General features: G+C 42.1%; 1 protein-coding gene across 1 annotated transcript; it reads left to right on the top strand.

Moving 5' to 3' along the window:
* The first annotated feature begins 9418 nt into the window (after positions 1-9418).
* On the top strand, positions 9419-57454 carry IRS1 (insulin receptor substrate 1). Its single transcript, XM_021553701.2, has 2 exons — positions 9419-13576; positions 56383-57454. Exon 1 carries the CDS (start codon positions 10020-10022, stop codon positions 13551-13553), a length of 3534 nt encoding a protein of 1177 aa, XP_021409376.2. The 5' UTR covers positions 9419-10019; the 3' UTR covers positions 13554-13576; positions 56383-57454.
* The last annotated feature ends 3638 nt before the right edge of the window (positions 57455-61092 follow it).

Genomic DNA, 61092 nt, shown 5'->3' with positions numbered 1-61092 from the left:
AGTTGGACCTTTTTTATGGCAGTCCTAAAGTAATTTCTAATTCAAACCACATCAGATGGAGGAAAGAAGATGAAAACCAAACACCATTATTTTATCACAGTCTTCTTTTGAGCCTGGCACATGTTAGACATATAATAAACCAAACTCTGAGAATTTTAGCAATCTATGTAAAATTTGACACTAATTGAAGAAAAATCAAACTAACAAACCCCATAACCAAATTGTTTCTTACAGGGCAAAACCAGTGGATTTCTGGGACCAGTATCTTACTCAATTCTAAGCTATCTGACATATTAAAAATAGACAAATTATGTTTTAAGAAGGCAGAAAAGCCTAAGATTTCTTCATGTGGTGTTTTCTTCCTCATTGTTTTTTGAAGTTGCTATTACCATTACTAAATCCTCTATTGAAAAGAGCAGATCCCCACTGATCATATGTTTCAGCCCCACTGATGCATATGTTTATGGAAATATAATCCACGCTGTTTGGCCTTCCTGATCTTCAAAACCTTCAACCCCATTGCTTGATACACAATTGGCTATTCTGTTCCTTGAATCAAGTTAGTGTTTCTAACCTGAGAAATCAGTGTTTTCTAGCCAGCTCTTTGGAGTGGCCAGGACATTCCAATGTTATGGGGCAGGTGGGCAGTTCTGGTGGCTGCTGCCCACACATCTGAAGGGTTTGCACAGAACTGCTGGGAAAGCATCCCCAGTCCATGCAGGACCTCTCTCCTTCTCCTGGTTTGCACCTTCAACTGAATCTATAAAATATTTACAGGAGCCAGGATCAGGCATTTTAAAGAATATTCTTGCTCATGACTTACTAATTAAATGTGATCTTATTTAAGCAATAATAATAATGATGTTCCACATAAGTAGAAGTTATTAACTTCCATTAGGCTGAAAACAATTTCTTCGGCAAGGTCCCTAAAAATGACTGTTCTAATTTGGCATGTTTGAGTAGTAATTACTGTAGTAACATTTTAAATGCATAGGGTGCCTTTCATTTTAAATAGCAAACCTGAAGTAAGTAGAGGTAGAAGTTGAGAGAAATTAATGGATTTTGACTAGACTATTCAGAACAGGCTAGAAAAGGAAAATTTTGAATAGCGTTTAAAAAATGTAGTTTGGGTTGCTCTTTCATGCAGACAGATCTCAAAACAATTGATCGGATTTTGTCTAAGGTTTGCTAAATTTGCTTTTTGTCTGACATCAGTCAAGAAAATGTTGAGTCCTGAAAGCATGAAAAAAATTTAATATTATGAAAATGGGTTTTAAATTCTTTTAGTGCCTTCCTTTGCATGTCCAAATGTATGAACTTCCAGTCATACTTACTCATCAGTGGGCATATATGACAGTAAATATTTTCATGTTTTATACACACTGCCCTGCCACCCACCCTGCAAATCCTCCCCAAATGCAGATAAAACCTTCTGGCAACTGAGGAACACTAAAACATAAAGCACAGTAATTAACATGCATAAGTTTGTGCTTATGCCATATTTTTATATTTAAAAATTAAAGGGGGCTTGCTGAAAACCTCCATCTGATGACCCTCACTTGAATCAGCTGCAGGTGCATCTAGAAATCAAGGGAAAACAGGCTTTGGATAAAACTTTACCATACACCTTCATCCCTGATGTAAGGCCTTCTCATGGGGGTCGTGGTTAAAAATGTTCAACAGAAATTTGCAAAATGGAAGTGATGACAGAAGAAGACTGGTAACAACTACTTCCAGGTCAGGTGATTTGAAGATGAGTCCAGTTTAGACCATCTTCTTGCTATGGAAGATGTCCCAGTTACCTTTTCTGTGAGATTTATTCCAATATGCAAAGGCATTTTGTGTGAAAGGAGTAATGAAAACCAGTGTATAAATAGTGAAATCATTACCTAGTGCTGCTTGCATCACACACGAGCATATGGATATTCTCTGGGTCTTGTCCCAGAAACTGTTGAGATTTTATGGTTTAGGAGAGGTGTGGGATTCTAAGCAAGTCATTGACTCATTCTCTGTCCAACAGCATTTAAAAAAAAAATAATTGAAATTCTTACTGCAGTAACTGAATAGGATATTTGGCAGGTGCCTAAATGTTCCTGGTTAAATAATGCAGAATTTACATCATTATTTAAGAAACCCTGAGTATTTCTTAAATAGAATAGCCCAGGCTATGGATTCAAACATGGAGTTAACAGTTATCAAAGAACCCTTACAGGACCAAGTAAAATTAATCTTAAAAGCATGAGCATGTGTGCTGCATCCTACCAAGGTCCATCTGGGTGCTCCTTGGTGACAAAGACATGTACAGGAGTAATATCCATAAACAGTGGCACATCCCTACGCATACTCCCAGCCTCTGTATCTTCTGCAGTCCTGAACTGGCTGCCATATCTTTCTATTGCATGGACAGACTTTCCCAAGTACTTGTCCACTGATTTTTCAAGTCACGGCATTCTGTGGCAATGATTTCACAGGTTCATTGACATTAAAGAAGTAACTTTGTTTTGAATCTTCTAGTTTTAGTCCATGTTCTTTATCTTTTGTACTGGAATGATCAATCCTTTTCACCTTCTCCATGCCAGGAATGATATTTCTAGGTATCTGTCACATCTCTTCTCAGACACTCTTTATCTAGTCTGAAAATCTCAGTCTGCTAGCTCAGTTTGTGCTATCTTTAATAACGTACTATTATCTTTTTCCAATTCTTTATTATTGTTTTCAAGTCCAGAAAGTAGAATTTTTCCACAGTAGGCAAGGGCAAGATGTACAATAGATTGTGAATGTAAAAAAAAAGTCTCTATTTTGTTTTCTCTCCTTTACATGATCAATTCTAATCTTCTGTTTGCTTTTTGACTACAAAAGTGTTGAGCTGATGTTTTTAAAGAGTTAACTCTTACAATTCCAAGACCATCTTCAAAAGGAGCTGTAACTATATTGGAGTATGTCACTAAATATGTAAAGTCAGAATTGCTTTTTCCTGCATGTGTTTAAGCTCACTCTTTTATTGCCCAGCATCACATAGTGCAAGGAGGCTTTTCTGCAACTCTTTGAACCTTCTTTGAAAGAGCAGAAACCAAGGAAGTATGTTCCATTTACAATCAGCAGGTCATGATTAAGCTTGATCATATCACACAAGGAAAAGCTCAAGGAATTCTGAATCACAGCTGGAGCCTGTGAAATGAGTCCATGTCTTCTCAGGATGATAAAAATCAGTAAATTTTGCCCACTATCATTGAACATAAGTCAGGTCTTTAGATAAGATGAACTGCTAAACTCCTTGAAGAAAACCAGAGTAAATCTCCTTCTCTAGAAACCGTTGCTTAGTATTTGCTCTGTTATCCCATTTTTCAGTCTCCCATTCCTGACAAGCACAACTGAGGAATCATTCATGTTCAAACACCCACAACACATCCTCCTTAGAAGTAACCAGCCCTGGGGCCAGACTGAGTGCAAGGCCAGCAGCCAAGGCAGATGGTGACAGCAGTGTCCTGCTGGGCAGGGCTCTGGTCCAGGCCACGGAGCCCCAGCCCGGCTAACCCACCTGCACGGCACGGGCTGGAGCAGGGCTCAGCACAGCCCTGCTCCCTTCGCTCCTCTCCAACAAAGCAAGGCTCTTGTTCCTGATTCCTGCCTCAGAAGGATTTCCCCAGTGGGATCCTGTAGGGATTAGCATGTGTTTCCTCCTTTTCCTCTGTAGCTGTTAAACGGCGCTGTGGGCAGCAGCAGGCACATTACCTTCTGCTTTATTGAGCATTCAGGGTTAAACACTGACACCTCAAAGATGAAATAAAGCTGACTGAGCAAGACCAAGACTGCTGCTGTCACCGAGTAACCATGGAAAAACCCTTCTATTTGGCTTTAATCTTCATAACTCTGTGGACTTTGCCACAGTGGTAAAAAACCCAAATCAAACCCCTGTGGACCTATGAAACTCTCTTGCTCAGTCAGAAACTCAAGACCATTGCTTTAAGCTATGCACAGACAAAACTTATTATAAATTAGATAAAAGATTCTGTAACTTGTCCTTTGAAATTCATGCTCCAGGCAATTTTATCTGTGGTGAAGGAGACAGAATTAAAGCACAAAAAAAAAAAAAAAAAAAATCTCTGAAGCATCACTACAGTTTTTGAACTTATTACAGCATGAAAATATAAAGATAATAGATGCAGAGCTGAAGGTTGATCAGTGTAGTCTGGGAATTATCAAAAAGTCTTACTGAGCTTGCTGTTAGTTTAGTGATACTTCAGTTGGGATATCCATATTCCCAATGGAAAGCCTAGGAATGATGTTTTATCTTTTCTGGCTTCTTTAATCAAAGACACATGAAGCTATACAGGGAGGTACTAATGTACAAAAAAAATATAATCTCTATGAATTAATTTCGATCACTAGAACATAAATATTTCATATCAATAATGTTCTCTAAATGCTGTTATAAATAACAGTGTTTTACACATGAACTGGAGAATACATGATAGAAAAATTCTTAGTGAGTGAAATATAGAAAAGATGCCTTGAACTTTTCTAGTCCTCATTATTGTGATACAGTAGGATACAGCTGTCAACATAACAATATAATACACTTGAAGATTCTAATTAGTCATTCCATATATGTTCTTGGTTTGCTTCAAAGAGATAATGGTAGAAGTCAGTGATACAAAATATATAATCATGGTATTACTACCATTCCTTTAACGGAGAAATCAAACATCTTGTTTACTTAAGTAATGATTTAAGTAGTTAAGAAACAGCCACACTATTTTTGAAGGAGGAGTTATGCAAATTTCACCCTTATTGTTGATTGGAGAAAAGTAAATATTACAAATGAGCTTAAAAAATAAAATATGCAATCAACTCAAGCCAGGGATGAGGCCCAGAGCATACCTGTGTTGGTGTGATGGACACAGAGCTGGGCTCTTCTCTGTAGTGCCCAGTGTCAGGGTGAAAGGCAACAGCCACAAACTGAAACATAGGAAATTCTATTTATACATAAGAGAAATTTTACATTAAAAAAGCATCAGGGTTCCCTGCTCACCTAATTTGGGTACAGTAGAAATGGGCTGCAACTGAGGAGGCCCTGTAGCACCTGGCTCCCCTTCCCTGGCCGAGCAGCTTCCTGCTCCTGGACAGCTTGGTTCCAACTCAGCAGGAAATGAAAGAAAATAATGTTCAGAAAGTTTTGATTTCCTGGCCTGAGTTTTCTTTTGGGGGGGGTTATTTGTTTTTTATTATATTCTGCATAGAAATAGTTTTGTTTTAACTGAAGAGTTGGGTGTGGAAAATGAGATCAAGCACTCTAACCCCAGCTGGGAGTTGAGGTTAGAGGGAGCAACTTGTAGGTCAGTTGTGTCTGCAAGGTGAATGGAGGAAGGTGATGAACAAGGGTTGTTCTGCTTTTCTTAGAGACTTACAGTGATGTAACTTCACCTTTGGGGAAGTTTTTATTTTAGTTTGCATCCTTGTGAGTGAGATTTTTTTTAGTGGACCCTAAAATTCTAAAAGATTGTAATAACAAGTCTAACACCCTTTTAACAGAACAGTCGGAAAGTGAGCAAAGTGCATAGAGATGTATCTGAGGAGAGAAAGGTTGGGGGAAAATGTCATAAAAGCAGTTGATGGCAGAGGCAAAAAAAAAAATCAAGAGCCTATGACAATCACCTGAGAAATGAGCAGTGGTTTTATTGCTTACTTCATTAAGGGTGCATGTTGAGTCTTAACTTCTACATTTACTTATTTTTGCAGCTAGCTGAGAATCTATATGTGAAGAGGTAAAGGTGGCTTCAAGGGAAACCAGTCTTCACTGAAAATTAGAGCAGCACTACCTCTTCAGTTACTTTTGGATCCTTGAACTTTTGGACTGAAGGTTACTTTTTGCAATTGCCTTCCTGGGATGCCATTTCACCAAGACAGCATTACCAAAGCACAAGTTTTGATCATCTCCCAGTCCTTACTGATCTGCTCTGCTAGGTTCAGGAGAGACAGTGCGAGAACTAATTGTCTCAAACACTTTATGCCTCATGAGGTTACCTGTGCTAAATTAATCTTTCAACCACTTACTAGGGAAGATAAAAGTTAAGGATTTTGACCCTTATCTGTTCTATTATACTTCTTTCCCTTCTCTATATCAAATAATCATGTTGTCTCCAAGAGAATGGATATGGATATATATATATATATATGCATAAATATATATGTGCATATATATTCTGAGGTGTATAATCAGGATAGGGGGATGGTTAAAGTGTACTGCAGAAATGAAATTTAGGATTTGGACATGGATGCTAGAAAAGCAACCTCAATTTTGTTCTTGTTTATTGAAGCTGAATTTCTTGTATAGAGAGACATTAATTTATTTATTTATTTATTTACAGGGAATTAAATGTCTTGAATTGTTCTTGGATTGAACTCCTTTGCAATTAGTTACAAAGTCTGAATTCTCAGTCAATCATGGTCAAGGCAGGGGGAGTGTTTAAATAGAAACAGTTAAGGGTATGTTCTTCTCTTTGTTGTTCTGGTGTGCACACTTATGTACCTCACAGAGAAGTACAGTACTTCAGAGTTTTAGAACTCAAAGAGCAAGAAAACAATTCCAAGATGTGGTCTGGCATGATGCAAACTAACTTTAAAAAATAGTTTTAAGAATTTGCTGGAAGCATGTTATTGCCTGTTATTTCTGCTGGGCAAAGGACATGAATCTATATATAAAGTTTGGAAACACTTCTGGGACATTTACTGAATCCCCTTGATAACCAGATAAGAAGAACTACCAGATTTTATTTTATCTGCAAAGCCAGCTATCATTGAAGAGTGTTCCCAGGATGAATGGAGCACATTTAAATATACTGTCTGCCCACAAGCTGTGGCTAGGACATGGTATGAACTGAATGAAACTGTTAAGGGAAGCTGAGTGGACATTAGGAAAAGGCTCTTCACTGACAGGGTGGTCAGTCACTGAAACATGTTCCCCAGGGAAGTGGTCAGAACACCAAGTCTGTCAGAGTTCAGGGAGATATTGTCATATGGTTGAGTTTGGGGTAGTCCTGTGAGGAGCACGGCCTTGGCCTTGATCATACATATAAGTATCTTACAACACAAGAAATTCTATGATTATAGGACTATTCTGCTTCTACTCTCAAATCCATGTTCCCTGGCATGACACAATGCAAGTCAGATGGTAGTTTTTCTCCATCAAGAGATCATTCCACTTACATGTGCACATCAGTGGAACACCTGCCAAGAGAAAGAATGGGGCAGAGCAAATAAAAGTTATTATTTAATATTAATAACCTTGCCTACTATGTGCAAATTGTTTAATGAAAAAAGTAGCACATTTATTCTGTGCACAAACATGCTTTTCCATGCTTGTAAAGGGACAGGGAGAGGAGGTTTAGAAGCTATCCTCCTACCACAGGACCTTTTAGCTGTGGATGTATGGGGATGGTGCCCTCTTCTCACAAAACATACCTTGTCATTAATGACAGCCACGATAGCTGATCTTATTAGGCCTTGGGGCTGCAATTCTATCCCACAGCTCCATGGTGTGGGCTGGGGGAGCAATTTCCTGTCCTACTTGTTGGAGGATAGAAATACACTCGGTTTGTACTAATCTTTATCTCTGGGTATGTGTAACAGATTTATTTTCAATACAAATGTCAGGGTTTGTCATGATGAGTTATGGTGTGGAGGAAAGAGGGAGGTGATGATATAGGTTATTGATACAGCATTGTCTTTTTTTCTCGTTCCTTAGCAGCTAGACTCTGCTCTTGCATCTTGTGTTTGGAAAACACCTGTAAACAATTCTGTGCTTTATGGTGTTTTCTACAGGATGATATGCAAGGGTGATTTGTGCTGCTGCTTGTTGTCTTTTCTGGGTGCTCCACGTGTTTCAGCTGTTTCAGGGGGATTTTGACCAAGCAACTGCTCCTCTCAAATAATTGTATGGACACGATCGATGCAGCTGCAAACTTTATAGTGCAGATGCATTAGAAAAGCCTCCAACGTATTTACCCCGCGTTTGGACCCACAGAATCCAAACGAGAGTATAGTTTTGTGTTTAATTTGAACCTGAAGAGTAGGTGAGAGCACTCTTGTGGCGCTTTCACCTCGGACCAGCTGCAGTCGTTCTGCGCGGGCAGGGCAGAGCGAGCTCAGGGCGGTTGGAGGCGCGCTGCCCCGCCAGGCCGCGCAGGGTCCCCCGCACTGTGCCAGCGGCACCCGGGCACCCCGCAGGCCCCCGAACCCCGCGGCACGGCCGCAGCCCGCGGGGCGGTCCCGCAGGGGGCAGCATTGAGCAGCGGATGCGGCCGCGGCGCTCCCGCACTTGTTCCCGGGCCCGGGGCAGCGCTGCGGGCGCGGCACGTCCAGCCCCGGCACGGCCGCTCCCGCTGCACGCTCGGTTCAATTTAGCACGGGAGCGACGCGGGGAGACCGGGGACCCGCCGCACAGCCCGGCCTCGCCCGCCATGGAGGCAGCGCCGTGCCGAGTCCTCCCTCCCGCCGGGCCCCTGCTGGGGACCGGCCGCGCTGGCAGCGCCGGGGCCGCGTCTGAGCCCGAGGAGCGAACGAGCCCCGAGCGGGGCGGGCGCGGCCCCGCAGCCACAGCGCCCCCCGCTCCGCTCCCCACGAGGCCGGCGGCAAGGGAAGGGCTGCGGGTAGGCGGGAGCATCTCCCCGCGCGGCTGGGCCCAGCACCGCCACGCTGCAGAGGCCGCCGGCGGCGGGTATGAAAAACACGGCGCTGAATGGCTTCTACGCCTCTTTACTACGCGCCGCGCCCCAGCCCGGCCGGGCGCCGCCGCAGCCGTGACGGACGGGCGGCGGCACCAATGGGGGCGCGGCGGCGGCGGCCCCGCGGCCGCGCTGAATGAGGGCAGGGCGGAGGGCGGAGCGGCGGCGCTGGCCCGGAGCCCGGCGGCGGCTCCGGGGATGGTCCACGCACTGGCGCCGTCACGTGTTGTTCTCCTTGGAGTGAGCCTGAGCCGCGGCGGGCGGAGGGGGCTGGACTGGCGAGCGCGGCCCCCGCCGCCTGTTTTGGTGCGGGGCGCCGGGAAACTCCGAGGAGAAGCCGGCGGAGAAGGAGCCGCGGCGGCGGTGCCCGCTCCCCCGGCGGGCTGGGGCACGGGAGGGGGCCGCGCCGCCGGCCGCTGAGGCGCTGCCGCCTGGAATGAAGAGGAGGAGGAAGAGAGGATGTTCCTTCGGCACTCGGGCTCGCCTCCCCTCCCGCCGCTGCCGGGCTGCGCCGCGTGTGGAAATGGCACTTTCTCTGCCTAACGAGATGGGACTGAATGGGGTCGCCAGCCTCCTCCGCACGCTCGAGCGGGAGCAGCAGCCTCGGCGCTGATATTTGGGGAAGGGGGGTTGTATTGTGGGCGGCATTTTTTTTTATTTTCTCTTTTTTTTTTTTTTTCTTTTTTTTTTTTTGGGGGGGGGAGGAGAGCGAGAGAGGAGAGAGCAGCGTGTATTTTTGGGTGCAAACCCCGGACTTTGCAAAACAGTCTCCGCCCCCGAGAGGATATTTAATCTGCAACAGAGATCGCTGCTCGCGGAGGCAAACTTGAGCCGGGGAAGGGGTGCAGGGAGCGGAGGAAAGGGACCCCCGCCCCGCTACCGGCCCCGCCGGAGCCCGACCCCTGCAAGGAAAGATGCGGTTTTCATTCCCGGCTGCTCATTTTGGGACGAGACTTTCCTTTGGACTGATCGGGACTGGACTTTTTAAGGACGAGCTTACGCGTCTAAGCGCGATTTGGGCATAAACAGCAACACAAACTCTGATTTGGTGCTGGAAGCTGCCTCTGCCACTGAACAGCTGCTCTCACCCTGCTTCTGTCCCTCCCCCGTCCCGTTCTCACAAGAGGATCCTGAGCTATTTTGCCTTTTTTCTTCTTTTTTTTTTTTTTTTCCCTTTTTAAAAAAAATTTGGTTTTGCATGAATTTTATTTTAGGTGGTTGCCTTTCCTGGCTAGCTTGGCTGTTTTGGGGTCTTGCAGACTGCAAGCTGCATTAACAGCTCCACCACCTCTCATCATGGCCAGCCCCACGGATAATAACGAGGGCTTCTTCTCAGATGTCAGAAAGGTGGGTTACTTGCGCAAACCCAAGAGCATGCATAAACGATTTTTCGTGCTGAGGGCAGCCAGTGAGTCTGGACCCGCCCGGCTGGAGTATTACGAGAATGAGAAGAAATGGAGACACAAGTCAGGGGCCCCCAAGCGCTCCATCCCACTAGAAAGCTGCTTCAACATCAACAAACGGGCTGACTCCAAGAACAAGCACCTGGTGGCCCTCTACACCAAGGACGAGCACTTTGCCATTGCAGCTGACAGTGAACCTGAGCAGGAGAGCTGGTACCAAGCACTGCTGCAGTTGCACAACAGGGCCAAGGGCCACCATCACCTCCATCACCATCACCACCACCACCACAGTGATGTCACTTTTGGAGGCAGCAGCACAGGACTGGGGGAAGCAGGTGAGGACAGCTATGGCGAGGTAGCCCCTGGTCCAGCTTTTAAGGAAGTTTGGCAAGTAATTCTGAAGCCTAAGGGCCTAGGCCAGACAAAGAACCTGATTGGCATCTACCGCCTGTGCCTGACTAACAAGACCATCAGCTTTGTAAAGCTGAATTCAGATGCGGCTGCTGTGGTGCTGCAGCTGCTCAATATCCGCCGCTGTGGTCACTCTGAGAACTTCTTCTTCATTGAGGTGGGACGCTCAGCTGTCACTGGACCTGGTGAGTTCTGGATGCAAGTGGATGACTCAGTGGTGGCACAGAACATGCATGAAACTATCCTGGAGGCCATGCGAGCCATGAGTGAGGAATTCCGGCCCCGTAGCAAGAGCCAGTCCTCCTCAAACTGTTCCAACCCGATCTCTGTGCCCCTTCGCAGGCACCACGTCAACAACCCTCCACCGAGCCAAGTGGGGCTCAGTCGGCGGTCCAGGACTGAGAGTGTCACGGCCACTTCTCCTGCCAGCGGTGGAGGTACAGGTGGCAAACCCAGCTCTTTCCGGGTTCGAGCATCGAGTGATGGGGAAGGCACAATGTCAAGACCTGCCTCTGTGGATGGTAGCCCAGTTAGTCCCAGTGCTAACCGGACTCATTCACACAGACACCGTGGCAACTCCAGGCTCCATCCTCCACTCAACCACAGCCGGTCCATCCCAATGCCTTCCTCGCGCTGCTCTCCTTCAGCCACCAGTCCAGTCAGCCTGTCATCCAGCAGCACTAGTGGCCATGGCTCCACCTCAGACTGCCTGTTTCCACGAAGGTCTAGTGCTTCAGTTTCTGGTTCTCCTAGTGATGGTGGATTTATTTCTTCTGATGAGTATGGTTCAAGCCCGTGTGACTTTCGCAGCTCCTTTCGCAGTGTAACCCCTGATTCATTGGGACACACCCCCCCTGCCCGGGGCGATGAAGACCTCAACTACATCTGCATGGGAGGGAAGGCCACCTCTTCTTGCTGCAGCCTGGCAGCGCCCAATGGCCATTTCATCCCGCGCACCTGCCACCCTCAGCAGCAGCCCCGCTATCCTAGTACACCCTGCTGTCCTCGAGGTGGTAGTGAGGAGGTTGCTGACTTGGAGAAGGCATTCAGAAAGCGGACTCACTCTGCGGGTACTTCTCCCACCATCTCGCACCAGAAAACACCCTCACAGTCTTCAGTGGCCTCCATTGAGGAGTACACAGAGATGCTGCCTTCTTATCCCTGTGGCAGCAGCAGGCTGCCCTCCTACCGCCACTCAGCCTTTGTGCCCACTCATTCCTACCCAGAGGAGTGCCTGGAGATGCACCACATGGACAGTGGCCATCATCGGACCAACTCCGCCCCGCACACGGATGATGGCTACATGCCCATGTCGCCTGGTGTAGCCCCTGTGCCCAGCGGTGGGGGCCCCCCCAAGGGTGGTGACTATATGCCCATGAGTCCTAAGAGTGTGTCGGCCCCACAGCAGATCATCAACCCTGGCAGGGGTGGCCGCCACCCTCCGGCCACAATGGACTCTAATGGCTACATGATGATGTCCCCCAGTGGCAGCTACTCCCCCGACAGCAGCTCTGCGGGCTACGGCAAGATCTGGACAAATGGTGCCGGCCACCACCCAAAACTCTCAGTGGAGAGCAACGAAGGGAAGCTCCCCTGCGGTGGCAGCGACTATATCAACATGTCCCCAGCCAGCGGCTCCACTACCAGCACTCCGCCCGACTGCTACTTCGGGGCTGCGGGGCAGCCGGGGGTCGAGGAGGCGGCCACCGTAGCGCACCACAAACCCATCTACTCCTACTTCTCGCTGCCACGCTCCTTCAAGCACGTGCACCGGCGGGGCGGCAGCAGGCCGGCGGGGACAGCCGAGGAGGGCAGCCCTCAGCCCCGCATCGCGCTCGGCTCCAGCCGCCTCCTTTACGCGGCCGAGGACTCGTCCTCCTCCACCAGCAGCGACAGCCTGGGCGGCGGCGGCGGCCCCGAGGGCGGCCCCCCGCCTCAAGCGCAGCCCCCGCGCAAGGTGGACACGGCCGTGCAGACCAAGGGCCGCCTGGCGCGCCCCACGCGGCTCTCGCTGGGTGGCCCTAAGGCCAGCACCCTGCCGCGGGCCCGGGAGCAGCCCCCGGTGCTGCTGCCCCCGGAGCCCAAGAGCCCCGGCGAGTACGTGAACATCGAGTTCATCGCCGGCGAAAAGCCGCCCTTCCCCTCGGCTGCCCTGAGCATGGCCCTGCCGCCGCCGGGCAGCGAGGCCGCCGAGGAGTACATGAACATGGAGCCGGGCCCGCCGCGGGCCCCCTGCCCGTCCGGCTTCGCCGCCGCGCGGGCGGCCCGGCTCGGCCGGGACTACGTGGCGATGCAGCGGGGGGGCGCCGCGGCCGGCGGGGGCTCCTGCTCGGACTACGCGGACAGCCCGTCCCCCGGCTCGCCCGCCCGCCTGATCAGCTACGCCGAGGTGCGAGGGGGCCGCGCCGGCCCCGAAAAGCCCCCGCCGGCGGCCGCCACCGCTGCGTCCCCGGAGCTGCCGCGGCCGCCGGCCGAGCTGTCGGCGGCGCCGCCGCGCTCCTCCTCCCTGCTGGGGGGCCTGGGCGCGGGCAGCGCCTTCACCCGCGTCAGCCTCAGCCCCGGCCGCAACCAGAGCGCCAAGGTGATCCGCGCCGACCCGCAGGGCGGCCGGCGGCGGCACAGCTCCGAGACCTTCTCCTCTACGCCGAGCGCGGCCCGCGGAGCGGCGGGCGGGCTCGGGGCGCCCTTGCCGTGCGGCGGCGCGGGGGGCGCCGAGGAGGTGAAGCGGCACAGCTCGGCCTCCTTCGAGAACGTGTGGCTGCGGCCCGGCGCGGGGGAGGCGGCCGCCCGCCGGGACCCGGGGGCCGCGCCCGCCCTGGAGAACGGACTCAACTACATCGACCTGGACTTGGTGAGGGACTGCGGCCACCGCCGCCACCACCACCCGCACGCCCCCGCCGAGGCGAAGCAGCCGCTGCCGCCGAAGCCCCCGGGCCAGCAGCGCGGGAGTGGCCACGGTGGCGAGGATCTGAGCGCGTACGCCAGCATCAGCTTCCAGAAGCGGGAGGAGATGTAGGAGCCGGGCACCCGCCGCGGAAGGTGAGCCCGGACGGGGCGGGACGGGGCGCGGCTCCGCTCGGGGAGTGGAAGGACCGCGGGGAGGGGGCTGGGGTCGAGTCTGCTCACGGCGGAGCCTTCCCGCGGGCTGGGAGCATCGTCCCCCGCGGCACCCACGGGTTGGGTTCCTTTCCTTGAGCCTATTGGCCTCACTGCAGCATGTTTTAGTGGCAGAAGCGGGCCGTAGTGCAGCATCCCTGCGTGTGTCCCGCCGCTGGGAGCACCTGCACGGGCTGGGGAGTAATTCCAAAGCAACTCGGACGCTCCTGTTCAGCCGGGGATGCAATACTGTGCTTACCGTGTTGCCACGTTTTTTTTTACTTTTCAGCATTAGCAGTGCTTCAAAAGTGAGTGGGAGAGGGGTGTGCAATCGAGTCACTTCTATTATTGGGCTGGAAACAGAAAACTCCCAGTGTAATCCTGGTTTGGTCAGTGATCACCACACTTGTGTCCAAGAGTAGAGCAGTGAACCGTGCTAACACGCGCGGGCTCAGGGCATTTACCTCACAGAGTTGTGACTAGTGTTAATTGAGCTTTGTTGGAAGAAGTTGTGAGTTTGAAAACAGACTTCAAAGCCTTTAGAGCATCGTATCTATCACTTGTGTTTCAGTTGATAGATACTGTGTGGCTGTCCCTCACCTGCCACAGTGTTACAAACAACACAAGAAATGAGCCCTATGAACTGTGTTTTTGGCATTGACTAATGTGTTCTGTTTCTTCCTGAAGCTTTTAATTTTTAATTCGGGAAAAACTTCTGCCTGGCTGTTGCACATTGATTACAGACATGTAAGATGAGTAGGAGCCTTGTAGGAAGCAGTGTGATGTTTCTGTTGAGTGGGAACTTCATGCAGCACAGAACAATGTGTCTTGTGAAGAGCTCATAAAGTACAGTGCACCTGTGTAAGTCCTTTCATGAAAGGTGAAGAGTGTTTTGTTTTGGTGCAGGCAAGTACTGGCAGATAGTTATCTAGTAAAATTTGTCGCTCGATTTTAAGTTTCTTACATGCCTGAGCAGCAGCAATCACAGTAGTTTAAGCAGTTACTATGAATATATGCAATGATATTAGGGTGTTCACATCATCTCAGTATTTGTGTTGCCCGTTGGCTGCATTGAAGTTGGTGTGATGCCTGGGATCACATGTTTTTCATGTTTAGATGTTTTGCATCTTTATAACCTGAACAAAAGCAAAACAGCCTCTTCACATTTGCTGCATGGCATTGCTGCTGTTGCCCATTAGACCAAAGCAATATTAAGTCTTAGTCTTATCTGACCTATGAATACTAGGTTAATTTGAAAGTTCAAGGTAGGACTTAAGATCAGTGCAAATATTGCCAATCTGGTTCAAGTGGTAACTGGTAGGAAATGGTAATTTTTATGGCTGACAGGACTGTGCTAAGTGTCACCATACATTATTTGTGACTAAACGTGCACAAATTACACAGCTACACCTTTTCTCAGTTCTGGTATGTGCTTGCAAGAGCCCTGTGTTTGCAGATGGCTCTTGTTGCCCTGGGAATCCATATCTGCTTAGGGCAGCACTGGTGTTGTGAATTCTTCAGGAGGGGACTTTTGCCAGAAGATGCAACATGTTCTGCAATTAAGTCACTTTGCTGGGAACATCACTGTTCTCTCCCACCTGTGGAGTGCTGAGACTGTAGAGTAAGTGTGAGAGAAGATCCTTGGTCAGAGTGGGGGTAAATAAAGAATATATGAAGGGTATGAGAACGCAGGTCTGGTGGGGAGCAGTGTCATAACTGCTTACACAGGTTTTTTCCAAATGCACTGCTTTCCTTTTGCTGTTGACAACTTGTTTAATTGAACTTTGTGTCATCTTTAATATAAAAGCTTTGGCAATGCTCTCCATGGTGGTGTTAGATAGATACCTGCTGTGATTATACTGTTCAGTGAAAGATTAGGATGTGGAAGACCTGATAAAAGAGCTGGCTGAAAAATACTATGTAGATGCTTTTAAGGGCAGCATTGTGTGAAATAGAGTGTAATAGAGTAGTTGTTAATTGAAGTTGGTTCTTATTTCCCAAAATTTATATTGGATTGAGGAGGCACAGCTTCTTCTGGGAGGCAAGGGAAGAATCAGGTTGTAATTATATGTGGACTTGGAGCCATGGCTGTTCCTTCTCCCTTCCCACTATAAAGCTTTGTTGGTTGCTTGTAGCCTTCTCAGACATTAACCATTGGGATTCTTATTTCCCAGGCTAGATTTCTTACTATCAACTGAAACTTCTCTTGCAAAATTCAGCCCGACTAGTTAATCTCTTGAGTGTGCTAAGGAAACAAAACCAACAATGTTTTGTTCATACTTAAACCACTTTTACAGCTATTTTTTGACATGCGCTTGTACCTTTTTTGCTTTGAAGGTAAGACTTAGGTTTGGCAGGAGACTTGTTCTATGTAGGTTGTACCTTATGCCATTCCTAAGAAAACCTGCCTGGAGCTGAATGATTTATGGGACTGCTTGCCCATGCCTGAAAAGTTGCTGAGCACCTTCAGCCGAACTGTTCACCTGAAAACTCCACAGCTCCCCAAAGCTTTGCCTGCCTTTCCCAGTGAGCAGCAGAGAGGGGTGTGCCTCCTTGGCCAGCTTCTCCTGTGCTCCTGGTGGCAGCTGAGGCTGTTTGGGCTGCAGCTGAGAGCGGGGAGGTTGCAGTTGTGCTTTCTCCTGTTGGTATAAAGATGAAGGAAAAGCTACTTGGTGTGTTTGCAGGTACAACAGAGAGGAGAAAGCATCTGGAGCTGGGAAGGGAAAGGTGAAGCTGCAGTTATCAGAACAAGGGCTGGGGAGGCTGCACTAAGTACTCTTAGTTACTCTTTACTCCCCCTCTCTTTCATGGGTTATTATTTGCACTTTTAATCTCAGAAGTGGCAAAGGAGGACTATGCATGCTTTTTTTTTTCCCATGAAACAATCTTCCACCCCATCCCAAAGGCCAAAACTGTCTGGATAATACCTGTTTTATCCATTCTGGTTTTTCCTTTTATTGCCATCTACAAGACAGTAACCCCAAATGTTTGCTATTCATCTCCTAACAGTTAAATGACTGTTGCTGCTTTGATGCAAACTATCCAACTCCTGTCCTTTTCCCTGCTCCCCTGTCCTTCTCTGCCAGTCTCCCAAGTTGTTAGGCATTAGACTCTGAAGTATTTTTAATCTCTTTCTAGTGTAATTATTTCTCCTAACATTAAGGATCCTGGCTGAAATAAACATGTTTCCCAAATTTCATTGAAAAACATTTCTCTCACCCACAGAATTCCTCTGCACTCTCCAATCCCATTGCCTTCCCTGTCATATATTCTTGCCTGTTTCCAAACAGCTGGCCCTGCCCTAGCTCTCTCCTTTTTTACTGTTACAGTGCTGTAGTTTCAGTGCAGTTCTGTATGCTCTCCTGCCCAAACTTTACTTCTGCTGTAGAGAACTGGCTACTGTTATGTGTGTCTAGCCTAGCTGGTGACTCTTTGATTCTTGGGTGATTTGATGAGTGGTCTTTTATGCTGTAGCTGGAAGTCTGTGTTGCTGCAATTGCCAAGTTGTGCTGGGAAACATCAGCCCATGAAATGGAAAAATTGAGGGGAGAGAGCAGTGTAGCCCTAAGGCGTTTTCCTCCTGCTTAGAGTTTTGCATGCACAGATGTGGTGGGCTGGTCCTGGCTGGACACCAAGTGTCCACCAGAGCCACTATATCATTCTCCTCAGCTAGACAGGGAAGAAAAAGATACAACAAAAGGCTCATGAGTCAAGATAAGGGCAGGGAGAGATCATCATCATCAGTTGCTCTCATGGGCAAAACAGACTCAACTTGGGCAAATTAGTTTAATTTATTATCAATCAAATCAGAGTAGGATAATAGGAAATAAAAACTAAATCTTAAAACACTTGTCCCCCCTCCCTTCTTCCTGGGCTTAGCTTTACTCTCCATTTCTTTACCTCTTCCCCACAGCAGCACAGGGGTATGAGAATGGGGATTTTGGCCAGTTCACTGCATGTTGTCTTTGCTGCTACTTCCTCTGCAGAGTAGTTTCCTGTATCCACAGTGGTCTCAGATATCCTCACTCCTCTCTCTGGCTGCAGTTGTGCAGGTTTTTTTCCTGTTCCTAAATAAATAATCCTAGAGGTATTGCCACTGTCAGTGGCACTGCTTGGCCATGGCCAGCAGCAGGGGCATCTTGGAGCTGACTGGCAATGGCTCTGTCACACATCTTCCAGCAGCTTCTTGGAGGAACCACCCCTGTAGCCCCCACTATCAAAACCCTGCACACAAACCCAAGACAACAGTTGAGCAGATGTTGTGGTTAGGCTGTGGATCCTGCTTTTGGGGCTGCTGTGAGAAGGCTCCTCAAATGAGCAGGGGTGTTGAAGATGAATTGCTGATAACTTGTGTTTTGAGTATATAGTCAAAAAATATTCCAAAAAGGAAACCATTATATGTTGGCTCTGGAGAAACAGGAAATGCAGTAGCAGGACAGCAGAATGAATTCAGGTATCTTGCTTTGATCTCCAAAGCTTCAAAGCTTCATTTCCATTTTGTTGATGACTCTGAGAACTCCTGAATGTACATGCTAATAACATGGAATAGAATACGTGTATGTAAGCAAGTGGTAACTTGGCTCACTCTGGCTTTGATGCTGACTGTTTCACCCACTGCATGGGTGGTTTGGGGTTTTTTGGTGATGTAAGAAAATGGAAAACAGTGTAATGGGAATTCAGCACAAGGGCATCTATAGGGTTGTTAGACCTTTTGCCTGTATCCGGTTAAAGCAAAACACTTTAAAAAAGGGTAGAACTAAACTTTTGTGTGGTTCTCATTAAAATACACATGACGGTAAACAGAAAATTACTCATGTCATTCTTGTACTATATACCTGGAGTTTATTTTTTTTGGACACTCCTTGCTTTTTAAAATTTATTTCCTTCATAGTTTTCAATAGTTGTGTTCTTTTTCTCAAGTTAAAAACTTAAGGTGGAACACAGCAATTCATAAAATCATAGAATATCCTGAGTTGGAAGAGACCCACAAGGGTGCCAAAACAAGACTTATACAGTTAAATTAGGTTTCTAGGGGTGTGTTGTTTCCCGAACTGAAGAACAGAAGTTTCTGTAGTTTTGGGTCAGCACCAAGGTAAATACCAGCATGTTATGAAAGTTTTCATGCTTTGTGGGTATTACTGTAGACAAAACAGTGCATTTCTTACTGTATGCACACACACCAGTTTTTCCCCATACCTAATTATTTGCCAAAATTGAGCTTGTGTCTCCACGTACTTGCATATTTGCAGTTCTGTTTAACAAGACCAAAAGCTTATAATTAATGGGTTTAGATGTTTCTCTTTTGTTTTCCTGGCTTAAAAACTGAAACAGAATGATTTATAAACAAATTCATATGATTATGAGGTACTACCTGGACATCTTTAGCACATGGTTTTCACATTTAGTTTATGTTTAAACTGTTTTTTGGATGCAATTTATCTTTTAAAATGAAACAGGACATTGCAGGGTGAGGATAATGCTGATTTTTAATAGCAACTATAGGGAGATCGTAAATTTCCTTAGATAACACTTGTAAATAGAAATTACAGCTCGTTAATAAAGTGCAGCAAGCAGCTGTGGAATGGGAATATAATTTGACCAATATCTTCAGTATGGTGCATTGTTTCAGGACTGCTTTATGATAGCTAAAATTTTATATTCATTAGGATTGCACAATTTTCATGACTTCCTAAATACATGAGTGCAAGTACTTAAAGTAAATGTGCTTGAATATTCTTTTGAACAAGTAAGTGTATAATAGCTTGTTTGTGAAGAAAGTGAGGTTTTTTCCCCCAGTTTCTTGAAGCTCTGAAAAATAATCTGTTCAGTACTGATTATTACGTGAGTAAAGTCACATAAGATTTAAAAGTTATTTTGGTGTCCAGTGATATGGAAGAGAAATAGATCTTATTTTCCAAAACTAATTTGATTTTAGGTTTAACTTCTGTGCCAAGTTTCAATGAAAACTAATTACTGCGTTTGATTGACAGAGTTATGAAATACTCCTAAGAGACGAGAGGAAAAAGGAGGGGAAAGCTGTTCATGGGACCTGTGCTGTGACCAGGAGAGACTGGGAGTTGCTGGCATGAGATAATGGGAAACTTGAGGTGAAGGCTGGGGAGCACTTGTAGAAACTGGTGTGGGAATGAGGTGGAAATGAGAGAGAAATCACTTGGGGGACACACAAACTATGGCAGGATGGTGTAGACAGAGAGAATTGCAAGGTGTTTGTGATCTGAGGGGAACTGGGATGGTGATATTTGAAAGTTTGAGGAAGAGTATAGAGAAATGCGGAGAGCCTGGATATCACAAAGAGTTTGTTTAAGAGATGCTCATTTTGCATGGTACTGCAGTTTTCTGAAGGTGTTTCTCCTTCTGTGTTTTTTTTTTAAAATCTTTATTACGGGGATGAACACTCTGCTTAGGAAGCACATGTGGTCCTTATTTGTTATTGGATTTTATTTTTTTTAGTATTTGGATATTCTGCTGACCTTAACAGGATGATTTGCTTAGTAAGGAAAGCAGAATTTACCTCCAGCTCTCCTTTCCTGAATTCTTTGTCTTGCAGTATCCCTGTCACAACCACAGCAGTAAACCACAGCTACAAATTCTGAATTAAGGATATGATAAATAAGAATGAATGAATTTTAACATTAAAACTCCTTAATTTTATAAAATACATACACTAGAAGGAAGACTATATTCATACAGGTTTTTTTAACTGCAGCATTTTCTTCTTTACATTCTACTACTTGGACAGTTATAAATTTGATTAGGGTTCGTTAGTTTAATAATTTGTCTTATGGATTACTAAGTATAGATTCTCTTACTTTTTTAAAATTTAAGTAATATATTGTAAAAGAAAACTTCAAATGACAAAGCTATTGTGGCTTGTTACAGCAGATGTGGTTTTCATTTTGTGGTAAGAGCCGCAACACAATTATATTAATACTGACAAATGTGTCTGAATTCTCAACTTGTCAGAATGGTAGAAGCTGGCTTTTGGTCATCTGTACATGATCTGATGTGTTACACTACCCTGTTCATAAAAGTGAGTAGCATTATTCTATTTTTACATAATTCTGGGTCTTTGATAAGAGGTGATTATTGTTTTGACTACATGAAATAGAGATAGTAAAGGAGAGATATTGGTAACTTAAAAAAAAGATTCACAAGTTTAACAGCTTTACTTTCCACTTACAGAAATGATGTGAAATTTAACAAAAGCCAAGGTGTGAACAGATAAAGGAGATTTAAATAAGCCTGGCACTCTTAACTAACTAAAGGATGTCTTGATATATGTCTCTCTGATCATGCTTGACATATCTAGGTCATGTTCTCTGAAGACTATTATTAGAGATTTAACCTTGGGTAATTGTGAAGTGTATTTTGTTCAGAGTAATTTTTGATCAGGTAGATGAGACAGTGGAAGTTTGTGTGTGTTCAAGGGCTTGTAATAATTTGGGAGTCTAGTTGGAAGACCTGGTGTCGGCCACCGGAGCTGGAAGGTGAAATGTACTGTTCCATGGTGTATCACAGAAGATTTACCTGTGTACATTTTGTTAACTGTTGTAAAATTCTATGTTTTTTGGAAGCTGGGAATGTGGAATAAATTACCTGTTAAATTTTCAAATAAGATATGCTTCAGGAGGACGTTGTGCACTTTACAGCTAGTAGAGCTGTTGAAATGTACTTGCACATTTGAACTCTGATGATATGTGTTTTATAAGGGAGGAATATAGAGTCTGGGAACATCTACAGTTTTAATTGACTGTGTTTCTTCTTCTTCTGCCTCAGCCCATCTCCTCTAGCTTGTGTAGGATTTGGACATTTTTAACACTAGGGCACCTAAGGATTGTACATGGTTTCTTTGAAATACAGAATCTGTGTGAATAGGAAACATGGGAATTAACTAGCAGCTTTGGTTCCAGTCTAGTTTCAGTGGTCTGGCTTTCAATGTAGTGCACAAATATTTGTTAAGATATAACTATGGGGTAGGAACTCCATAAGATGGATTTGCCAGTCAATAAAATACTTAAATAGTTTGTGCACAGGCACAGGAGCCTTCCTTCAGTGGCACAGTTCCCTGAAGGAATAAAGAGCTTGAAGCTGGAGTAGAGGAGACTAAGCCAGTCTGATTTTATAGGTTCCTTCTGCCCTTACTTCACTGAACTATGGGATTAAAACCAAACTAAAACAGACCCTCCCATCATCCTCCTTACATGATCCTGCATCACCAGTAACATTTGTGTAAATGCTGTGTTGAGAGTTGTCTATCTTCTCTGAGAGAGTAAAAGAATCTCAAGAACTGTACACAGGAGGTAGAAGATTGAGTTTGTTTCTCTTACAGCACATTTCAGCTGGGGTCTTCTGTTTATCAGTTTGTAAGTGACTGCAAAGGCATGGAAGGCAGGTGGGGAGCTTGAAGCACCATGGCTGGAGCTGTGACTTGGTTCAGGTCTGACCTGAGCTTCCCATGCCCTGTGCTGTGTGAGAGATGCAAAGACACCTCCAGTGACAGCTTATGTGTGTCAGTGAGGGAATCTTTTAGATTAAAACACTGGATAGTAATTAATCTTCAGCCAGCTGGCCTTCATTTTGAAGAGAAGATTGCTATGTTAGAAAAGAGAATTTTAACCCCCGGAGAGCAGGAAATGAGTGTCAGGGGAGATGTTTTGGCTTCAGAGACAAACTTGTAGCTCGGAAGCTGCAGGGGAGTGCTGGTGTCCAAGTAAGTGATGCTTAGGCACTTTGCTGAAATACCTTGAAAACTGCTAGAACAAGGAGACAATGATGTTCCAGTAATTCCCAGTTTGGTTTAGGGTTCCTGTGTGAGTGATTGACACGGTGTTTGGGAGTCCCTGTCAGCTGTGATGCTAGAGCTTTCACATGAATATTAACATACAGAAGCTTTTCTCTTTCCTGGAGAAGGCACAGATGTAACAGAATGTCCTTTGCTGTACCTGCTGTGTCATAGGGCTGGTAAAGTCTGCAGCCTTCCCTGCGTGGTACAATGTGCTTTTTCATGGGACTTGCTCTCTGTGATGATACCTAGAGAAATAAAGGTTGGGTACTTTGCTGAAATGATGGTGGCTGTTCCATTTCTGACTCATGCAGGCACTGTAGGTAAGTGATGGTGATATTGGCTGAGTAGTCTCTGAAAAATGGGATTAATTTTCATTTCCTTAGAAGAGTTTGTGCTATTGTAATTAGTGATTCCTCTCCTGCAATTCCTGATCACAATTTCTGAATTACTTGTTACTTCAAAATAGCAAATGGGGCATTTATGGAGCAGAATGTTTAATATAATAATGAGGACATAAACTAACGAGCTGTTTACTTAGTTGAGGCTAAGACAATGTTATCTTACTTTTTTCCCTATTTTGGAGCTTTTCCACAAAGATTTTCCTTTCAGAGTACTGTTGTATTTCCTGGAAATGACCAACAGCAGGTGGCTCAGCTTGAAAGTGCAGTCCTTGAAAGAGGTAGGGCAGCTCAGCTTGCCACAGGATTCAAAATTATCTTAGATGTCAGTAAGGTAATGCATTTCTTTTTTTGATGGGAATGAAGATCTGTACTATGGCTACATGAAGGGGAAAATGAGCAATACTTGGCTTTTTGCAGTGATGGTAAATTCAAATGGAACCATTTTCATTTGGGAAAAGTGATAGTGACTAATTAAAATCTTTAGGAGAACAAAAATATATTTTTGACAGGTGGAAATAGCATTGTTAAAACTGAAGAAATTGCGTCTCTTTAACCTGTTTACCATGTTCCTCTTTTTGACTTCTTTGCTTGCAAAGCTTGGGCACACTGTACCATCCCTTCATGCTTTGCTATGTTACAGTATTTTTAGCATTTGGTCCACTTTTCTGTGTTGGAGATCACAGTTGATTTTATTTTCTTAATAGTGTGAACTAAACTACAAAATTTAAAAAAAAAATGTTTCTCTTTAAAAAAAAAAGGGAGATTCAGGAGTACTAAATAGTTAATTGCTTGATTGCAGAGTGTAGATGTACTGAAAACTATTGCAACCAAAGGAAAGTTTTTCTCTCCTGTGTGTGGTTCAGGAATCCCAAAAAGCAGGCTGGCTGGCACATCTGGGGTCCTGCAGGAGCTTTGGGCAGATGTAACCAGCTTACTTTCCTGTACAAGAGGGGTTCTCACCTGGGCTGCCTTCGCTCCCATCTGCCTGCTCCACTGTTTCTGTGGCTGGTTCCATTCCATGAAATGGTCACTGTAATTAGGCTAGCCTGTTCTGTAGTAACTGTTTATATTTTCTCATTTTACACATAATGGCATTCAGATTTTTGAGAAATGGCAAAATAAAATGTATAAAGATGAATTCCATTTGTTTAGGAAGCTGTATGTTGAAAACTGTAAACATTTTTTCTTGTTGAAAGTTAATATTTGTTCTGGTGTCAGTATTTTGGAAATAATCTTGTATTTTGTTGACTTTATCATCATCTTGTGAACATGATGCATAATGTTCTTGAATGCCTTGGATAATTTAATATGGGTGGATAGCTGTGTGTAATTTACATCTATCTTACCAGTCTGAGATCAAAACAGAGGCAGATGAAACTAAATAGAAGAGCAGTGATGGAAGCCAAACAGCTCCAGCTCATCCCTTGTCCTTTTCCAGCTGCTGTGCACACTCCCACCTCTCACAGCTGCTTCTTGGGAGCAGAAGTTAAAGAATGGGGCACTGCGCATGAACATGGGACTTTAAACATGTAAATGGTGCACTTCACTCTTCAATGGATTAGCACAGCTGATCCATTCATATGCAAGGCAGTCCTGAATCCTTTAAACAATTTAAGAGTTCTTAAAAGTGAAACAAAACTCTCAAATGTATTTAATTCTTTTCTGTATGAAACTTCTTTCTCCAGCACGCTCTGATAGAAGGGAAAAGCCCTGCTGAAGGTGTGCAGGCATGTAGCTAGGGCATGTTTTTTCAGGCCTTTGAACTAGGTTAGGAATGTGTCTCAAGATGGAAGAATGAATAGTTACTTGGTGCTTTTAGCCTCCGGGCTTGAAACTCGCAAGAGGAATGTTATTGTGTCTTCAAAGCCTGTTTCACACAAGCCTTTGTTGAGCAGGAACTTGGAGAGTCTTTGTATTATCATGCACACAGCAAAAAGAGCCAGCCACCCAGTTTGATCTAATTGGGCCGCAGTGGTGAGATGTTTCTTCAGTAGGAAGGCTCTGGAAAATGGGGTGCATATTTTTAATTAGGAAATACCCTTTAGAGTGAAGGGATTGCCTACACAGATGTTTACTAGCTTGCTAAAACTCTCTAATTATACTGATGCAATTCCCCATATGCACATCCCCTCTTTTTCACCTCTTCCCTATGTAGTGCTTTCCCAGGAAGAAAGCAAATATTTACATTTCTTTTAAATCCTGTTTTGACCCTGAGGTGGTGGTAGCACATCCCTGGAGAAGACAAGCTGTGGTTGAGAAAGTGGGGTGGTTCAGGTTGTAATTTTTGTCTTGCATTCTCAAAAATAAATCTGTATTCAGGACTAAATATGCTGAAATATATTAATACTACCTAAATTAAGACAGAACTTTCACTCAATGTAACTACCAAATGTTTAGAGGAAATAAACCCATTGCTCTCGTGAACATGAGTGGGGTTTGAAGTGCTAAACCCTCATTTCTGAGAACAGCAGCTGCTTCAGTAGATACCCAGAGAAATTTATTTTCATTTTAGTGTGAGTAGCCTAATGTTTATTCAAAACTGAATGAGATCAACAGAAAAGATGGGAAAACAGCTTTGTCTTAAGTTTTTTAGTAAAAAAACCCGAAGAACTCTACAAAATCAGAAATTTGGAATTCCACAGTAGCAAGGTTCACTCAATTTCACCTACTAAAAGATGAGGCTTAAAAATAAGAAAAAAATTGTCTTTAAATGCAACATTTATTTTGTTAGCTAACTTCATTAGGTATTCAGGGACTTTGCTAGTTTTCATCCTGTTTTTCATTCAAACAGAGGTTGAAAAGTCATGGTATAAAATTTAACCAGCTACTAAATAGTGACCTGTGTTGGCATTAATTTCATGTCAAGACTCTGCATAAATATACACTAATAGTATTGTCTAACTAGGAACTATATTAAATCCTAAATTAAAAGGTTAAATTGCAGATCATAATGATTTAGTGGTTATTGGTGTTTAAGAGTGACCATTAAGGACATTAAAAAAAATAAATTTCCTCATTTGCTAATCTAAATTTGATTATTTTAATCACTTTAATTTGAATTAATCCACCGTGAAGCTAAGTGTCAGTATGTACATGATAATTAAATGTATCTGAACTGATACAATCATGCAGAAATGAAGGGTAGGCTCAGAAAGGACCTGGATATAGGATGTTGCCTGGTGTAGAGCAGCAGGAGCAGACAATCTATGAAATTACAGGAAGCTGGGTGAGGGAGAGGAGAGGGCAAAACCACAAGTACAGAAAAGTGGTGGTTAAATGTATTGAAGGGTAAGAGTGACAGGCATGCTGTGTAAATTGGCCAGCTCCTGCATCTTCTGTAAGAGAAATTTCACAAGGTTAGAGAAGGGAAGGTTGTGTAGGAAGGGGTACAGGGGCTGAGTGAGCAGAAAGAGAAATTGGAATAATGCCGGGAAGCTCAGATTTCAGTTGATGTAATTGGACTTTAATGTCTTGAATGATTCATAATCTCTTAGCTTGATAGGCTGTTATAAAATTTTAAACATAGGTATGAATGAAGCCTTGTGCTGATAACACTGTGGGATTGCAGCAGTGGAAAGCGTTGATGTGCCAAGAATTGTTAGAGGAAAAAAATTCCTCTAACATATAACGTGGTCGTAAGTTTTGTGTAGGCATATTTTGGAGGAAGGTTTGAATGATCCTTCTGCATGAATGAGCTATGAATTATTTTTCACCTTGGTGTGGATGGAGAGGAGTCTCCAATGATGTAAATTGCTGTACCTACTTGAGGTTGGTGGGACTAGGGCAGCATGCCTCAATTTAGAATGTGTCCCTTTAACAGTTTTTCTTTCTTTTTCTGGAAGGTGTTACTACACTGTTCTGCTTGAATTAATTGTGAGTCCCTATTAATTTTAATTAGCTATAGTAATGAGTTAGCTCTAAAGAGCTACAAAATTATTTGTAATTCAATGTCTCGTTTATCTTCTACCTTGGTTATTTCATCTTTTCCAAAACTACTTCTCCTGAAGATTGGTGAGATGTTTGATCTGTCTTGGTTCAAGCTTGTTTACTTCTGTGTTTCTTAGAGTAGCTCGTCAGCTTTTATTCCTTTATCAAATAACTCCTGTGATGTTAATCATAGATTTGGGTCACATTTCAGCATTTGCATTTGGGTTGAAGGAACAGGTAAAAGCAAAAGATTATTAGCAAATTGCTTTATACATAGAAAAAAAGAGGACTACAGAACATGTAATGATAGTCTTTGCAGGACTCCTGTTATTTGTAAGACTTTCCAATCTGCTTTTAACTGATGAACTCTTGTAGTAGTATCTCGCTGTTCTTCACTCTAACTTTTTGAAAGGTTTTTCTTTGGTTTTAGGAAATCAGGAGTGATATAAGTCGCTGTCTGCAATCTGTTTCCCTGGCTTTGTCTGCATATCCATGGCTGATAATTGGAGCCTTTACCATTATTGTGACTTTCTCTGTTCTGATTCCTTAGGCTCAGTTCATACAGGTATATCTGACAGAATTAAGGCCAGGGGGAGCTGCAGTAAGTGCAGGCAATCACTGCACTTCAGAAGCAGAATGCAGGACACAGGTTTACCATCAGCTTAAAGAAATGGAAGGCCATGCTGTTGTTTCTGTCCCCTTGAACATGTATTCTTTGGAGAGTTTTTTGGCATCACCTGGGGAGCACTTGGGAATGTATTTAGGAGGAAATCAGGAACCACTTCTCTAGACAGCAGCTAGCTCCTAGTTTGGTTAAAACCAACTGTGAAACCCCATCTGCTATATTCTTTCAGGCAGCAAATCTTCAAGTAGAATACCTGATGTGATTAGTGCCTTACACTGCCCTTGAAACCACACTTGTCTTGGCCTACACTGCTGCTGCTTCTGCCTCTGCAGAAGCTGGCTGAGATTGTCTGCAGGGCTGCTGTGAAACTGTGCCACTGGTGAGTTGTGATCTGACCAGCTGCAGCACCAGTCCCTCAGTCCAGGGAGTCTTTGCAGGTGTGCTGGGGAGAATCTGAGAGGGTTTGTTGAAGTGGGTTTGCTTCTTCACTCACCTGGAGGTGCTACTTTGAGGTAGGAATGCAGTATAAGTGCATTTATTCTGTTAGGAAAAAACCCGCTTCTCAATTACGGCTTGTTTTGGTTTAGGTGGTCTGTATCTGAGAGAAGACATCTTTTGCTGCCAAACTTGTGCTTGCTGCTTTAGTATTCATGCTAGTTTAGCTGTCTGTGTTAGTCATCTTCTCAACCAAATATTTTCTGCCAAAACCCAAATTCACACTGACAAATTAGCCTTTCTAGTTTAGGTAATGTCAAATATATATGTGGAAAATATTTTCAGGTGAAAATGAAAAATAAATGTAATGGCTTCAGACAGCTGTCTTACAGACCTTCTGGTATAGTTACTCAAGATGTCATATGAGAAACAGGCAGGGTTCCCACCTTTCTGCCCCCAATTTTCAGTCAAATTTAGTGATTATAGGAGGATTCAACAAGAAACTGACTCCAGTATTAAATAAGTAACAGGCTGTGATAGAAGGAAACATCAGTTTCCCTAAAACATTTCCTACTGGTCTCACAGCAATTCAGATGAGACTGTGGAAGAAGACTTTTGTTCTTTTATTTAAAAATCTCTTGCATGTTTGTCCTCAGTGGTGTATTACAAAACTGAATATCTGTTGTCTGGCACATGTGTGATTGTACAAACAAAACTTTATTTTAACTATTTATTGAACTTATGACATTAAAGAAGTAACCTCTTAAAGACAACTCTGGCTTTCTACTGCTCTATGCAATGTTTCCAGATGTATTTGGGTACACTTGGAACATTAAAGTACTCCAAGAGCTATTAGAGTTGTCTGTAGCCTGGCTTTGGTTTTTCCCTTTGCTTCAGTTTTCTAACACTTTCTGGTTTAAGCCTTATTTATTAATAAGTGTTATTGCATTCTGCTTAGTTTTTTAAACTACTGTGTCATTTATTTGGCAGGAGAGGAGGAAGGTTAAAGTTCTTACCTCCTCCCCTTCTCTCCAATGAAATTTTTGATTGTTCTGTTTAATGAGTCATTTTCTCTACAGCTGAAGTTAATTTAGTGGCTAATCCAAGCAGTGAGTATTTTCTGAGTGAGGAAGTGAGAGAGCTTTAATTCTTTCCCCTCTTTTCAAATACAAAGGTATATCTTGGGTGCTTAAAAAAAAAAAAAAAAAAAAAAAAAAAAAAAAAAGGCATGGAAGAGAACAGTGCCTGTTGGAGGTATTTTATCATTTAACAATAGGTAACAAAACATCTATTGACTACACTGGAGTGAAGTCACTACTACAGGGGATGTAGGTAGGGTTTACAGTGCTGTAGGACTACTCTATGTGCAGAAATGCTCTTTTTCAAGTGTTCATTATCAGTATGTAAAAGCTGATAGTGAATGCTATTGAACTCTTAGTTGCTTTAATTGTTTCTTTCCTGCCAAAGTGTATGTGTGCATTAGAGCAAGTTGTGTGCTCTGGGCTGTTGAAGCCAATCTGGTCAAGAGCATTGTTTTCCACAGAAAAAGGATAATCAAAAATTTGAAATTACAATCACTTGTGAAATACTTGTGACGTGTACGTCATAGATTTGTAAAATCTGTTTCATATACTTATGTTTGCTGAACATAGGGTGTTCTGATTTGGCTGAATAGTACCAAGTTACTGTGTGGCAATGTCCTCACACACAAGGCTTTGATTAAGCATGAAAAAAAAATTAAAGCCTGGCCTACATACAAGCTTACACAGACAAACAAAAAGTGTGAATTAAGGAAGATAGCATTTTTATACAAGTGTTTCAATACCATGCATAGTAGTGGCTCGTCTGAGCAAATGAAAGCGACAGCATAGAGTGAAAGATTCATTTAGACCTTTGGGGAAGACACAGAGACATTTCATACCAGATCAGGGTTATTTGAGTTTTGTTTGGTGTGGGTTTTTTTTTTTTTTTTTTTTTTTTTACAACTGGGTATAATTTTAACCAGGGTAAGTTCAGTGACTTTGTTTGCTCATGTGGACCACAGGTATGCATGGCTATTCAAGGTTCAGTCATCAGCTCAACTTCCAGTTGACTAAAGCAGATTTCCCCCTTGCTGTGAGCCCCTTATGCCTTTGGTTGCAGTGTATGACAGTGTATTTCTGTGTTCAGCCAGGTTGCTGAGTTGAAGTTGCTGTCTGATTTGGGCCTCCTCTTCCCAGGAAAAAGAAGGGGGGTTACTGGGGCAGGTGTGGTTACAGCCATGTCTCTGAACAGCCTTTGGACAAGGGAAAGTTTGTGTTCTGTCAGTTCAGAGCATGAATGGGACTTGTACATGAGTAGCAGCACGAGGGAAGCTTTGGGCACACTTTCACTGCTGCTTTTCATACTGTCATTTTCAAGAAGGATTCTTACCCTGGTTCCCATGCTGACACCTCCTTTGTTGAGTATATGCATTCCTGTAGCTGAGCCAGGCAGCTACTTCAGGGACATAATCCAGGTTAAAAGTAACCTGGCTTAGGGAGGGCAGAAATCAGAATTCAGATTCATTTCATTGTATTGCTACAGATCCTGGTGCCAGGGCAACAGGAGTGGATGCTGTGTGTGGTGGGAACATTTACAGCAACAAGACAGGCTAGTACAGACTTCAGGTACACATGAAACAGTGATCATCTTCTTGCAACATTTTCACTCATTTTCCAAAGCACTTATTTTATTTGGCCAGAACAATGATGGTGTGAAGCAGAAGGGGCTTGTTTTTTTCCTGCATTAGGATCATAAAAACTTTCTAACTCTAATGGCTGGAAGTGAACCTTATGCACAAAGGATCTTTTGTTTTGTTTTTGTATAAACCCATTTGACATTAAGCAGCCAAATCTCATCCTTTATGGTTGGTCTAATGCGTTTTTTAGAAGCTACTGCGCTTCTTGTTTAGCTTTCAGCCCCAGCTCCAAAAGGCTGCATCTCCTTACATGGTCTTGTCTCTTACCTGCTAAGTCAGGGATAGCAAACCAGCACTGAACACCTCTGGTGAAAAGCCTGAATTGCTTCTTAGGAGTGTTAATTACTACAAAATCTTTCTGTCCTTCAGCTATGGAGAATTTTCTGGATTTTTTTAAAAGAAAATTTCCAGTTCTTAATAGAAATGGGAATGATTGTGCTGAATTATGTAGTAAGGTGAGGGGTCTGTTGTTGTTTCAGTTTGTTTACTCTTGGATAGCTTTCCTGAAAGGCTTTCTGTCTGTTCTCTCTGTGCTTATGGAACCATACAAGCTCTTGCTCCTAGGGAAATGTGTCGCTGTGAGCTCTCTGTAGCAGTTAGGCAAGAGAAAAAGCCCAGTGGCTGAGGCTTATACTGTAAGCCTGTCAGAGTACCAACAGCAGGTGAACTGATTGTTAATCCTACCCACTATTTGATGTGGATGTGCAGGGCAGAGATCAGTAGTTTACTGAGCTGTTAAGTGCTAGAAGGGGATGCACTTTGTGCCCCAAGATAGAGTCTAGGTTTTGTTCCTCAGATCTGCAAGAGAGTATTTTGATTTCAAATCTTTGCCATCTTACTGTGTATTTGAAATTAGGAACAGTTGCGGGCTTAGGTTTTTTTGCAACAATGACTAAATGATTAAAGCTTAAGACATTCTTCCAAAGAGGAAGAAATTAAGATTTTTTTTCCCTCATATTTTAAGACTAGAAAGATAAGAGAGGGAAAATTATGAACATCATAGAAAAACTTTCTGGATCTTTTAATGAAATGCCAAATTAAAAGCAGAATTCAAAGACCAAAATCAGTTAATGAAATTTTTACTTAAAAAGAAGAAACCTAAAAATTAATGCGTGGAATACCTGATGGGTGACCTTTGCTGGGGGCTCAGTGGGCTGAGTTTGGAAGCAATAAACTTGTAATCTGAGGCTCTGACCATGAAGGAATTGATAGAAACCACAGCACTGTAACCTGCTCCTCATCTTCTCACCATCCAAATGATAATCCAGTGTGTCATAATAGTGAGGATGTATTCCTAAAGCTTGAGATGAACAGCAGGAATGAAAACATCCAAGCACTACTCCAAACACTCTCCCTTTTGATGCTGAGTGTACTGCACTAGTCTGCTAAAGGTAAGAAGTCTCACCCTTTGGATGGAAGTTCTCAGATGTGGGCATTGGAAGGATGTTGAATAGTTGTGCAATTGCAGCCATGTGTTCATTAATTAATGAGAAGTGGCCTATCTGTGGCCTTTGGTGAGTTGTACATAAGTCTCACAACATGTTGAGAAACACTGATGTCACTCCTGTGCCCTGATGTATCTACTGGTCTCTTCTTTCCCTGTAGGTGTGCTGAGGCAGGGACTGTCATTTTCCTGTGTTTGTGCAGTAGCCAGGCCTTGAGCTGTGACTGGAGCTCCTGCACACTGTCACAGTGCAAACAATGCCAATGATCATTATCACTCATTAGCACTTCTTATCACTCCTTATCCCTGCACAGCCCTGGTTGAATGTGTAACGTGCCAACATTCAATGTCTCAATGAACCCCAAATCAATAATCCTCACCTTGTTCAAAAAACTTGAGTTGTCAAGCTTTCCCCCTTCCTCCATGATGGTAGATGTTTCTGCCAAAACTTGTCCAGAAGTGCAGCAGGATGTTTTTCAAGCCTGCCTCATTAAGGTTGTAACCAGGAATTGGATGTGTACACCAGCTTCCTTTCCTCTGTTTTTAACACTGAGTCGTGTGTGTGATTGCTTCCATTGCTCTGTAATCTGTCTTGCTGTTTCTACTTGCTGGTTGGTTTTTAGGAATAATGGCAGTCTTAAAATGCACATCTTGTATTATTTAATAAGATTGGATCCTTTCTTAGCATCCGGTGATACTTTGTTATAAAAGAAATGACAATTGTTGAGCAGCTTGTGAGGAGGGCTCTGTGTACCTGGAGTGAGCTGCACATGCAGCTGCTGCTCAGTGCGGCAGAGGTGAGACCAACAGGGTCACTCTCTGAAAAACAGCTTGGAACTGGAGCACTTTGGAGAGGACAGAAACAGCTTCTAATTCTTTATTTTTTTGACCACAGTCATCTAAATTTGAATCTTCTGTGATTTCAGGGATGATGAAACCAGATAGCTTGGGAGGTTCCTCCTTTGGGGCACATGAGAGAGAGCACCAGCCAGACGACCGGTACAGACAAGCAAGAGGCACTGAAAGACACAGTGTGATCACTCGAGCTGTGCAGGAGGGAGAGCTATATTTACCAGATATAAGTGATAATAATGAAACTTCAAAGGGAGCACACCCTTTTATTCCACAGCTGTGCTCTGCCATGCAGAAGAGACCAGGGTAGTTTTCCAGTGGAAGTTTACCCTGTGTCTTTGCCTTGGGGAAGAAGTTCAGAGAGTAGAATTAGCATAGAATTTCAGAAAGGGATTGATCTACCAGTAAAACCATTATCAATTATGTAAGAGATACTGTGAAAGGATTGACAGAATGGTGGAGTTTAGTCTTGCTAAAAATTCTTGAATGAAACTGTTTACAGTTTGCTCCTCTGTGTTCATTACCTTGTAGTCAAGCATGACCAATTCGAAGAGGATGTAAGATAACAGATAATCATTGTAAGATGCACTAACCTGTCATCATCATGTGCTTCATCTTCCTCAGTTGGGTATTTTATTAGATGAAAGTCCCAATCCAGGGAACCTCAATAATAATTGGTCAAAGGGAATAGAGCATATATGAAAGTGAAAACACATAAACATTATTAGTCAGCTTCCATTCTGATGTTTGGTCTGTGATTTGAAACTAGTCTGACTAGACCCACATTAGGGGGAAGACAGTGCAAGCAGATATCAAATATGTTGAATTAATTTGCAATCTGGAATCTGGGAGTTAGTGGGGTTCTTTTTTGGGGCGCAGTGAGTTACAGCATTTTTCAATAAGTATGATATGCTAATTGTTACTTGCAATGTATAAACATCTTTGCAGATGAAGAATACAAAATGAATGTGACACATATTTCTTAAGAAGCAGTCTCTGCCCACAAACCTGCAACAGAGTACCAGACTAGTAGGTATGGCTAAAAAAATTAGCTTTCTGTTGTAAAGTTACTGTCTAGACAACATAATCTTATAAAACTAATACTTAAAATTGGGGAATTTTTGTCTGAAATTATTTGATGCTCAAGAAAAGAGAATTCGCTGATTCCTTTGACTGACAAAAATGGGAATGGAGCTTTGATAGTTAATTCACAGTAACTATTGAGTTTAAATAAAGATACGGTACATTTCCTTTTTTCCTTTTCTTTCACAGAGCAAACTGCAATCATATCCAAAAATGGAAATTACCTTTTTTTTTTTTTTTAACTTTAGATCTGATACTTTTACCACATGAAATTTCTGTAGTATGTTTTAGAGGACAGCCCCTGGCAATTCTGCACATGATAAATAATGATTTCTGTGGTGGTTTAACAGTGATCAGGATGCAGCAGAGAGCCAAAATACTTATCTTCTTAAGATCTTACATTAATCAGAAAAGTTCTTAAGGCATTTGTTTACAGTTGCTCATTAATTTTCTTGTGCGATAAGCTGCTGTAGCCTTCTAATTTGGGTAAGTTTCTGAGTAATTTCTGTTGGTGCTATGGTGATTCAGCTTGCCCAAAACCAGAATGCTTTAGCAGAAGAATTTTGCTTCAATCTTCAAATTTTTTTTCCTCCAACGTTACTTGGATTTTACATTAACTCTTTAAAAAGTAGTTTTGAAGATTCTTTTTGACAGTCATTTTTCATTGTAAGGTAAATTACAGATTCAAAATGACATTAGGAAGCCTGATGTCTGTCTGTCATGCTAGAGTATCACTAGAGTTGGTGTTATAACATCTAATTTCTTCCACAGTAGTGCTCAAGTAGCTCCATCTATGGATAGTCTACAATTCATGGATAATCCATTGCAGGTTTTGTTTGCTATCATCAGCCATGGAGGTGTGGTGTGTGGGTTTGGGGTTTTTTTCAGTTTTGGTTTTTTTTTGCACCCAATTTCTGTCCTTTTTAATAAATCTCCTGTATCTGGTAATTTTCCCACAATGATAAAACTAGCTCTAGTGGTCTTGATTGATCTCACTTGCCTTCCCTGTGGCTCCTAGACATCACTCAAAACAACAGCTCAATTTGTTACCTTGCACCAGCCTCAGAATATTTCCAGTTTTGATGAAAAATAGTAATACTGTTACTTTTGGGTAGCTAGATGCTGTCTAAGTGCAGAGGAATTCCAGAAGACCATCCTATAACTTCAGTGGCCAAGAATGTGGTATACTAATGTCAGCATAGGTAAACATAGGTTTTTAAACAGAATTTTTTTCCAGTTAGGAAAAAATTATTCTAAACCATGTTTGTGTGATGCTGAACTCAGAACTGACAGTTGCAACTTGGAAAAGAGGCTTTGTGGTTGTCATTGAGAGTTTTCCAAGACTATTGTCAGCAATGTGGAGTAACAGCAGCCAAAAAAATTGAGAAAAACCTGGTCTGTGTGTGCCTTTTGCATCATCAGGAAAAGGTACTGAGGACAAGAAAATACCTTTTGTTGGTATGTAAAACACTGGTGTGCTCACCACATTTTGAGCACAGGGTCTGGTTTTGTGCTTGCATCTAAAGAAGGTAGAGTTAGTGCCTTTAGCTTAGGGAAGGTACAGAGGAGGGCAGCCCTCAGTCCACGGAGTTCCATCATTTAAAAGTTCTGATTTGGAAGGTGGGCCACTGAGAGGGGCAGAGGGTTCAAGGTTTACAAAATCATGAGCTGGTGGAAGGGTGAACTCCAAGCTCTTGTTTACAGAAACCCTGCAGCACCAGCTCACTTGGTGAAACTGGATGGGAATCAGTTTAAGACAGATGAAAGAAGAAAGTGTTTGTTTACATAGCAGGTATTGAATTTATGCAACTTGCAGCCAGAGGATGTTTTGAAAACAGGCTGAGTAGGCAGGTTCAAAACAGGGTTAAGAGAGTTCATGGTCAGTGGGGAGAGTGTGAGGGGAGTGGACCACGGGACATGGGGTATTGGTTCTCTCTAAATAGCACCTTTTCTGCCTTGTTGGAGATGAATTCTGGACTAGATGAACCATCAGTCTGACCCAGATGGGTGTTTCTTACATGCCTGAGCTCTCAGGCTTAGTGGGATCTTTTTGTCATTCACTTAGAACTATGTTCTTGCTCATGGCAGGGTTAGATGGAAGGCATGAATCCTCTCTTTTCTTTTTTTTATGTTCAGTAAGCTGCACCTCCAAGGGAGACTCTTGGATCTAATTGTTAAATTCATCAGTGCTGCAAGCTGATATGGCTATTGCTTCTTAATAAACTGGAAAAAGTTTCCTTCTTTCTAGCCAGGAAAAAGTACTGGGAAGTCCATTTGGGAATGTGATTCATCCAGGTCACAGTCATCATTTTCCTCTCAGATTCCAAGGAGAGATTTGGGATAGTGCTCAGATACTAGTGATAAGATTTTATTTAGATGTAGCTTTCAGTTGTAGTGGTGAGCAGCTACACTGGTGTTTATGCAACAAGGCTCCAAACACACTTTTTATTACTTCATCAGAGGGACACACTCCCTGGTTGTGTCCCAGTGAGCTCTGGGAATTCGGAATTACTCAACCCCTGCCTCCTCTCACAGTTAGCAATGCTGAGAAGTGAGAGTAAAACCCACAGCTAGAAGTCATTGAATCTGAAGGATGTGAGTAATTATTTTGCTGGAGAGTAGGGTAGAGTATTACAATATTTTCAAGTAATTTTTAAAAAATCTTCCTTAACAAAGTTAACTTCAGTATAGCAGTGCCTTGTAGGGTGGTAACCATTGGTAACTGGAAGACAGTGAGCCTAGGCTTACTATCCATATTTTTAGATTTAATTGGGGTAGACTTAACATAAAAGAGGTTAAGAAAGAGAATTTGGAGGTTTTTGCATAATGTTAAGGCTGGAGAGACTGCAAAGCTGAAAAACAGTGAGGACATTCCTTTCAAAGGTGGTGACATTTTGTTTTACCATCAATGTCTTAAAACAGGGAAATAAATGCCCCATTTTTAATGTAATGTTCAAGAATTATTTTTATCATGGAGGAGAACTTAATTAATGGAAAGAGCTAGGTTATGTCTGAATCTGGACACTGTTGAGCTTTATCATAGCCTACTGTCAAGCTGCTGTAGAATCCATCACTATGAAGGCTGTGCTAGCAGGAGTTATTCATGTGGATACATACATCTGACTTTTCCTTGCTGGGGCACAGTTGTTTTGAGACCTTTGAGAGCTTGTCCTGCTTTCTTCCTCCTTTCTTCCTCATCCCCACTTTCTCTTTCCACAATTGCAGTAAAATTTGATAGCTCAAAGTGTAAATTAATCCTAAATTATAGAAGTTCTTCCTTGAAAATGACTGTAAATCTCAGCAATACATTTCATAGAATACAGAGAAGGAGCCTGTTTATGGAAAGAGGGGAACTTACTTATATTTTTTTTATAAATACTGAATAGAAGTGTATAAAGTAAAGCTTCCTCAGAACCAATCAACCAAAAAAACTCCCCCCTTGTCTTTTTTGACCAAGTTTCACTGTTATGAAATATATCAAAAGTGTCAATATTTACTATTGCGTGAACAGTCTTAAATATTTACTGTTTGAAGCAGCTCTGTACCTTTTTTTGTTCAGTTTTGAGAGTGCCTAGTGTTTCTACTCAATACACTGAAAATATTAAATGTTAACATTGTAGTTAGTTATCAAAATAATCTCCTAATTTGCATTAAATTAGTTTGGTGAGGCGATATAAAAGGCATTCTTGGTGGGTGGAAAAGAAGCACTAGAGGAATACGGAAAGAATGGCTGTTTACATGATGAGCACTGACACTGCAGACCTGAGCTTAGAAGCATTAGGATTTTGCTTGGTTTGGTTCCAGTCACATTGTGCAACAGGGAAAAACAAATGGAGAAAACCTCCTCTGCTTTTTGTCCCTTTCGAGGTTGTACCTACCTGAGTGACTGTATGTCCTGGTTTAGGGCGAATTTGGGAGGATATCTCTGAAAGGGTCCCTCTAGAAAGAAAATTCAAGGGGCCCCTCCCCCCTGCTTCAGGAGACATGACTCTCCTTTGAGAAAAGTAGAAGAGACTTTATTTAACAAGCAAAGTACTCACAAACATGGAAAAATGAATAATATTAAACAATGGAACCTCTTGCTGTTCTGAAGAGATGGCAAGTTCAGAAAATCCTTTTCATTGGGGTGTAGCTCAGCTCACTCAGTCCCTTATCAGCCCCTCCTGTGATGGAAATGCCAGTGCCCAGGCCCTGATGGGCCACAGGTGTGAGCTCCTGGTGTTTTTCTGGGTTTTCACTCCAGAACAGGCAGTGAAGTAGCTCCAAGAAAAAGAAAGGCCACAGTCTGAGCAACTTTTCTGCCTCAGCTAGCTAAAAAAACTAACTAAAAGCAAAGGAGAGCTCTCCTGCTGTCCATCCATGCTGCAGACAACACAGTCTATGAGGATATGGTACACCATATCAGAGTGCAGGTTCTGATGACAAACTGTGCACCTCTTCTCCCCACCCTTAGCTCTTGGAGCCAGTCTTAAAAGTGCTGAACTTTATAACCAGCATAAAGAGAACAGATGACTGGGGATACAAGCATCATAAAGTCACCCTAGGACACTGTAGAAATTGATCTTACCCCTTCCTAACCATCTTAGTGATCTAATGGTAGGGGAGCAGGATGGTGTCTTCTTTTGCTTCCTACAGATCATCAGCTGTAAGAGTGAAGGAAGTGGTAGATAATGAAGTCTACCTCAAACCTGTTTGGCTGTTTCATGCAAAGGCCACAGTGTAAAGCTCCTTAGAGTGCTTTGCTGATCCGTTGGTAGTCCTTCATTCCTTGAAATATTAAATTGCTGCAGCTTGGTCAATGCAGGGATGGGGTACTGGTACCATCCAGCCAAACTCTGAGGGACACATGCAGGCACCTCTAGGGGAAATGTGCAGGGGCCACCTGATGCACTGTTTTGTGTACAAGAACTCAGGAATGAATGTCTTCATCTCTCTTAATAAGTGTCTGAGTCAGCTGAGAGAGCATTTAACAAATGCAGTGTAAGAAGAGCTGCAAGATGCTGAGGTTCCCTCTGTGGCTGAGTAAAGCTGTGAGCTGCATACCAGCAGTGGCAAATTTGATGCTCTCAGTGTCCATTCAAGTGGCCTTGCTCCTTAAAGCATAACATAGTGCTGTTCTGCAGATGGATGAGGAGGGATAATGCCACAGTGTGATGGCTACTGAAGGAAGAGAGCTGCAGCACAACCGAGAAGACTGTCACAGCTTTGTTCAGTTTCTCTGTTTCTATGGAAGTTGTTTTTTTCCACAACTATACTTGTAGAGCAGAAACTGAAATTCAATTCAACTTCCTAATATATATGTATTTCTACTGGCAGCTGTATTTGAAGCTTTCCTTGGTTGTTTAGCTTTGAGAGGTTGACAAAGGCTGTCTGAAATACTCTTCTCTGATGAGGAGGTAACTGACCATATCACAGCATGTGGGGAAAGCTTCCTGGGCAGCTAGAGATGGAGGAGAGGCAGTGGAAAACATTCAGGTCCAAATCAGGCCCCCTGGAAAGAGGGGACAGCTGCACTGTGTTCTATGAACAGAAGAGATGCTATTTGATTTTATCAAATAGAGGAGCAGCCTCTCCAAGAAGGGAGAAGACATAAAATAAGCTGTCAAATAAGCCAGGTCCTGAGTTCTGGCTAGTGCAGGGATGGCAGCCTACCTGTGCATTTGAGGTGAGAATTGAGGAATTATTTAATAAAAAGATGAAGTTCTGAAGGCTACAAGTCCATGTGCAGGCTGGATCCCTGTTTTCTCCGTGTTGCAGAACATCAAATATTATGCTATTCCCATGACAGCCTCACTAATCCAGCTGCTGCAGTTAGGAGTGACTGTAGCCTGATCACATGTGGAGATTACTGTAGCTACAAACTAAAGTATGGCCATTGATATTTTGCACAGTCAAGTTCTCATCTCTGAAGCTCTGTGAACAGAAAAATTCCATCTGTTACTTTGGAGAAATATGCAAAGTATCCACATAATCTCTTCAGCCTCTATGTTCCCACAAATCACGGGGTGCTCTGACGGACGTGGTTGCCATGTTCATTATGAGAAGGCTGAAGTCTTGTTGCATAGTTTTAAAGTTAACTTTAACACCTTCTTGGATGTTATCTCAAACTGTGAGATTTGTGGGTTTTTATATTTAGCTCAAATTGTCTGCTATAAATGGCTTTGAGGCTGCTTATAGAAGGGTGGCTGACTGCTCAGGAAACACGCCTGCATTTCATGTTACTTAAAAACATGTGTCTTTTTGTCATCTCAGAATCTGCTTTGCAGAATAAGATTTGTTGGCATAACTCTTCAATTTACTTCCTTTATTTCCTTATTTCTGTGAGAATGGTATGAAGCTGCTTCTTCTGCATCTTCTCACTTGGCCACAGACCTGTCTTGACACTCCAGCCCACCCCTGATGGTGCTCAGCTTGTCTCTAAGTTTAGTTTCACACAGCCAGGCAGCAGTGAAACCTGGAGGTGGTGGCTCTCCTGGGAGCTCTGCTAAGAGGGACCCACACAGCTGGCCTGAAGAGCACACCCATCCCTGTGCTGTGGCCACAGCCTGCCTTGGGGTCATCTATTCCCTGATATATTGTACCTTCTAATTATAGAATAATGCAGAGTAATGACACAGTTGCTTGCCTTGGACTTTTTGAGTAAAATGAAAATATATCTGTATGGCTGTGATGTTTTATACTGATAGTTGCTCTCTGTGCCTAGCTAGAACCCTTGGGTGATAAAGAAAGATAAGTGAAGTTGAATTCCTTCAAAATATTCTGTGAATGGTGTGGAATCAAAATATAATGCAAGTCAGAAGTTTCTGTCTTTTTTTAACCCCCAAACAAAGGTTTTTTATTAATTTGCAGTTGTTGCATGCTCTCAAGGTTAGTTGTAGTCATTCCAAAATTACAAAAATAAATCCGTTTAGAATGATGGTTCCCAACTGATGTGCAGGGGCATGCAGAAGAGCCAGCAGGCTGTTAGATATGCTTTGAAATCTGAAGTAATTATAGCTTTCTCTCTGAAGAGTTGCATTAAGGTTATAAGAACACTTATGCAAGGATTTTGGCACATGCAGGTATATCATGGAACAGTTAACGGATGCAGAAGGATTCTGGGAAGAAGGGCTCCTCAGGAGGGTTAAGATACTCGGGCATCAGGTACTTACCTGGTGTGGATCTTACTTGATGCTTTGTTTCATTGTGGAAGTTTTTTCCTCTTAGTGGAACTCAGCTCTTATTGCACTTCATTCAAATGTTTGCATATTTGTGATAACCAGAAAAATGGCAGCATAATGATCATATTAGAGACATGTATGATACTCTTCCTTTTTCTTACTACATGTGGGTACTATGAATATCTCACTGTACATGAAACAGAATGAACACAATCTTTTCACTTTAAAAGAACCCTCCCGCATTTCATCATGACACACTGTATTAGAAACCCCAGTGCTATGGGCTTGTAGTATTGATGTAATTCTTCTTTTGGAAGATCTGTCTGGTTTAGCTGCACTCCCTTACATGATGCTTGTTCAGCTGGAGTGTAGAAATATTGTTAGTGCCTAGCAAACCGTGCAGCAAGGTTTGTGCATTGGCTGTGCTGCAGCTGCTGTGCAGGGGTTTGAGTGTCTGGCTGTATCCCAGCTGCTGGAATCTCTGCCAGGCACACCCACCCCCTTTAACTTGGTATTGTAGCCCAGGGCTTGAACCTGAGGATGTGCTTATGCCAAAAGAAAGGTATGCATGAAATTATAAGGAAAAAACTATGAGGTACGGGGCCTGTTAGAGATGCTCCGCACTGTGAATAGAAAGTGCTTAGTAAAGGCCTTTCAAAATGACAGTATTTTTCATAAATTATAATATAATTCAAAATTAAACAATTTCTTCCTATGCTTTTGCCTTTCTGCCACCCAGCTGATAGTATCAGCTGCAGAAGGAGCTGCACGCTGTGAGGCAAGTACAGTTAGCTTCCTGAGCTGAAAAGGGGCCACATCCACAGGTGAAGAGGGGCTGGGGGAAGCCTCTGTGCTGTAACTTAATCTGAAGTCAAAGTAACTTAATCTAAGTCAAAGCAAGTAAAGAGTTCCCTCTTGGTGAGTCAGTGGTATAGTGATTTATAAATGACTGCTGTTTTCATGTTGTTTTCACAGCCTGTAAGATGGAGGGACATAGAGCTTTGGGGGATATTTAGCTGTGTAGACACAAGATTAATTTGTATTTTATTTTATGTGGGCATATATGGGTGCTAATACTTTGTTTGGTCTTCACAGAAACAACCACCACCAAGTGCAGAGAGTGGTTTAAAACAATAGGAAGGGAAAATATTGCTTGTTAACATAGTTTGATTTCTGTATTGTGTATATCAGAGCCTCCTGTAAGCGTTTTTCTGATAAATGTGTAAGACACTGAAAATAAAAGTCAAGGTATATTCTCACAAGACACCTGAGCCTCTCTGTAAGCTGTTTTCCCCTCTTAGCTCCTTGCCTAGCCTAGCTTCTTTTGGCTATGGCTGTAATGCAGGTTATAAAGGTACTTGGACTGCTCTGCTGCAGGTGAAGGCAAAATGTAGTGTTTTTAAGTACTTCCAGCTCCAAGTACTGAAACACTGGTGCTCACCCAAAGGTTGTCCATTAAGTGTTGAGGGACCCCAATGTTCCTGTTTTACCTCGCAAAAGCTGATCCTCCAGGCAGCTTCAGGACAAAGAGTGATGTGACCTTTGCAAGCTTCTGGATCATGTTTTGAGCTCATAGTTTTCTAACAATTGATAAATCTGCACATAATTTTTACCTGGAGCTGGACCATAGCACATACTGTAGACATTTGAAGGAAATGCTGAAGTAAATTTTGCTTTATGCTTGCTTATATCAACAAGCTAAGATTGCCTGAATGTGCTGTGTGCAAGTATGTATATATTTCTGTGTAGCAGTCTGTGTGTACCTGTGTGTGTGGAGGGAGGGGGAGATAAAACCAGTTTGTGGCAAATGGAGGCAAAAAGTGGGATAGATCATATGAAAACACACCTAAATGATTGCAATATCAAAGCTGGTGGAAGGGGTGATCTGCAGTAAAGTAAGAAGTCCCTTTTTTGTCCCAGCCACCTGGCAGCAGAAGCTCAGTGGTTGCTGCACCCTTTGGAGTACCCTGTCTACTTGGGCTTCAGATGAGTTTGCATTACAGGGAATGCAGTGTTTAAAAGCTACTGTTGTTTTGTCCTTCATTAAGGCACAACATGTTTTGATTTGTATGGAGAATATCTTAAAGACTGGATGCTTCTTTGGCAGTGTAAACAAATGGAGGAGGAAAATGCATCTGTTTTCTATTACAATCTAATATTATGCTCATCTGTGGCTTCTAAGTAATGGGCACTTGTTTACATATTACAGGATATAGTTTATAATTTTATAAACATAGTTTATAGTTGCATATTGGTTTCCTAAATAAAAGAAAGAAAAGCAATAGTGGCTTATGGTAATGCTTGCACTGAGACAGTCCTGGAAGTCTAAAGAAGCAGCTGGTATCCAAGAGTGGGAATGAAAAGCCTCTGCTTTCTGCACTGCCTTTCCCATTGCTCAAATACTGCCTCTCTTTAGGCTCAAATCTGCTTACTAAATTTAGGATTTGTTGTAAATGAAGTTTATAACATTGTTTTCCTGCAACTGAATCTGATTTGTAAACCCTTACGTGGAAGAGAAAGTCTCCTTCTTTAAGTGTTTTAAAGTAAAATGTCAGTAGATGTCTGTGTACATCCCTGGTTTAATCACTACATCTAAATTGCAGCTGTGAGATATTTCCAAAGCCCTGTTTTCCTTTCTTACATTTCCATTAATTTTCAATGAAGCATGGCTTTGTTGAATGAATTGGGTTATTACTTCTGAATCTCAAATACACCATGTAAGTGTAGTGGCCAGTTCAACATTTAGAATCCACAGCTTTGAAATCTTACACATCTGAAGGTATTATTACTGTTTGTTGATGTAAGATTGCGCTGCCTGAAAGAATAATGTAGAAAAATTTGGTCATTTTGTCCTCTCTTGATTGTCTAAGCTGACAGTATACTTCAGCAGTAAAGGGATCATCTGAGCACAGAAGAGAAAAAACAAGAGTATGGAAGCTTGTGTAGATACATTCCTAAGCCCATGTGGAAGAAACCTGAGAAATAAAAAAGTAGAAAAAGATGGGAGGTTCATGGATCTTTTTATTAAAAATCTGTGATTACAATTATGTAAGAATCTGATGGTCTGATGGTGAGTTAACTTCAAAATAATAGTTTCATTTTTCTTATAAGGAAGTTCAGGGTAGTTTAGCTTAGTTTCTTATTCTTTTGACAATGTATATTACAAGAAGATTTTTCACTTAAAAATTCATATGAATGTCTGTATTGTCTATATTTTGCATGGTAAAATAGCAGAACATCTAATTTGCTCCTGTTTTTGACAACTTTCAGTGCTTCAGGCAGAAATTTCCCATGGTTGTTACTAGTCTCCCTCCAGTTGAAATTCACTGGAAAGCTTTAGCTGAAAGAATTTAACCATCTTGAGTGAGATGAGAGCACCATTCCTTTTTCATCCCTTCCAACCACTGCTTCAGATAGTGCTGATGTTTTGCAGATTTTGAAGTGACCTTGAAGTTTGGAAGGAAGCAATTGCTCCATTTCAGGGGCTATATTTGCCTGAAAGCCACACTTTGTTATGTCAATACTCTGAGTAGCTGAGAAATGCCAAGTTGCATTTACAGTAGAACTTGCTACACCTTCAGGTATTATTTGGAAAAGCTGTGGCTCCCACTGTATGAGCTTCCATAGACCCTGATGGCACTTTTCTCTTAGCAACGAGGACTGCAAGCTGGGAGAGAATCACAGACAAAAATGAAAGTTTGAGAGGCAGTTTTTTTGTGCTGAAATACCAGGATTTTGACTGAAAGAAAAAGCTCCTGTTGTCCAGAAAGAAAAAGTTCTATATTGTCTCTGTAGAACAAAATGCCTATAGATGCTACAGAAATTCTATTTGTCATGATTCTTAATTCAAATTAAGCATTGCATTAAACGTTATGAATAGTTAGTAAGTAGAGAGAGATGAATATGCAATTATTGAGGCTAGAGAACATGTAATAGAAAAACAGTCATTACCAATATAGGATGTATTTATCTGTAGAAAACAACTATAGCTGGTTTTTCCCTTCTCTTTCTATGATAACTCTTTTCTAACAGTCCTCAGAATTGATCTGGGAATCATAAATTTGTCTGACAATATGGAGGTTTGGGGGGGAGGATGTTTGTTTTTGAGGCAGGGGACTGTCCTGGTTTTAGAGAGCTTTTTTTCCCAGTAATGCAATTGAACTACTTTCTTTTCATGCTACTATAGCCTATTTTAGGTCCTTTTTATATACACTCTCTAATAAGCAGTGGTGTTACACTCTTACCTTTTGTACATGTGATAAGTAGAAAATGCATGTTACAGAATAATGTGATAGGCAGTATACCTTCTGGTAGAATTCTGAACTGCAAAATATATTTTTTTGTATGATACCATATTTACAGAGTTTTCTTTTGTTCCTTAAGTGATGTGAAATTATGAAACATATCTTCAAAAATGCTTTAATACGAAAAATCTGCTGTTGCTAGAAAACAGATGTACAAAATAACATTGACTGAAATCTCTTTAGTTGCTGTTCTGTGTACATTTTTTACCCCAAAAGACCATGAAGATTGAAGTTTTATAGCAAAAATATTAGCTTTATCTTAATTAAATCTTCATTAACAGAACTGGACCTTAAATTAGAATATTTTTGGCTCTGGCATGAAGATGCAGATTGAGAGTAGAAATTGGGATACTCTGCCATTCTTCATATGTCCTCTTTACTATAGCTTGGCCATTCAGAGTACTGGAGGTACAGGGAGTTTCCAAATGAATCTAGAACTTAAAAAACTAATGCAATATTCTGTTGGATAAGGGGAGAGCACAGGAAGAATTTATAGGTAGCTTCTGAAAGCAGAAATTGTTTTAAAAGGGACTGAGCTGTAAAACTTCTTGAAAACTGCACTGCTGCTTGTCACAGCCACTGATTATTTTTTAAATTATATTTAAAATTTTATTTTATAGTTTCCCTCTATGTTTCAGACTGCCTTCTTCCATCTCAAGCATATCTTTGATCTGCACTTGCTCCTTGAAGTATAATGCAAGCTTCTAATTTTTAAGTTACATCTATAAGGCTGAATGGAACATTACCCTCCTTGTTTGACCTCCCACATGCAATACACAATCCATTAAATCTCATGTAATATTTAAGAATTTAATACATCCTTTGCATAACGTAACAGTAATAATACTGACAAAACACTGCTCCAAGCAAAACTGCTTATCCAAACAGCTGAGCTGTGAGCAGTGGGACCAATGAAGCTGTGTTTCCTATAGATTTTTTCTCATATAGTAACTGGCCTCTTCCCCTCTGCAGCTTCTCTGGAGTATCTGACCAGCAGTGCTGGGCTGATGAGAGGATGGATGCAGGGATTGAGCATGGGTGCTGACCACCCTGCTCTCTTCATTTTGGGGGGAGTTTCAAATGTATCATCAGGTACTTTTGTAATCACTGAGACTGTCAGCAGGCCAAGTTAGGTAGAGATTCCTCTCATGGTTGAGAGGCCTGGGTGGCCAGTGGTACAAGTTTGTGTGGTAGGTTATGAGAACAGAGAGCTTTCCATGTTATGATACTATAAAGTGCTGTGATACAGCATGATAAGGCTGGATTTTAATATATTTTGTCAAGGTTAATGTCTAGAGGGTGTTTTCAATCACTGATTAACCAAGACATCTTAATAATACATGATATTGTGTGCAGATCCTTTAGTGTGTATGCTAAGCCTTTAATCTGTGCTGCTATATGCTTTTAATTTTCAATTGACTTATGCTAATAGCTTCTAAAGGGTTATCCTTAATGCTGGATTTCACAACTCATGGAAGATTTACGTGTGACAATAATACAGTGTCTATTATCATCTAGTGAGATTCTTAATGATACTCTTGTGAACAACTTTCATTATATGGGAAAAATTTCATGTGGCATGTGTTTTTTTAAAGTTTAAAATATCTGAAAAACTTTCACCTAGTTTGACTTTTGCTTGTGTAATTTTACAGTTTCACAATGCTAGATTGGTGTTGCAATTAAATAGCTAATGTGACTGTTGATTAGTTTCCCATTTGAAATCATGGTAACTGAACAAGTGAAGGTTAGTCCATTTAGGCTGTTAGTAACTTTAACATTGGCAGTCGTTCAGCCTTTTAAGATTTTGCTGAATGAAACTCAAAAGAAACAGCAGTAAAACACTTAATTTGTCTAATTGGTCTATATAATTTGGATTTAATTCGCAGTTGTATCCAAGTAGGGCTCCCCCCTCCCCAAATGCCTGCCAGGTGCTGCCTCCTCTGCTCATGCACTTCAAATTTGAGATAACTTCATTGTTTTGAAGGAGATTGTATTTCCTTTGTGCCCTATATTTACTATTTTCTTGTTACTATGGTTTCTGGAAATAAATTAGATTACAGTTGTTTTGAAAAGCTAATCTATATACAAACAAGTTTTTCAGTGTTTAAATGGTGCGATAAAGAGTTTAGCATGGACTATCTTAGAGCTTATTAAAGTGCTCAGCATTGTTATTGAGGTTAATCCCATAGCAGTCTGGGGTACTTTGACTGCTAATTCAATGGGAGGACAGAGCTCTTGCTTCACCAGTGGAGGCTTATTTTCTGATGTTGGAATTTTGTTGTCTTTTTTTTTCCTCCAGCTAAAAATTCTATCATACGTAGAGTTTACTTAATTTTATAAATCTGTTTTAATGGCACTCAAATGTTATTTCTTTTTGTAAGCATTTATAATTTTGCCTCTCACCCTCGTGCGTATGGGTTGTAGTTTCATACCATGGAGCACAAAACATACATTTCCCACATAGAACATATTCTTCAGTTTGTAGGAGTCATCCAGGAATGAAGCATTTCTTCAGTTCTTTTTATTCTCAGCAGTGTGTGGCTGCCTGATGTTTTATTTATAGCACCTTGTCCAGATGCTGCCCTGCGTCTGTCTTCATGTGGGCACTGTCAAGACATTACCACCCTGCTGTGTGCCCCTGGCACAGTCTGAACTCTGCTGGCAGGTAGCAGTTCTCAGCTCACAGGCAAGGCACTGAGACACAGGAAAATTAGGGCAGAAAAATTATGCTCTAGATATTATAGTGACTGTGCATGTTTGAGACTTCACAACTTCCTCCTCCTCACAATAAAATTTCATGTAGAAAATAGATGGGTTTTATCTTTTCCTTGAGATTAAGACAAAGTAACTTGAGTAAAACGACAGAGCGAATCAAACCAAGGGCAAAATTAATTTCAGGTCTTTCTGCACGTGGCTCTGTGCTTGTCCAACTGGCTGTAGGTCCTATACCCCAACCACAGCACTTTACTGTTGGCAGTTTTTGAGTATGGCTGATACTTTGAATTTCAGTTATCAGCTTAAGTGTCAAAGGAGTCTGAACACCAGGTTTGAAGTGCTAGGAAGATGCCATGTGCCTCTTAAAGAAGGCTTGCAATTTACAGCAGAGAGGGAAGGCAAAAAGGTCAGGTCAAATGACTGCCAATTGTGAATGTATGTGGATGTACATGAAAATGCATTCATACAGAAACAAATGATGTTGTATGTCAGTAGTTTTCTAGGATTTCTTATCGTGGTCTAAAAAGCAGAAAACAATGTGTCAAAGCAGTTAAGGTAACTAATTTAACATCATACTGATGGTGGTATCTTGGTGAAAAACTAAATCTGTGGTTAAACTATTGTTTTCTAGTCCAGCCTCAGGATGTAACAAGCTTGGCTGTTACTTTTTGCTTTATACCAAAGGCCTTCTCCTTCCCTTTATTAAAGCATAATCTCTAATTTGTTTCCAGCTCTTTCTGCTGTATGGTAGTTTTTATATTATGGAGTAGCAGATGGATTCAAAATAATGGATTATTTCCTTCTATCTTGGCTTTCCAAACTTCTTGTTACAATTTTGTCAACTTTATGATATTTCATTCGTTCTTATCCCTTCTCTGTTTTGTGTTCTTGGCAGGCTTTTCACAATGTGTTTTCCAGTACCTCCTTATTAACCTTTTTTGATATTTAATGCACTGTTGTTTTGAATTGAGGAAGTGTTTCAACCAAAATCACTGCAGAACTTCCTTCCCACGCTGCTGCCCAGACATGCTGCAGACTAGCTGCTTAATTTGCACTGGCAAAATTTCAAAGTGAAGGTCAGCTGGCCAGGTTATCCCCCAGCGGGGCTTCTGTATCCCTTCCTAATGCCATTTTTCTTCTGTCTGTTCTGCGTTTTCCTCTTATTTGTCCATTGGGAGGAAATGGCTCCAGAAAAGTTGAATGGTGTGACTCCTTCCTTGCTTTAAGCTGTAACTCTCACAATTTAGCATGTATCACAAAAACAGTTTCAAGGCAGTTTGAACTAATAAATAGTTTAAACTATTTATTTAGGGTTTTTAACATGTTGTCAGAGAAAAGTAAATCTGTCAGAAAATGAGCATTATAAAGTTGGGTTAGAAAAGCACAGGCGAAAATGGTAAGGTTTGGCTTCCGGAATAGGGAACCAGGCCAGAGTGCCAGAAAGGCATGTGAAATACAGATTCACAGAAAGATAAGGATAATCAGCAGCTGAGATATATTCTGATTATGTGGTAGCTACACTGGGTGTTATGTGTTGCTAAGCTCCATTGCTGATGTAATTTACTTGATATAATATGAACACATCTTCAGTGCACTGAATTTTGATCAAAATTAATTGTGTATGTTTAAATTGCTGACAAGCTGAGGGGATGTGAGTGCATCTAAAGGCACCCAGGTCTGCTTCCCTATAGCCAGAGCAGTTGTAATGATTACCAGCACTGGTGAGTTTTCCTAATTTGAAAAATAAAAGTTCTAACAAAGCTCCTTTGAAGAACAAATTGCATAATGGTGTTGTTTCTGGGTTCTCCTACTATCGATATTTGATTATGTGTTTGATAAAGATAAAAACTGAGCAGTGTTTTCTTTTGAATGCAACAGCCATAGGAATTGTATGAAGTGTTACTTCACCAGCGGCTTCTTGAACTGGGTGTGGCTTATTGGGTCCTCGTGAGAGGTGTGAATGCCACAAATTCTTCAGGGCTAGACTCTGCAGACTTGGTGAACTGAACAGTGCAAATTCCAAAATAATGAGTGATACCAGTTGTTGAATTTGCAAGTTTATTTGAATTTTAAAGACACAAGCAGTGTTGCCCTTTGAGGACTACAGCTATTAACTAGGTGGTGCACATTTAGGGTCTGATATTACTCTCATTATTGCTGTCTGGGGAGGAGAGAAAACCTTGGGCCAGCAGTGGGTTTATCTGAAGGATATCAAACACAAACAGTGCTGCCAAGTGTATTAGAGGAGCATTATGAGAAGATTGGGGATGAACTTGGAGTATTGATCTCATGAGATCCCTGGCTTCGTAGTAACATCATTATTTACAGTCCTGAAACAGAGGGATTTTCCCTCTGTTGTAAGCCTGACTCAGCCTTTAGCTGATTACTCAGATGGACTATTAGTAAAGGAAGCGGAAGATCCAGACCTTCAGTCCTTAAAAAATTGCAAGACACAAAGATGAGAATCCCATTTATAGCACTACACCTTTTAATGAGAAAGACTCTGCCCATATTTTTCATTTCATAGAAACCAACCAACCACAAACCTACAGGCTGCATCTTGGATTTTTGTTACTTGCAACTGCTGGACACTTGTTTTGTTTTATGGCTTGCTTCGCTGTGCTGCCACTAGAAAAGTTGTAGAATTTCTTTACAAAACATGCTATTGAATTTAAGCTCTTTCTTTCTAAACTTAATTGTATTTTGTTTCTTTTAGTCTTCCAAAAACCCCAAAATTTGGTAACTTTTTCCAAAATTGAAAAAAAAAAAGAATTATTTAATCAGAAATCCAGTGTTTAGGTTATCAATTTTCCAAAATTGAAAAGATGAAATATTTAATCAGAAATTCAGTATTTGGGTTATTAGTCTTGTTCAAACCCCTACTGCTACTGATTTTGTGTAATAGAGCAGGATATCCCTTCAGTATCTTTTCTACATAGAAACTTTGTGATTTCCTTTTTCCAGTATGTTTTATGCCAGTCCAGAGAGCTGTCTGGTATCCTCTTTTTTTGGTGGAACCAGGCAAATCTGACCTCCAGCAGCTTCACTCTCTCCCATACCAGGTGCTCGGGGCAGGCATTCCTTGGCTTTGTGTCTGTGGCAGCAGCCTTTCTTGCTGACCTCAGTGATGGGTTGAGTTTTCTCTTGAATGAGTTTAAATCAGGTTGACATGCTGTGAAGCTGAAATCAAACATACAAATTCTTTGCTGGGCAGAAGCTCATCCAAAGAATGTGTGTGGTTTAGTTTGTGCTTTCCCACTGTACTTACATCCCAGGAAATGGGTTCTGAAATGTAAAAACCTGGTTCTGGCTCATCATCTTATTTTTAAAGTTTCATAGTTGTCGTTTTTTCCCACCTTCTCTTTCTGGGGGAAAAGAAGAAAATTTTCTGCTGTAGTGAGGATGGCTTTGTTTTTTTTTCCAGGGCTGTACATGAAGTTGGTCTGAACCAATAGCAGAAAGATGGTATCATCTGTAAGTGGTCTTTAGGTTCCTTCCTCCAGCAGTGAATGACATCTACAAAACACGAAACCGAGAGGAAACACCAAACTCAGTTATTCTGCTTTATAGGAAAGGACTTGATGAAACCGATTCTCAGTAATTTCCCATTTAAGACGTTCACGGGAAAGCTGAAATAGGCATTTTGGGGTCCAAGGAAGAAAAGCTTATCTATTAAATGTAGATTACAGCCTGTCAAGTTAAAGAGCAATGTTGTAATGACTTAGTTTGGTTCTGTTTGGAATTGCTTTTGTTAGACCCGGGCTGCAATTAACGCACTGGAGCAGCCATTGTTCCTGCCTGCATTCCTTGGCTCCTTCGGCGGCGCTGGGCGCGGGGAAGCGCTGCATCTCTTATTTGCATCTCTTTGAAAAGGAGTTACTTGAGCTGGCTTAAATTTTAGTCGATGTTTTTAATTTATCAGAAGGAGATGGTTCCTGTGCCTGTGTGCACGTTAGTAATGCCGGGGGAAATGAAAACAGGCACTGCTTGTGCTCATCCGTGAGCATTCGGTTTGTGGGCAGGGGCGCGCCGTTTGCTTCTAACAGTGATGACTCGGGCAGATGTCACCGAGACCAGCTGTAAAGGAGATTTTCAAGACTTCTTTAGGGGTTCACCTTGTATCGGACCCCTAAAGACACCCCGCTGTACCTGTCCGGGCTGCAGGGAGACCTCGGCTGGTGGAGTCCTGCGTGAGTCCTCCCGAGGATCTTCACAATGGCTCTCCTTTTGTTTCGAGCTTTTCTTCATGAGCGTTTTATTTTTTATGAGCTAGATTTGCTCATTATGTGGGAAGCTGCTGTTTAATCTACACAGAATAAGGTGATCTATATGATCCTAAAGTAAACAACAAATGCACTTCTAAAACCTTTTGTTTATAACTAGTAACTATGACAGGGAGTCTTCAACTGTGATGGGGTGCAAGAGGTGCACTTCTGGAGAATGTGTTTGGATTAACAAGGTTAGTGGCAGAGCTGCAAAATATCCTCATTTGGTACACTGAGAAAAAAAAAAAATCTACATTTTCTTCAGTCGAACTACCTTTTCATTGACCTGGCTCTGTCACCTGTGGAGTTGTTTCCTAAGCAGATGCCAGCTGACACTGGGAAGATGTCGCAGTGTGCTGAGCAGTCTGATGTTTGGGAGCTGTGTTTTGCCCTGCTGGGTTAATCAGTGACAAAGTAGTTGCATTTATTTGCTGACATGATGGTGGCACTTCAACAGCAACTTCATGTTATTGGACTGTTTCGAAATTAAATTACTCTTTGGAAGGGCATTTCTATTGGTGTTTTAGGGACAAGACACATCATTGGCTCTTAATAGCAAATGGAAGTTTAAATTGGCTAATGGAAAGCCTTTTGCTGGAACATTGCTGAGTTTTCACTTTTGTTTGCTTTGTTTTATTTTTTCCTCCTTGGTTACTTTCAAAGAGAATGGAGTTGAAGGAAGGAGTGAGAATTACACTTTAAGTGTAGTTTAGCACCACATCTATGTTACGTATGAAATTTCTGTTTAACTTCAGAAAAGGTATATTAAGCTGTCTAGACACTCTACTCTTAGTTCAAAATTTAAGTACTCTTCCTCTCCAGCTCCCCAATAATGGAAATAAAATGAAATATCACCTTATTTTTAGTTACTGGATTTAAGAATGGGATTTCAGCTGTAATAGAAACTTCAGCTAGCTGTGCTGTATCCATCCTGGACTAAGAGATTTGAGAAGGAAGCTTTGCCAGCTGGAACATGCATCAGTGTTATCTGCATGTGTGTTGTAACAGATGTTGAGCAGGGACTACTTGTCAGAGGTAACTCGGAACTTTTAAAGATGCTTGTTTGTTTCAGTACATTTTTCTTGCATCACTAACTTTTTCCATAAAGTCAACCGCAAACTGCATTATTGGGGACTCCAGCTGAAACTTGTGGTGAATAGGAAATAGATTAAACACAGGTTTTCCCTTTTCTCTGGTTGCCAGCAGTGATGTCAGTAGTTTTAATGATCCTTACCTCAGCTCGCTGCTGTCCTCTCACTCTCTATTAAAACACTTGTCTTCTGTACTGTTTTGTGTGTTGTTAAGGAAATGCTGATGGCTGGAGGTATCCAGCAGATTACTTCATTTCCAAATAAGGTTCTTTCACCTTAAAGCACACTGTAATAGCTCACTGAGGAGAGAGGAGATTTAGATTATTTTGCCAAAAAGTCAGGAAATACTCTTAAAGTCCAGCAAAGTATGAATGCTAAAACTGAGGATAGCGCTTTTTGCTGTGCATAAGGCACAAATAATGATCCGAGGTTTATAGGTTGAGTGTATTTCCAGTGACCTTGGAGGAGCAGCTTTGCTCTTGGATTGTCTGTTTCCTACACATCTTTGTGCATTCAGGCAGAACAGGCACCACTGGACTGCAGGAGTAATGTGGGTTGTCATTCTCTCATTCACCAATCTGTGGGAAAGGGTGACAGACAGATTTGCATGTTGTGCTGCTGAAGATCTGGAGGTGTAAGTACAAGCTTGAAACTGCTCTATGCCCCTGTGTCCTGTCATACCTGCAGCTGACGTTTGTACGAACCCTTCAGGGTCCTGTGATTTTTCACTCTTTTTGCACATTTGCAGCACTATACACGTGTTTGGGTTTCTGTAACTGTGGGTTTCTTCAGTTTTCTTTTCTTAGTGATTTCCTCTAGGAAGTGTTTTGTTTTTCCATTAGACTTGTTACCCTCTCTCTTCCTCTGCTCTTCTGACTTTGGAATCCAGGAATAAATGCACTCCGGTAGTGGTTGAGATGACTTCTTGGCCATATTGATTGAATTGGTGAGGAATTGGATAGGATGGGCCATTTTGTTCAATACATGATGTATTTTAGTTTAGATGACCTGAATACTGGTGAAGAAGCATAGAACTTGCCCCTGATACTGCAAATCATGTATTATTTATGCTCTTAAAATTTCTGAGCAGAATCAAATCTGGCCATGTAGAAAAGCTGTTTCTTGCTGTCCTTCCACTTGCCCTTTTGGTGCAGGGCAGGTTGGATCTTTGGTCCTTGCTGGGGGCACCCAGCTGCTCCTCTGGTCCTGCTGGATGGGAGTTGGGTGTGGAGCACCCACCTTGGATAGGCAGCACACACACGATGCACACTTTGCTCATCCATTTAAACAAGCCATTTCTCTTTTGTTGCTTGTCTTTATTAATAAAGTATGACATTACTGGCTAATTTTAGGTCAAATGTAGTTGAAAGCTGACAGCTATGTGAAGCTGTGTACAGATAGTCGGGTAGGAACATTCCAGTAGATCGCAATGTGAGTGCAGAAGAAAGTTGAAAGTAAATAAGAGATCTGTGAGATAATTCTCCAGGGAGTTTTCACAGCATACCACACATCATTTGCAGGGATAGGCTTTCCTTTCACTTGAAGGACCACACAAAGTAAATTTTGTTTCTTGTGCAATTAAAGAATATAGGACAGGAGGTCTTTTCAGTTTTTTCACTTCAACGTGTCTATGGGAAGCCTTTATTTGTATACTGAGGAAAATGCACTGTTTATCTGTCTTTTCAGGAGCACAGTTAATATTGAACAAAGAAATATACACACTTTCATGTAAAATATGAGTCTTGCTTCAGCAGATTTTAGCAAAACTATTGAAATGTAAATGCTAGTAGTCCTCTAACCCCAGTTAAAAGACAAATTGTGTTCATTTCAGTGCTGTGGTTCGGTTCCCAGTGGGTCTGGCTGCGTGTCAGGGGTGTGCAGAGAGGAACTGGGACTGTGGTGTGGGAAGCCCAGGGGTGTTAGGCAGTGAGGAACACCAGGGCTGTGTGTGTGGCCAGCCAGTGCCCCAGGGCCTCAGGAGCAGTGGGAGGCAGCCCTGGTGCCCCAGCGTGTGACCTCAGCTCTGTGTCCCCCAGCAAGGACCGTGCTCCTCACAAGGGCTGGAGCAGCTACCAGCAGCACACGAGGCCATCCAGCACCGAGTGCATCCTGCTGGGCACTGCCTTGCTCCTCATCAGGGCTGGGACAGACAGCCTGCCTGGGGAGAACCAGCAGAAAGGCACAGGACTTGCTGACCCAGCCTGGTGCACTGTGCTCTGGGGCAGGGAGGCTGCAGCAGATGAGGAGAACTGGGGGGACAGGGTCAGAGGCGGCTTCTGGCATTCATTCCCCTCTAAACCTGTGCTGTGCATTATCAGAGTTACAGGACCTTGTTATTCATGCAGCTCTCTCTCAGAGGGAAGTAGAATGTAGATAAACTTATGGGCTTTACCAGGATTTTCTACGTACCATTTTTTTTAGAACTTGTATGTCAAATAGGGATGGGTAATGCTGCACCCCGAATGCTCCATTCTTTAGCCATCCTTCCCAGGCCAGGAATGGTGGTTGCAGGTGGCCAGGAAGGCCGCTTGTAGGGTCTGACATGCAGTGAATCTCTCCTGTAGCTGGTAAAAATGCCAACAGCAGGCTGGTGTTTGGAGCTTTCCTTTCTCTTGTTGCAGGAGCTTGTCAGAGTTAATCAGTATGGACACTTAAATTGTTTCTGCTTAGGTGAATCTCTTGCAAGTTTTAAATGTGTTTCTGACTGCTTTGAATTTTATTGCCAACATCTGTTTTAAATGCTTTTGGGATTCACATGCCTGAGTACAGTTCAACTGTGTATGCCATAATTTTTCAAGGTGCTAACACTTTCAGTTTGAGTGATAACTCTTTTAAAGACGAAAAAAAAGGAGGGGCAGGGAAGTAATTGCAGAAAGTTTTAAAGTGCTCATGATGCTAATTTTCTTTCTGTTTCAATTTCAGAATGATGAACTACACAACCTCAACAAATCCTTCTTTTAAACTCATGGGTATCAAGACTATAAATGTTTCATGCTATCACAACTAGGACCTCACCTCCTCCTCCTCTTCCTCTGTAAATGGGTACGATGCATCCAGTTCAGTTTGTTTACTTAACACAAACCTCAGGAGTTGTTGACTGAGCTGCACATCCTGTGTTGTGCCAAGCAGAAGCACTGTGACACCTGGACAACAAGTCTCTCTTACTTCATCCTCTACCATAAGGACTTAGCTGGCCACATGAACTGATGTGCCCACCACTACATCATGGTGAGAATGGGTATTTTACTAGCACATTTACACAACTTCATTTGCTGCTGAAAACCTGTATGACAAATCATCATTGTAAATTATTACATACAAGACTTAATGTTGGTTGAAGAGTATTAAATATTTAACATAGGTTTTGATTTATACATGTACTTTTTTAATTAAAATGTAACTTTTCCTACAGCACATCTTTTTTGATGTGGAACTGAGGTATACTATATTCTGTTGTAAACAGAGTGGGGAACCTGCTTAAAACAAGGCTTCTAAGAATAGAGTAGGGTACTATTCTTGTTTTAAGATTGTAATTCAGAAAATAATATAATACAAATCATTGGTCCCTGGGCCTTGATTGTACAGTCATATTTACTGATGCTATCAGTTGTAAGATAACCCTGATGTTGAGCTGAATTCTTTCCAAAAGAAAAATAATTTTGTATTCCTTGTAAAATAATGATCTGTATTAACTGCAATGAAGACAAACATTACTGTACATGGGTATTTACAAGTGTCAACTTGAATTCATCAATTGCACAGTAACTGACAAAAAAATCAGAAAAAAGAAATCGAAGTCTTCCATTGTATATATTGTAAAGAAGAAAAACAAACAAACAAAAAACAACCAACAAGAAACCACAAAGCAAAATGGAAACAAAAAAGGGTGAACTTTTTAAATTGACTCTTTCCCTGGAATGAAAATGTGGGCGTTTGTAAATTCTGGAAATCTCTTTCTATATGTAATAAACTAGATACTGTTTTATCTGCTGCAGTGGGTTTTTGGTCATTTTTACTTTCTTAATAAGCTGTCTCAAGTATCTGAAATTGTCCCACCAGGTTTCTGTGACATTTCCATTGTTTTCATTGAGAATGGCTGTGGGCCACTGTAGCTTAAGAATGAACTGTAATTGGGTGAACTAGGGTATATGCTTCCTCACATTATTTCACCTTGTTTCAGTTTTCTGGAGACCTTTCAGGATACAGCTCTCCTTCCACTGAATTCGGGGGAAGGGTTCACAGCATGTAAAATCATTCGGAAGCCATAGCAAGACTTCAGCATAAAATTTAAAAAGCACGACTCAGATGATTGTCTGGAAATCAGTGCAAGAGGTACGACAAGGAAGAACTGTTCTGTGACTCTCCTCTGCTTTACACTGATTCTATGCAGATGAAAATTCTTTTCTGCATAGCATTTGCAGAATCTTAATTCTTTTGGGGACTGGAAAAATACCGAGATCATGGATTTTCAAGTAACATGTTGTTGAAGTGATAATTGAATTTGAAGCCATGTCAGGTCCCCGTTGGTCCCTCATGTTTCCATGAAGCAACTCCACGGGCTAGTGCACATTCAAAAGATTCTTGTTATCAGGAAAAGGCAGGCAGGTACAGCAGCAGCTCTCCCTGCAGGAAGGCTGTCAGCCCTCAAAGAAGGGGTTTCTTCCCCTTGAGATGTTTATGATGTCTGGGATTAGGCTGTGGTTAGTGCAGTGTCCACTTCTGACTGCAGTATAGATGAAGGGGCCATTGCACAGCTGCTCTTCACCTCTCCTTTTGCTGGAGGCTTACCAGTCCCTTAGCTCTGCTGGTATTACTGCACATACAAAACCACTTTGACCCTGTCAAGTCAGAATATTAGTATTTTAAATATCATGTCTTCCATAGTGGTGTTTTTTTCAGTAGAAGTACAAATTCAGAAAGCAAAAAGAGAACTCAGGCCATATTTATACATGTGTTCTGGTGCTGTAGCTTTACTTTGTGCACATTTAAGAACCAAGCACTGTGTCCATCTTGCTCCCAGCTGCCTTTCAGTGGAGCTGTTTGTTGCCCTGTGTTTCTCTGCAGGGCTGGGTGATGAGCAGGGTATGCTGCGGGGGTCCCCAGCTGTGCTGCTCGGAGCTGTGACCGCACAGGGAGCAGCCTCACAGGGCTCCTGCAAGGCTGAGCTGACCCCAGTGCTTGGGAGCAGCTGGGCTGCAGCATTCAATGCCCACTGAATCCATCTGGGGACATGCTGCAGCTCCTGTTCTGCAGCTTCATTCAAACTAGTTCCATTTAAATAAACAATACTGAAAATAAAGAAGTGTCTAGGTTTGAAAAGACAGGAGTCTGTGAAGGAAGGCAAAAGCCTCCTGTGAAATGGAAAAGGTAAACCCCCTCCCTCCAAATTACCACAATTTAAAAAATGGCTCTCAGGCAAAGATACTAGGAAAAAACTAAATAAAAATAACAAAATAAATGTAATTAGTACAAACTAAACTAGTGATGGAGTCAGAAACCTGACACCCTGAGGAGTCAAGGTGTTGGTAGTAGTCCAGTTAAAATGGTTGCTGCTCCTCCTGGAGTGGCAGATGAAATGCTGCTGAAGTGGTGATCTCTAGAAGGGTGTAGTTTTCTCTGAAGGTCTGGTTGTAGTTGGGCCTGGTCTTCCTCTGGGAATTCAGCAGAGAAGAAGCTGCTCCTCTGGGAATCCAACGAAGTGGCTGCCAGTGTCTCAAAAAATGCTGATTTTATGCAGATAAGAATGCTTAGCTCCTCCCTCTGGGTGGAGCATCTCACAATGGGATGATGGAACTTTACCAGTCATGCAGTGAGTCATTCAATAGTCCATTAACAGAAGATATCTCCCCGGAGGGAGACATTGCTCTTGGAAGAGATAAGAAAACTACCCAACCTCCAACAGGTGGCAATAGAATACATGCTAATCTTACAAGCCAGGACAATAAGTTATGGCAAATTTTTGCCCATCTCCTGTGTGGCCTCCAAAGCATCTTTGGGTGCAGGTGATTTTGGGGTTTTTTTGGGGTTGGTTTTTTATTTGTCTGATTTTTTCAACCTGCAAACTTAGAGACTAGTTCAGTGGTGACAGGGAAGTGTAAATACTGTAAAGTGACAGTAGTCACCCTTGTCCATTTCACCTTGTATTTATCTCCCTATCAGTATTTTCACTGAGATGTGACATTGAAGATACTGTAAATAAGTTGTTTGTAAACTTACCAGATCCCCATGAAAAAAAAAAAAAAAAGAGTGAAAGTGGAAAAAAGTTCAGGACCTTCAGTTTAGAGAAAAACTTTTATTTTGTCTTTGCATCTTTAAGGTGATACTGTTCTCAAAAAAGATGAAATGAGGAATCTGTTATTTCCAGATGTTTGTTGAAAGTACATTTACATGTCAGAGGAGAAGGTGGAGGCCAGTCAAAGACTGCTAGAGCAAGCGTTATGGCGACTTCTGCATTTAAATATTTTCAGGTTGGAAGCTTTTGTTCAACATTTGGAATAGCATTAACAGGATAATTGAATGTTGATGTGTGCCTGCAGTGGCTGGGCTTGGATGTCACAGAACACAGCCCAAGAACTCTGCATGTCTGCTGTAAGACAGGTAGGGCTGGGTGCAAGGCCTCAAGAGGGAAGGATGGAGGGAGAACTCAAACACTCAGTGTCTTGTGAAGCTTGCTGGGGACAGTTTTTTTGGTAATAGGTTCTGTGCCTTTCTGGATTCCTGATCAGGACTGGTGGATGGTTTGAAAGCTGGAACTTCACATTACTGAAGGAGCATGGAAAAGAAACTGCTGGGAAGTCCCCCTAACACTCCACAACCTATGGTGGGATCCCCAAAACTCCTGTTTCTTCTGTATTAGACTACTTTGACAATTGTATTTGGAGATGGACACCAATAAAATAAAATAAAATAAAACCAGTCTGCCTTCTGTAGATGTTGAATGCTTCTCAGAGAAATCAGTGTCTGTAGTCACATAAACTTAATTGAATCAGAACAGCAGGAAGTGGAGCTGTGCTGTGTCATGGCTTGGTAAAATGGTTCTGCTTTTTCAGCCACTCTTGGACTCTACTTCTGTCTATAGAAACTGAAGTGCTAGTTAATTTGAGGAAAATGATCTGACTGGAGGACTCACCTACAGTGTTTGTAGAGGATAGAGCATTACAAGGAAAAACCATTAGAGCAACAATGCTGCTACAGAATTGATAAAAAATTAAAACAACCAGATAATGTCTTTGATACTTTTACCAGTAATTTTTGAAGAGGAAACGTTGAGACTTAGCTCTGCACTAAGGCTTGTGGATGGCATTGTATATGGCTCTCACTATCTGTGCCTTTCTTTTTTACTTTTATATTTTTAACATCAAAATCAGTCTGGCACCATTTGGCTGTTGGATGTCACGGCTGAACCCTCCTGCAGCGTCAGCAGGGAGAAGTTCCCTCCTGCTGCACATGGCTCTGCTCATGGGGCTTTTCCCAAGGTCCATCTCTCAGACTGGGAAGTTAGAAATCTTTCTCCTCTTGTTTGCTTGGGTTTTTTTATTGTAATAACCTTAGTTAGATTGAATAAAATATCTGTTTTGTTGTGAAATATTTGCTGTCAATAAATTACAATAAAGCTGAAATGTCAGGGGCTTT

The sequence above is a fragment of the Lonchura striata genome, chromosome 10 (genome assembly GCF_046129695.1).
Source record: "Lonchura striata isolate bLonStr1 chromosome 10, bLonStr1.mat, whole genome shotgun sequence".
Classification (NCBI taxonomy): Eukaryota; Metazoa; Chordata; class Aves; order Passeriformes; family Estrildidae; genus Lonchura; species Lonchura striata.
Note: the sequence above shows the minus strand (reverse complement) of the source record. Positions and strands in the feature narration are given on the sequence as shown.

Excerpts from the sequence above, each read along its gene's own strand:
- IRS1 (XM_021553701.2), top strand. The coding sequence starts at position 10,020 with ATGGCCAGCCCCACGGATAATAACGAGGGCTTCTTCTCAGATGTCAGA.